General features: G+C 36.9%; 1 protein-coding gene across 1 annotated transcript; it reads right to left on the bottom strand.

Annotated features, from left to right (window-relative positions):
• Positions 1 to 16,028: 16,028 nt before the first annotated feature.
• On the bottom strand, positions 16,029 to 58,621 carry Gnat3 (G protein subunit alpha transducin 3). The gene is made up of 8 exons (XM_051152087.1): positions 58,184 to 58,621; positions 46,760 to 46,802; positions 44,836 to 44,977; positions 35,262 to 35,419; positions 30,725 to 30,853; positions 19,419 to 19,548; positions 19,060 to 19,213; positions 16,029 to 16,302 (listed from the first exon to the last, which is right to left on the bottom strand). The coding sequence occupies exons 1-8, from the start codon at positions 58,299 to 58,301 to the stop codon at positions 16,112 to 16,114; spliced, it is 1,065 nt and encodes a 354-aa protein (XP_051008044.1). The 5' UTR covers positions 58,302 to 58,621; the 3' UTR covers positions 16,029 to 16,111.
• Between the last annotated feature and the right edge of the window lie 13,468 nt (positions 58,622 to 72,089).

Below are 72,089 nucleotides of genomic sequence, written 5' to 3'. Positions count from 1 at the left end.
ACATAGAAACCCTGTCTTGAAAATAAAGAAAAAGAAAGAAAAAAACAGGCATACTGCCATTTAAACATGTTTTCTGAATTTGTAATGAAATAGACTGATAATTAAATGATTTTAATGTGTCACAAGCTTGCTATTAATGAGTTACTATTAACAGCCACCATAACTCAGACACCCATACAATCCACTAGCATGATTTATAATAGTGTTAGAACTCTACAACTAAGAAGTTGAAATTTAGAGATGATAAAATAAATTAGAAAATAGACACAAGTTCAGCCAAGGGCCAAAAGTCATAACAAGAGCATAGGTCACAATGAATAGAAGGCAATCGTAGCATCCAGCACTGGAGGGAAATGCGTCCACCATGGTGTTACTTCTTCAAAGATGTCTCAATTCATGGATTGGGGGGGTGGGGGTGGGGTGCAGAGGAAAGCAATATATATATATATATATATATATATATATATATATATATATATATATATGTATTTTTTTTTTTTTTTTGGTTCCAAACACTCTTTTAAGGATAGTTTGAGAATAAATGGAATCTTAATGCTTTGATGTACAAAGGCTGGAGGTTTGTTCAGACAAATGACAGTTGCAACAAGCTCTTCTGTATAAGAGGGGTAGAACTTAGGAATCTGAGATGAAAACATACTGGGTTCAGAATCCTGTTCTGATAGTTTGTAAGGGCTGGTCACAGAGCAGTGAACACCAGGGGAAATACAGGCTAATTCAGGTGATACTGCTGTTGTTTATATATTTCAAGACAGAGCCAAACATTTGTGAAGAAGGCAAGAAAAAGAAAAAAAGGAAAAGAAAAATGCGTTTTCAAAAGAAGAGAAAGCAGAGAACATTTAGGAGTGTTTAGAGAGAAAGTAAGCTAGCAAGTCCAAGCTCATCTTTTTGAAAAACAAACAAACAAACAAACAAAAACCTTCCCAGTGTAGTAATCGGTCCAGGCCTCCCCACCTCTGATCATCACCACAGCACATTCAGCCTTTCAGAGCAGTGTGATTTAAATGGTAGAGAGCAAGAGAGTTGAGCACCATTAAGGATGAGAAGGATGTCTAATTGCTTCCAAATGGAGAATAACCACCAAGTCAAATGGGGCTGTTAGCATACGGGCCAAGGTCACCCAGTTTATAGTTCTCAACCGGAATGAATATATGGGTACTTGTACAATCACAGGCAGCTCATAGACAAGAAGGCCTCAGAGACCACTCCTGTACTAGTCTCTTCAATGACTAAGAGTAACTGTAGGCATAAGACATCAAGGCTTTGATTCACCATCATCCTCCTCCTCATCATCACCACCACCACCACCACCATCACCACATGTCATCATTCTTATTTGTACTAGTAGTAATAGCAGTAGTAGTAGTGGTTTGTGTTTATGTGTGCCACAGTACATACGTGGAGGTTACAGGACAGCTCTCAGGAGTTGATTTTTGCTTTCTGCCTTGGGAATGTAGGACATCTTGTTGTTTTGCAGTTGTACTTCAGGCTAGGTGGTTGACTGAATTGCCTCTGACTCTGACTCTGCTGGTGAAGTTCTAGTATTATAGATACCTGTCATAGTATCTGCAATTTTTAGGTGGGTTCAGAGGATCAAAGTAGGTAATAAGCCTTGTGAAGCAATTCCTTTAACCCTTTGAGCCCTCCCCCAGCCTCAGTAGTGTGTGTGTGTGTGTGTGTGTGTGTGTGTGTGTGTGTGTGTAAATTTACTAAATATAATAAAAGAAACATCAAATGACATATTCACGGCAGTGACTTCCAAGAAAATAAAGAAATAATATCTCATGGGCTTTAGAGACATTTAAATCTCTCTTCCAGTAGCTGTGCCTCACTCCTGACTCTATTTGCTCTCTCTTGATATAATAAAGAGGAACAACAGTAGATCAAAAGAACAGTAATACTGCCTACAATTTTTAAGCTCAGGGATGAAAGTATTGGTTATTATATTTTCTGCTCAGTGTCTCACCAGACTGAAATCAAGGATACAAGACATGTGTAATTCTTTTTAATGTTTATTGTCCCCTTTCAAACATTTTATTACAAGGACTAAATTGTTATGTAGGCCAGGGACTTTTGGTCCTCCCTCAGACTTCCCCGTGCTGGCATTGTAGGCAAGAAGCACCACACTAGCACACTCTAGTGGTTTTGGACAGGATTCAGTCTCCAGTGGACATGTGCCCGTATGATGTGTGTACTCTGTGTCTAGCTTATGACCCACATCGACTCTTTGCTCTGCTCTAATTTTATTGTTTATGGCTTCTTTCAAGGCCTTTGCTTTATCTTTTCCTTCCTGATGTTCAAGGCTGACATGCCCAAGTGTGGATTTCTGATACATATCCTCTGTGCTTTTCTCAAAGCTTCATGATCATGCGATTTGATGTCAGAGGGCTCGCTTCCTTTCCTCTATCTTCTCCATCTGGTTCCCACGTGTGTGTGTGGTCACACCTTTTGCAGTGGCTCCACAATTTGTGTTCATTCTGCTTTTATCATTAGTCTGTTTTCATTGTCATTTCATGCCGTCTATTTTTATCAGTATATCCTTAGGGCCAGAGAGTCCTTCCTCACTCATATCTAGTCTAATAAACCTAGTTTTTATCTGCAGCATTGTCTTTAAACTGTTTCTAGAATTTCCATGTTTCTTTTCACGCTGCACATCTATTTTCATCCTTTCTACATTTCCCAGCCCTCTGCATATGACTCATAGCTTTTTTCTCCGGTCTGAGCCTGATAGTTGTGATATCTCTGTAGTGCTTGTACCTGTTTCTGATGCTCATTACACATTCCCTTCAACTGTTTTATTTTGTTTTCCACCTTTTAGTATTTTTAATGTGCTCTTTATAACTGGACAGGATATACTACTGGATAAAAAGAACTCACGCTGCATAAGTCTTTACTGATGTGCTAACAGGTGAACAGAGTTTGGGAGAGAGTGTTAGGAACAGATTTTTCCTTTCCCAAGTAGGATCTGAAACAAACAGGTCTTGTTAAGAAGAGACTCAGCTGGGTGTGGTGGTGCACTCCTTTAATCCCAGCACTCGGGAGGCAGAGGCAGGTAGATCGCCGTGAGAGGCCAGCCTGGTTTACAAAGTGAGTCCAGGACAGCCAAGACTACCCAGAGAGACCCTGTCTTGAAAAACAAAACAAAAACAAAAAGAAAAGAAAAGAAAATAGAAGAAGAAGAAGAAGAAGAAGAAGAAGAAGAAGAAGAAGAAGAAGAAGAAGAAGAAGAAGAAACTCAAGTGAACTTTCAAAGTGGTTATTTCCCCTCCTATGTTACGGAAGTCCAGAAATTTCCCAATATTCACTGTGAGGACACACAGAAGTGTGGAGATGGCCATGTGAGTCAGATCCCTGGAGTCTGACTCCCAAATGTGCCTTACTAGAACCACTAAAACGTGTCAGTTGCTGCTAAGTGTTTCATGTCCATGAATGGCTTCTGTGTAAGGTTTCTCTCCATGACTTTCTGCCATGACAACTGAGCTTCTTTGAATTCATCAGATTCAGTTTTTAAGCAACCATCTTTAGTGTTAGAAAGGCAAAGTTAGGTAGCACAAACTTAATGGCTTAATACATTTATATTTGTAGTAGAGGAAAGACAAAATGAATGACATTGTTTATATAGGCTTTAAGAAGCAATGACTACTGTCTTCTTCCATCATTACTTCCTTTCTATATGGATATTTTTGCAGTGATACAGCTTGAAATAAACATCAGTTTTATTTCCAATAGATTTACAAATCCTGTTCTGTTTTTCTTTATTTTAAGTACAATTTGAATTCCATGTGACCCATGTTTTGCTAAAAGCAGAAACACATTTTTCCTTATACATGATAAGAAAATTGTCACTTAGGTCTTCAAGTAGAAAAATAAATTAGTTAAGGTTGAATGCTGTTTGTATGCCTGCACCCAATAATATGTGATTTATCCTAATCCACCAGGCACAGTTCGGTCTCAAAAAATTTTATAGCATTGTCTTTTGGTAAATACCAGTCTAAATGCTAACATTTTTTTTTCTTTTGATTCAATGGAATGAGTTAATTGCCTGGAAAATAGCTAGGCCTAGAAGCCATGTTAAGATTATTACAACACCATTTTAGTGAAAGATTTGAGTGTCACAGAAGAATCTTGCTCTGGTGAATAACCTCACATTGGTTTTATACAAAGGGCAAGTCTTTTCCAGGGTAAAGAGAGAAATTTGTCATTTCTTTGGTATTTTTAAACGATAGTACATCAGACTAATAGAATTCTAGTGGTTCCAGTTTTTGAACAAGTAAGGTTTCTTCTAAAAGAAAATTTGCCTTTAAACATTAGAATTTTGTCACTTAAAGGCAGCTATCTTCTGTTTTATAACTCAAGGTGTCATCTGTATTTCATTGTACATATAATGTACAATCAGGATGAACACTGCCATCACTGGGGAATATGAAAGGGCTCTTTGTAGTTACTGATTTTATTTGTTTTAGGAAAAGTGCTTCTCAAAATCTTTTCCTACAGTAGCTATGCTCAATTCAATGTTGGTTATAGGCACACATCACTATACACAGAGACCTGGCCGGGACTTAATAGTGCTCCATCTGCTGAGAACTGGACCTTATCAATCATGAAAGCTGCCTCCCACAGTGAGACAGTTTGTTTCCCACACATTGGTCTCTTTAAAATAGTACGAGTAGTGCCTTTGTTTAATTGACCTCTGGCTTGTGAAATCATCACTTTGTGCTGAGCAGAACTGAAAGCTAATAAAGAGGAAAATATTTGCAGCACCTGTATCCAAGTAAAAAGTGATTACAGAATCCATTCAATGACATTGTTGTAGTCAATATACCATTTAATTTTTCTAAAGTGTGTTTTACAAAATAGTAACTTAATAATTACAGGTTCTCCTGAAACTATACACTGGGTTTCCTTATCAAAGGCACCCAGCATTATAGAAACAGATTTAATTGTATTAAATCTTGTAAACCAATAACTTTTTAAATTAATTTAATTCCCTCTCTTAGTTCAGGATAATATATTATTATATGTTGTATGGATGATAAAAAAATAGAAGTTTATATTTTACCATTTTTAAAGCTGGAAGTCTAAGACCAAGGCAATAGAAGGCATAGTACCTGCTAGGAGCTCACTCTGATGGATAGCCGACCTTCTTTACATTCCTCACATGGCAGAAGGCAAGAGATGCCCCAGCATTGGCTACCTTCCATGTTGCTCTTCCCCTCACCCCTTCCCATTTATTTCCCTCTCCTTTTATCTCCTTTCCCCTCATTACCTTCTGTCACATTACCCTTTCAATCCTGTCTTCCCTTCTTCTTTGCTCGCTCTCCACATCTCTCTCCTACCCTACACTACCTCTGTTTACTTTCTCTACACCTTTTCCCTCCCACTTCTCTCTTTTTTAAGTGCTAGATTCACACAAAGCTTTATACTTGCTAAACACTTCCTGCTTTAAAAATACATTTAAAAATAGAGATCATAATTATATCACTTCTCATTTTCCTTTTCTTCCTCCAAACTCTTCCATGTATCTCTGCCACACACAGAGACTTTGCATGCTTTCAATTTATTGGACTCCTTTCCTTTTATTTTAAATTGTGTGTGTGTGTGTGTGTGTGTGTGTGTGTGTGTGTGTGTGTTACAAAACACAGCCTTTTCAGTTCATATAATATCACTTGAATGTTATGTTTTCAGGGCTAACCATTTGTTATTGGAAAACCAGTTGGTGTGCTCTCTCTAGAACAGATTCTTTCTTCTACCATCAGCATTTCTTGTTAGCATGTAGTCCTCTGTGTAGAGTTGAGGCCTCTTGAACTCCCCTCACACCACACACTACTATATTTATTGTTGTCATCCTTGTTCAGGTTAACTTTAGGAAACCATATTGGTGAGGCTTCAAACTTCTGACATTTCTAGGAGACAAGATCTCACTGCAAGCTCCATGTCCCCTTGGTTCTGACAATCCTTTGTCACCTCTTCTGTATAATCTCAGAGCCTTAAATATTGGAGCTGTGTTAGGGATGTTTCAGTTAAGAGCAGGAGTCACAACTCTGATTTTAATTGGTTGTTTTATATATAGTGGTCTTTATCTGTTGCAAAGAAAATGTTCTTGATGAGTGGTGAGGACTAATCTTCTCTGTGAGTAAAAGGACAAATATTGACTGTGCAGTCAGGAATTGTGCTGGTTTAGTAAAGTGGCAGGTGTAGGTTCTCTTCCAGACTCCACGCCTTCTCTAGAGCCAGGGAGTTGGCTAGGTTTCCAGACACAGACATAATTTCCCTCCACTTTCTTTGCTCCCTCCTTTTCCAGTGTGTTTTTTTTTTTTATCATGATGGTAGAACAGTCTAAGCTTCTATTATATAAGAGTACAATTGCCTGCTTTCTCTCATTTTTCTTCATAAATGCTCATTTAATATAAGTAGATATCCTTCTCAGTAATCTGCCACATCACCCCACTTATCACTGTACCCTAAACTGCACTATTACTGTTATCTTTATTTCAAAGATGTGTACACAACAGAATTAAAGACCTCACAGCCAGTGGGGTCCAGTGGCACACACTTGTAATCCCAGCATTCAGAGGGCAGAAGCAGGCAGATCTCTGTGATTTTGAGGCCAGCCTAGACTACAGAGTGAGTCCTGGGCAGCCCAGGCTACACATAGAAACCCTGTATCAAAAAATAAAAACTAAAACTAAAACAAAAAACAAAAAATACAACCTCCCCCTGCACAAATCAGATGAATCCTAAGGATAATTGGAATTGAAGAAATAGAAAATGCCTAGCTTCAAGGCCCAGAGAATATTTTCAACAAAATCATAGAAAAAAATTTCCCGAATTTAAAGAAATGAATATAAATGTTCAAGAGGCCTACAGAACACCAAACAGAGTAGACCAGAAAAGAAAATCTTCCTACCACATAATAATAAAAACACAAAATGTACAGAACAAAAAAATATTAAAATCAGCAAGGAGAAAGTAACATACAATGACAAGCCTATCAGAATCGCATATGACTTTTCAGCAGACACTATAAAAGCCAGCAGGGCCTGGGCAGAGGTCTTGCAAACCCTAAGAGATCACAGGTGCCAGTCCAGACTAATTTACATAGCAAAACTTTCAGTAGCCATAGATAGAGGAAAAAAAAAGATATTCCATGACAAAAACAAATTCAAACTGTACCTATCCACAAATCCAGCCCTACAAAAGTTACTAGAAGGAAAACTCCAACCCAAAGTGACAAACTACAACTAGGATAACACAGGAAATAGATAACTTCACTGTAGAATAACAAAAACCAAACAAACACACAAACAAAGTACCAAAAGCAACATCAGAATCAAGAGACATAACAGTCACTGGTCATTAATCTCTTTCAACATCAGTGGTCTCAATATACAGACTAACAGAATGGATGCATAAATAAGACCCAACATTCTGCTACATTCAAGAAATACATCTCAGCCACAAGGAAAGGCATTACCTCAGGGTAAAAGGCTGGAAAAATGTCTTCCAAGCAAAGAAACACAAGAAGCAAGCTGGTGTAGCCATTATGATATCTAATAAAATAGACTTTCAACCAAAATTAGTCAAAAGAGATGAGGAAAGACACTTCACACTCATCAAAGGAAAATTCAACCAAGATGACATCACAATTTTGAACATCTATGCCTGCAATATAAGGGTGCCCATATTTGTAAAAGAAACATTAGTAAAGCTTAAACCACACGTTGATCCCCACACATTAATATTGGGAGACTTCAACACCCCTCTTTCACCAAAGGATAGATCAACAAAACAGAAGCTAAACCAAGAAATAATGCCACTAACTGATGTCATGAATCAAATGTATCTAACAGATATCTACAGAACTTTTCACCCAAACACCAAAGATTATACCTTCTTCTCAGCACCTCATGGACTCTTCTCCAAAATTGACCATATATTAGAACACAAAATCAGCCTCAACAGGTACAAGAAGATTGAAATAATACCTTGTGTCTTATCATACCACTATGGACTAAAGCTGGACTTCAACAGAAATAACAAAAAATGTACACACACATGGAAACTGAACAACTCCTACACAATGACAACTGGGTCAGGGAAGAAATAAAGAAAAAATTAGAAACTTCCTACAATTCAATGAAATTGAAGGTACAACATACCAAAATTTATTGAAAACATTGAATGCAGTGCTAAGAAGAAAATTCATAGCACTAAGTGCCTTCATAAAGAGATTGGAAACATTTCATATAGGGAACTTAATAACACATCTGGAAGCCATAGGAAAAAAAAGAAGCAGAAACACCCAAGAGAAGTAGATGGCTGGAAATCATCAAACTTGGGACTGAAATCAATAAATTATTGACAAAGAGAACAATTCAAAGAATCAACAAAACCAAGAGCTGATTCTTTGAGAAAATTAACAAGATAGACAAACCATTAGCCAAACTAACTAAAAAACAGAGAGCCACTATCCAAATCAACAAAATCATAAATGAAAAGGGAGATATAACAATAGACATTGAAGCAATACAAAGAATCATTAGATCTTACTTCAAAGGCCTATACCCCACAAAAATTGAATTATCAGCAGAGGAATAGCAAAGGCTGAGAAACACTTAAAGAAACGCTCAAGTTTCTTAGTCATGAGAGAAATGCAAATCAAAATGACACTGTTTTCCATCTTAACCCACCAGAATGACTAAGATAAAAAACTCAAGTGACAGCACATACTGGTGAAGATGTGGAGAATGGGGCACACTCCTTCATTGCTGGTGGGAGTGCAAACTTGTACAACCACTTTGAAAATCAATCTGGTACTTTCTCAGAAAATTGGGAATCGGGCAAACTCAAGACCCAGCTATTCCACTCCTTGGCATACGCCCGAAAGATGTTCCACCACATATCAAGACCATTTGGTCAGCTTTGTTCATAGTAACCTTATTAGTAATAGTCAGAATCTGGAAACAACCTAGATGTCCCTCAGTCAAAGAATGGATAAAGGCACTGTAGTACATACATACTATGGAATACTACTCAGCTATTAAAAACAAGGAAATCTTGAAATTTGCAGGCAAGTGGATGGTACTAAGAATTATCATGCCAAGTGAGTTAACCCAGACCCTGAAAACACACATGGTATATACTCACTTATACTTGGGTACTAGCCCAATATGGATGTCCTGTGAGAGTCTTCAGTCAGTGGGAGATCTAGAGAGATTCTGGGACTCACTATTAGACTCCAGATGAGAGTGATATGGAAGAACGGGGAGATAAAGAACCCAGAGGGTCCAGGAACCCTACAAGAAGACCATCAAGGCTTGAAGATTTGTACCTAGGGGGCCTGCACAAACTGCTGTACCAACCAAGGACAATGCATGCAGTAAACCTAGACCCTTTATTCAGATCTAGCCAATGGACAGCCCGTTCTCCACAGTTGTGGGGAGAGTGGAGACTGCCTCTGATATGAACTCTGGTGTCCCCTATTAGACCATTTCCCACTGATGGGGAGGCCTGCTGGCACTCAGAGGAAGGGGAAGCAGGCTATCGAGATGAGAGCTGATAGGCTGTGGTCATATGATGGGGGAGGGAGGTCCTCTTCCCTCACAGGTGTAGGAGAGGGGAATAGTGTGAAAGAGAGTGGGAGGGGGAACAGGAAGATACAATTGAGGGGAAAACTATCAGGATATAATCTGAATAAATTATTTAAAAAAGAAAAGAAACACTGACACAAATTTCAATAATCAGGGAACATGTTGAGATCATCCAGTGGAAGGTGTCAAGTGTGCTCAGTATTTGTTTTGATGGCTACACACAAATAGAACACCAAGTTCTGATGACTCACATGTGATGATGCATAGTATTGGTCAATTAAACATATATTTGAGAGGAAAAATAAATAATCTCACATAAAGCCAGGTGTTCAGATAAAAAAATCTCACATATAGCCAGGTATTCAGAAATAAATAAAGCTCACAGAGTTCTAGATGGTGTGGCTGCTTCTCATAGTCCATTCATACAACTGTATATAAAAACAAATGCTCTGCAACAACACATCTTTTACTCAGTGGTACTACCCTTGCTTCTTGGCAGCCCTTGTTGGACTAGTAATAAACTAAGACCTTACCTTAGTTACCCAATGAACTGATTTAAAGCTACAGCATGTTTCCAATGCAGCTTTCACAGTCCCAGGTGGTGGACAATGGGAGATTAATGTCACAAATAGTGTGTGGATATTAAAGATTCCAGCCTACTCTGCTTGGAGCCCTTGTAAAATACAGAGAACTCAGCAGGGCTTGTAGCCATTGATCACAGAGGAAACACAAACAGACATTTGCTGAACCTCTGCTTAGATGGGGCTTGACAGTAAGACCTCTTCATGAGTAAAACTCTAGGTTAAACAGAAAAGAAACATTTAAAGTAAAAATGCTGCTTTTGGCAAGTTAATATCCTCCTTACAGCTTGTAGACAGTTATAGGATTATCAGAAAGTCAGGTTGTGTACTTTCACCATTCTTGCTCTGTGTGAGTTTAATAGATTGCAATCTGACTGTAATTCAGTCCAGACACTATTCTTGGGGAAAATGTGCATTTCAAATATCTTTTAAAACAGAAAAAATTTTTACTATTTCTATCTTGCAAGAAAAAAATGATTACTGGTATCAAGTCAGCACAAACTAAATGCATGAATGGTGGAAATCATTGAATCTGTCTTAGAATAATCTTAATGCATAATTCATTAATGAAATTCGCAAAATAATACACAATAAAGTATAACTTATAAATAAGTTAACTGGGCCTTGAGAATTTAAGAAGGACTAAGAAAACTATAGGTTTTGCCATTTTAAAGATCACATGAGGCTGTTTAGCTTTATTGTTTTGGATGGCTTAGATTTTTTCATGAAGGCTGTGATAATGCTCCATCCTGGTCAGTGACTTTACTTCCTACTCATGGGGAGAAAGCAAAACCCTTGAGTAATGTGTTGTTACACTTATGGGATGATAAGTTTCAGGAAAGGTGACAGGAGAAAGTAATAAGTTTCTTTACATATTAACATACATACACATAAGACAAGCACATATATAAAAATATTATGATTAATATAAATGATTACAATATTGTGATATCAGAGAATGAAAATTAATGTATAAAACAATACCTGAGTTTTCTATGTTCTTATTAGGAAGACAGAAATAGCCATTCACAATTTTGATGCTAAAAACAGTCAATAAATTTAAGAGCATTGATTTTCATTTAAGCTTTATTTTTAAGATGAAATATTCTTATATATTACAGTGAAAAATTCTTTTATGGAGATATTTTTAAATGTAATGGTTTTAAGAGAAGATATAATATAAGTATATTATTAAGCAGACTGTGAATCATTATTGGCTTATTGTCTCCTTAAATGTGTCAATATTAAAGCATCATTAAGGCTGGACTGCCACTCAGTGTAGCACACATGTTTTGCATTCACTAAGCCATGGTCATTTGCAAGAAAGAGAGAAAAAAACGAAGGGCAATTAAACTGAATATGTATTATCATGGCCAATTTTGCAGTGTACCTACTTTCTGTGTGTCATGATAGAACTTTGTTCTAGCACAGTGTTTGTAATCTCCTAATAGGTTATAGATAGTGGCCATTTATAGACAAGCCTGTGATTAGCTTCAAAGGTGCTGACGACTTCAAAAACAGGTGGTTTAGATCACTAAACGGATTGTTCTCATTGCTTAACTGTGTAAAGAACAGAATTGTTTTTATGCTGGTGAACTGTTTTATATTCCTTGTAAAACATATTCACTTGAACATCCACATATTTAAATGGAATAAAATATTCTGATTTTTAGATTTTTTTTTTCAGTTTGCTTGTGTGTGGGGGCAGGGGGACATTTGTGTCTGGTGTGTTTGTGGGAATATATGAGAAGAGCTCCTAAGAATTAGCTTCCTCTTTATTCCATGCTGGTTCTCAGGATCAAACTCAGGTTCTCAGGCATGGGGTAACTGGCCCTAATTTGGGAGCCATCACTCCAGCCTGATATACAAAAATATTAGTTTTGTAAATATAACTGCAGCAGGCATCACCATTTTCTCTGGATGGAGTACTCTGTATGCAAATCTTGCTGATCCTAATTACAGCCATGTAGGCATTTTCTCCAATCTAAGATCCTTAATGTGTTAAAATGTAAATATTCTCCATTGGTCAGGATAGAAACCTTTTAATATCAGAATATCTTTCTTTGTTAGAAGAAAAAACTAAGAAATGTATAGTGAAGCAAAAATTGACAATTTTCAATCATATATGTGTGCTCAATATCTTGACAATTTGACTATTTATAAAATACGTCTTTCAAGTAAAGTAATGGCTTTGGCTGTGGGTCTCCAACACTATTCCTTTCCTGAAAGTTCTATAGTAATTAAGGCACCATTACTGTCCCCATGATGTAAATTAGGGTCTTTTATTCTTATATGTGACTATTTTATTACTAAACTGGTGTGACAAATGTGGCTGGAAGGAAAACTTATGCCATTACTAATGCAAAATGTGTCAGCCCAGCAGTCACAGGGAACATTTTCCTTGGATGCAGTGGAGCGATAGTTTAAAAAAAAAAACACTCTAATAAACAGTAATAGAATGGCTCTCATTTGCAACAGAATGAAATTTTACTGTGATTTATGGTTTATAAAAGAACATGCATTAATAAGCAGCCAGTTGACTACAACGGAAGCACTAGGCTTGTGAACCATCAGATTACTTTTCTTGTAGGCAACATCGTGAACTAAACAGCATTTGAATCATAGTACAGAATAATGGGAGATTTAAAAATTAATCACCACTCAGTTTTAAACAATTAAAACTAACTAACTGTGTAAGACCAGGCAAGGACTATGTATCTGCACAATTCTTCAGATTAGAGATGGATCAGTAGTTTGTCACTCATGGCCTTGCATGAAGGACTGTGATTATCAGAAGATGAGCACGCACCATTGAGCTAGAAGGACAGGATGAGATATGATTCTTTATATGCCTCTGGAATCTGTTTCATCAACATCATAGCTAATCCAAACTGCAGCTGCAACATTTGGTTTGGAAACACATAATGTAAGTGTGCCCCCATGTGGCTACAGAAGCACTTGTAAGAATGTCTTCAGAAAAAGCAGCAGGGCAAAGGGCTTTTTCCACTCTAAGTGAGCGAGCTCCTAAGTTCTCCCATCTATCTTACAGATGGTTTCCATTCAGCAGACACACACTTTAGCCCTCCCCCTCTGATTCAGAAGTGATAAAGCCATACAAAAAGTTTTATTTTTCTTGTATTTATATCTTTAAGTAAAGTCAAGTTCAAGTAGTTCTCAGCCACCGTTTTAAGGTGTTTTTTGTGGCTAAATGAGTGATGAGACAGGTAAGAGCATTTGTACTGGACCAGGCACTACGTTCAGAGGCTAAAAATCTTGTTGTCTATTTATGAGAAGTATGAGGACTGCCATTTGTTTATATGTTTTGCTCACAAATAGGATATGCAACATTTAGAATAGCTTCCATTCTACAGAATTTGAAACTCCCTTTCCAGGAAGCACTTGTCTCATAGTCACCAACTCTCACAATATTGTCATATGAGGCATCACGGCCCATTTAGTAATTCCCTTCTCACTCTAGTCTTGTGTGCAAAGTCTTATCTGCCGACCCAATCATGCTTCTGGAAAAGCTCTGTGGTGACTGACAGTGATCCATGAGATAAGGCCACAACAGGTTTCTCTGGTCCTGCAGTGTCTCTGCATTGGACAAACCTTAGGGACAAATGCATAACACAACAAAGGTGGGGAGCATGTTCATGCCGGAAGGGAAGGCTCAGACAATAGAGGATGGAGACATTATCATATTTATCAATGTGGTATTCATTTCAGTTTGTTTGACTGTCATTTCTGTGTTTGAATATGAGACAGCAAAGCACAGACTTAGTCTTTGAGGAGCTTTAGGGTAACCGACTTTCCAATCAGAAGCAGGAATGTTTAATTGAGGCAAGTGTTTTAACCTTAGCCAATTTAATATTCCTGTTTTTCATGGGAATTTCTCAGGCATTAGTCACTATTCCCACAGTTTCATAGTGTGCACCTATAAGCATAGATTTAAATTTAAATATCACAATAAACAACATTAAACTTTGCTTTCTCTCTATGAAAATTCTGCTTCTTAATTAAATTTGCTATTATAGTACCATTTTTATATCATGCAAGTTTTTTTATGTTCATTCATAGAATTGTAGGAAAGAATCAGTAACTCTTTGAGTCCCCCCCTCTCTTATCCTAGAGCACAAACTATCTAGGCATGATGATACATGGCATTCCTGTTATAATACCAAGAGCCGAGATGGAGTCAGAGGCCAAAGGAGCAGAAGTTTTAGGCAAGAGAGGCAAGAGACTATAAGGTGAATTCACAATCATCCTGGGACACATGAGCTAAAAAATAACTATGTATTTGGTAAAGACAAATTGGACCATGCTGACTTCTTCATTAGAAAATGAAAACTGAAGTTAAGTCAAAGTAAATAAATATACAACAACAATCTTATTAATATTCCAAATATATATTTTCCTTTTTCTGGAACATTCTCCATGTACTACTAGATAAAAATAGATGAGTAGAGTTTGAAGGAAGAAAATCTGCAGACATAATTAAAACATTTGATTTTTGAACTCAAAATCTTATAGCATTGTCTATCTCCATCAAAATGCTGGCGCTTTGTCACATAGTTATCGATTCTCAGCCAGAAAACTTTATCTGACGCCAGAACAAAATAGTTCTTTATGGTTTATTTGTCCTTGATATCTTATACATTTTAGCAATTTGTATCTTCAAAGAATTTAAAATAAAAAATGATTATATTTTAAGTGATTTTTAAAAAACATCTTCTGTGGTTTTTAACGGTGTGGGGAGAAGGTATTGATAATCCAGTAAGGGTTGTGTCTTGAGCTAGCGGTTCTTGTATGTTTAGACTGCAAGTGTCTGTTGTGGCAATGAAGTAGCTCTACGGAGAGACTGAGTATCAAGGTCCACCGGAGCTGCAGAATGGCAAATGGCTTAATTTTCTTGTTCTTTGCATCACTCTTCCCTTGTAATAAAATCAAATTTAATCTTTTATGAATCATTACGGATTTCATGCACTAGTCTAAATGTCCATTTTATGTATCCCTTTAATCAAATGCAGTAGGATGAATTATATCAGGAAATACTTTAATGCATCATTTATAAAAAAAAGAAACTATCATATTTATCTTCATACATTTAAGATACTTCAGCTTGTTAGGCACCGGTTTAAAGACTTAGGACAGACAAGTTCCAATAGAGAAGCTAAATAGAAATCGTTTAAAATTTTCATACTTGCTTGCTACTCTTAGTTAATTAAATCCACAAAACAGGAAACACGCTATTAACTAAATCCTTTTTCACTTGAGTTCTAGGACTGTCATCCCAAATTCTAGGTTACTACTTGTTGTAATATCCCATGCTACTCATAAACATTATATATATATATATATTATATACATATATATATATATATATATATATATTTTTTTTTTTTACATATAAAATTTCTCATCAACAAACACATGTACTGTCTGTACTTTATGGCAGTCTAATTGAAAGGCAGGTGACCAAAAATATATCTTGTATCCTTTTTGTGGAGTGGTTTTTTTTTCTTTTTGTACTATAGACATGGGTTTGGATGGTTTTCAAAATGTAGACAGGGAGAAATGCTGTAGCACACTCTATAATTTATTCTATGATTAAAAATTGGTTACTTGTAGTTCATTTGAGCAAGAAAATTTACTAACATGAAATGTGTATTTTGATGGTTACCAAGATGCATCAGATTCTAGATATAGAACCCCAGAAACTCTGCCCTCCATCCCTGAGGAAAGAACCCCTTACTCAGAAACAGGTGACAACACAGTTACATTTTTGTGTGATTTTATTTTTTGTTTTATTTTATGATCCTAGTTACATTTCTAGATAAGTTAAGGTCCACCCAAGCTAGTGACTCAGCACCTTTTATGTCTTAAAAAGCCTACAACTATTACAGGTGGAAGCAAACAGGTGGCTCAGAAGAGCCCACAGTCTTTGAGATTCTCTTTTATTATGATATCTGTCACTGCATCAAACACGAATTTGACGTTTTGTGTATCAGTAGCGCAGGTCATGTGAGAATAGATTTCCTTATCTTCTTTTTTTAAATTCAGGTCTAGAAACTGGTTCTTGATGTAGTTCCCTGCGTCTTCAAATGTATTTGGTCCTTAGTGAACAAAGCAATGAAAGAAGTAAACATTAATCACACCTTACATACCATGGAGCTGTAAAAGGCACCAGTATGTTTTAGGAGAATGCACTGCATGCTGCTGCTTGATGCATGGAAGCTGAATGTAAGTCGTCTCTCGATTTCAAAGTCAAGGTGTCCAAAACTAGATTTTAGAAATGTAGACACCACAGAAAGGACACTAAATATTTTCTAATGAGATAAAGATCTTGCTGTCATACATTATTGTTGCTAGAAGCAAAACTCTAGGAGAAAAATAAACCCTCTAAATCATATAAGACAACAACAAGGTGGCTCAGGGGCAGAGTTCTTGTGTAGAGTACAAAAGACGATGAATTCACCACCTAGTGCTAATAAATAAATGAATAAAAAATAAATTAAAATATAATAAGATATATAAAATGAAGATCAAAAACTTAGATCACGGCTGTAAGTAAAAACTGATAGGAATATGAGATCATAGGAACTACTCATTGCGAAGGAGAATGCAAAATGTTCAGCCACTGGAGAAGGCTGCACGCTGTGTAAGTCCAGCAGTTTGAGATTCTGGAAAAAGTGAAACTGTAATAATATTTGAAACATCTATAGTTTCTGGAATTTAGAGGGACAGTGATGGTATATATAGGTAAAAGTTAGGACAACAGAACTATTAGATATGACATTTTTTGTACTGATTCTTTGGTTTAGATCTGAATGTCCCATGAATGGCCATGTGTTACAGGTTTGGTGCTTAACATGGCACCAGTGAAGGGGGCAGAAACTCTTAAAAGGAAGGGCCTCATGGGAGGTCTTCTGGCTACCAAGGGTATATCTTCGAAGACAACTATGGGATTCCCATCTCTTTCTCTATTACTTCCTTCTTGAGAAGTGGCTAACAGGCTTCCCGTGCCACACGGCCTGTCCCAAGATTTAAAAGTAACAAGGCCAACTGACCAGAGATGGGAACTTTACAAATTATAAGATTTTTTAAAAACCCACTTTTCTCTTTATCAGCTGATTTGTGTCGGGTATTGGTTATTCTAACAGAAAAATAATTAACAAGTAGTTATGTGACATGCGGTTAGCAAACCTACAGAACTATCAGATACTGGGAGCAAGGCCTAATTAAATTGTGGACTTCAGTTAATTATGTGTCAACATCATCCCATCAATTACAACAAGCACATTGCATCAATTCAAGATGTAATTAATAGGATACTAGGGGAGGAGAAACCAAGGAAGTCCATAAAATATTTGAACTCTCAAAGCGTGTATGTCTCTGTGAATAAAACCTGCTCTAAGAAAATTGTATTAATTAAATATATATGTATATGTATATATCCCTTAATTATGTCTATGTTTAATCTACACCATTGATTTTAATCTACACTCATGATTGTATATATCACATGATCAATGTGTAGGCATTATAAATGATGTTTGTGATTATGGAATGACAAACATTAAATAAATCTACTGTGACAGACTGCCATGGTTTTAGGACATCTAATACCCAGAAGAGTCAAATTAGTTATGTTTAAATTATAACAGTTTCCATCTTAGATAATTTCATTTCATAAGTACATATAAGTACTTAAAGACTTAGTCTCTAAAGGTAAACCGATTCTTTTGTGTGACATGTCCTTATTATTTACTGATTGAAAGATCAGCAACCAAATGCTAGAACCTCAGGAAATAAGAGAAAGAGAAGTGCCACTGTCCTCTCATTCATTCCTGCTGTTCATTGGCTACACTCTGGACATTGAAGAGCTGCTAAGCTCCAAGGTGATACTGCTAGCTCTACTTAGGGTTGCTACTGTGACATTATTATACTGAAGGTAATACAGTGTGTGGCATCATTTGACATGTATGTTGAGTAGCCATTCTCCCCTAGCTAACATTTTCCAGTTTGTTCCATTGGGGCTTGCTTTAATTTCCACAATATAGCAATGGTTTCTTTTTATTTGAGAGATTATTTTCAGTGGGAATCACAGTCAGGTTAAGATCCAAAAAGAAGGGAGGTGGCTAAGTTGTTAAAGTGCCTTCCACATAAGCAGGAGGACTCGAGTTTGGATACCCTATATATAAACCAAGGGATAGCAGTGTGCTTTACAATCCTCAAGTGGGAAAGAGGAGGAGGATGGGGGACAAGAGGATTCATGAAGCTCATTGGTCAGCCAGTTTACTTGCCTAAGTGAATTTCAAGTTCTGCGAGGGACCATGTCTCACAAAAATAAAGGTTGGGTTTGATGGGGCAGGACACTATTACTCAGAGGTTAAAAGCACTTATTCCTTTTGCAACAGACCAGGATTTGGTTCATAGAACCAACATGGTGACTCACTATTGCCCGTAATCCCTGTTTCAGGGTATCCAGAGCCCTCCTTGGACCTCAAAGGCACTACACACATGAGTTGCACACAAACTCATGTAAGCTCACACTTTTAAGAGGTAGAGAATGGCTAAAGAAAGATATCACATACCAGTCTTGAGATTGCACAGACATATCCACAAATTTACACATATACCTACAAGCACACTTATATATGCCAACAGTGACAACTACACACACACACACACACACACACACAGAGAGAGAGAGAGAGAGAGAGAGAGAGAGAGAGAGAGAGAGAGAGAGAGAGAGAGAGAGAGAGAGAGAGAAGACAGAGGGGGAGGAGGACAGAAAGAGAGAGGGGGCAGGACATAGGTCAAACAGTCTCATACAAGCTTACTATCTAGAACTGAGGGGAACAACTTACCAGTGTATTCTGGAAAGCAGATGCTGAGGTGCACCTTGGTAACTTTTTCCTGGAAGAGATCTTTCTTGTTAAGAAACAGAACAATGGAAGTGGTTGCAAAATACTTGTGATTACAGATGCTGTTGAAAAGATGAAGACTTTCATGCATTCTATTCTGTGGTACAAAAAAAGAGAATGTACAAGGTTATTATTTGTGGAGGTAGGGCTCATGGGCGTCACAGGCAGGTGCCTAGATATAATATGCATTTTTGTAAGGTGGACATTGGGTTAGGTAGTCAAGTACTAAATCTGGATAGTAGTACAGTGTTTGGTTTACCTTGGTCTCTCTTCCCTGCCTCCACTTTTTGCATCATACTTACCACCTCTTCATCTTCTACAAGCACCATGTCATAGGCACTTAGCGCTGCACAAAATATAATGCATGTCACTCCTTCAAAGCAGTGGATCCATTTCTTTCTCTCTGATCTCTGTCCACCTACATCAAACATTCTTTGAAAATATAAAACGAAAAATGAATCTTCTAAGTAGTTGATGCTGACTGAGTAGTTCAATATCCTTAAATGCACCTGATCGTTTGTGTTGGGTAATCTAAGTTGATCAATAACTACAGAAAAAAAGAGAAATTTCACTGAGTGAATGAAATAACCAGCACACTTAACAATTGGATACAATTGAGGCTTAATCCACTCTGAAGGATTGTGAAAATCACTTATAGGAAGTGTTTGAATGTGTGGACTCAATTCTTCATTATCAAATTAGTAGAAGTTGTCATGGCCAGAGCAAACTAATAAGTAGCTAGCACTTACTCTTTCTACCACTCTTTCTTTTTCCTCTGGGTACTACACATCTGAAATGCAATCTCCATGTCACCTCTTTCCTTCCAACTCTTCACTCATCAAGTCACAACATTTATCTTGGGACCAGTGTAAAAGGATCCTAGCTAATTATCTTGTTGTTCCTGCCCCAGCCTCCAAGACGCTCTCAGAACTTCCACTTTTGTTTAAATACATTTAATGCTCAATGGACAGTAGTAATTCACTTTCCAGTTTACAAGTCTTTCATGAGTTTTATTTACCATAGAACAAGAAGTAGGCTTGTGGTAATCCATAGTATGTGGCAACTGTTCTTATCCTCACTGCCCTTCCAAGCTTATTTCATAGCATTCTTCTCCTAATACAATAAAACCATGGTGTTCTCTTAGATTAAATCAATAAAAATCTAACGTTTTGATGGCTTAGAACTCTTTCCTGGGGCATGCAGTTTTCTTTCATTTTGATTAGTTAATTGTTTTTTTTTTTTTCAGACAGGGTTTCCTGTAGCCCAAGATGGCCATGAACTCCCTATGTATCTGAGGCTGTTTTTTCTTCTTGTTTATACTTTCCAGGACATGGGATCACAGGTATGTGGCATCATGTCAAACTTCTTTCTTCCCCCCACCCTCAACTTTCACATTTTGTTATCAGTGTCTCACTGACAGAGAGGGCTTTCTGAGAGTTCAAGCAAATTCTCTCTCTTCATTTCCACTTACTTTATATGGTACCACTGTGACTTTATGAGAGTGGTGCCAAATGATAAAACATATTCTTCTGTTTAACATTTACTATATTTATCAGACTAGCAGCCTTGTAGGGCAGGAGGTCTATGTTAGTAATGGATTCATTTTCAGTGCTCAGCACTCTCCCTGCCACATAATACACTTGAAATGAAGATTTCCTAAATAACTGGACAGAGACATGTTGACACAATGAGTGGACAATTTATATGAACAACACATGTAAAAATATCTAGGGGTGAGATGACAGAGCAGGACGTGTGCAGTAAGCAAGTATTTAGAAACCAGAAGGAAAAATTGAGCTCCCTGACTTAATAACCACCGTTTCCTCATTTATTCTTTTTCAATTTAATTGGAGTTAAATGAGTATTATTAATACCCAACACCACGACTCTGCCTCCTGAGCTCCAATCTGCTGTTAAAGTTAGCTAGTAGGGATGGGCTATAAACTACAATGCAGTCAGTAGGAACTAGAAAAAAATGTTGACAGGGTAAAAATATGAGAAAATGAGGAATTGAGGCTTGCAGTTGGCTGAGGAAATGTGTGGGTGAAAGCACCAGAGGAAACAGCAAAACCAAGGGATGAAGGACTCTCAGTGAGCTGCTTGTGGCTGGCTAGTAGGAGAAAAACTGAATCATAGGAATCTTAGATTTATATTGAAGTCATGGCAGGGAGTGGGAGAGCATAAGGATTCATATGGAAGCCTGACATTATTTATTTGTTTGTTATGGTACTAAGGCATAAACCGAGACAGAAGGTAGGTTTGATAATGAAGAGACTAAGTGATAAGCATAGAGGTTTTGTCATTTTTGAGACAGAGATGATAAGTAGTGAAAGCAACCAAGCTGTACAGTATCTCTAGGGTACTTGATGATACTTAGCCTAATAAATACCAATCAACTGATGTCATGAAGATGATCATATGTACAATGCTTTGGGAGTGGTAGTAGAAGGAAGCCTGTGACCCCAGTACTCTGGAGGTGCAATCAGGAGGATCAGAACAAATTCAAGACCACATACTCTACACAGTGAGAGGCTGGTTAAAGGAAAAACATGTAATACTTTGTGCTTCATGTTTCCCATGCAAGCCCAGTAGAGAACAGATAAGTGAAGCTAAAATGTACCTACCAATAAGAGGGGGAAATAAAAAAAGTCAAAGTTTAAATACAGGCTGGGAAATACAGGCCAGAATATAGGAACAGCAATTACATAGATATCAACTTTTGTCACAGAAAAAAATTCCCCAAATATCCCAAACCAAACTCTCAACTATGTGCCACTCTTGAGCCCTTAGAAGAGTCTTTGACTCAGAGCCCCGGAAGGAGGAACTTAGAAGAGTTCTACATCTATTTTTATTACCTTCCAAAAGTGTTCAAGTAACTTGTTCAAGGTTTAACATTTAACATTTTCTGAGGTTGCTGTATTTTAGATTCTACGCTAGGTAATAAAATGACTCATTTGTGTGATATTTTCTCCTTATATATAAACATATAGTATACCAATGGTCTCCTACTCATTCTAGCACCTAGAATTAGCCATTAAAGCCTCTCTGGGGATCTAGAATGGTCTTTAGTCTTTTTGCTCCACATCACACAGCACTTTGGTTTTTGTTTGTTTGTTTTTTTTTTTTTTTTAATGCTGAAATTTCTTCTGAGATGTTTTGCCATCTTTCAATAGAAATAGTGTGCAGTTTTACATTGAGGTCTTTAATCACTTGGACTTTAGTTTTTGTGCAAGGTGATAAATATGGATCTATTTGCATTTTTCTATATGTAGGCCTCCAGTTAGGCCAGCACCATTTGTTAAAGATGCCATCTGTTTTTCATTTTATGGATTTGGCTTCTTTGTCAAAAATCAAGTGTCCATAGGTATGTGAGCTTACTTCTGAGTCTTCTATTTGATTCCATTGATCAACCAGCCTATTTCTATGCCAGTACCATACTGTTTTTATTTTTGTTGCTCTATAGTACAGCTTAAAACACAGGAGTAAGAGTGACGGGATTACGATCTGGATATAATATGAATAAATTATAATAAAAAATAAAAGAAATAGTGTTAAACTTCTGGGTTCCAGGTATTTTACACTTTTCCACTTGGTAATTTGTTGGCCTATGTAAATCCTAAGATGTTAACAAAGGAATGTGGTTCTGTGCCTAAGCAAGGTGCATTAACTCGTGGGTTTTGTGATCTGGCTCTAGAAAGTACATTGTTAAGATTGTATTCATGGTGGGCTTTTCCAATCCAACTGTCACTCCAAGTCACATCCACTAGATTTGAGCAGATGAGGACTTCAATAGTTCTAGCTTCATCTTGGGCTCTAACCCCCTCTCCAGTGATTGCATAATGACTGGGTGACTTGGTTTGCAAGGAGACACAGAGGACACAGGAGGGATGTCATGATGGGAGCCCAGTACATGATGGTTAAATTCTATCCACTAGCAGGCCTTGGGTTTGCTGAAGCATTTACTTTTGGCTCTTTTAATCAGCTTTTATGCTCCACTCTCAATCACTGTTTATTCAGAATTACACTTTTTTCTTTACTTACATCTCATTTCAATCAAAATGTTTTCTAATCTTTAAATTCTGAAAAAAAATCCTTCTCTTTTAATTGTAGTTTTGAAAACTTGCTCAAATCTATTGCAAATGACCCAGTATTTTAACATAACATGATTTTTCACAAATTAGTTTCATTTTGTTTGGTGCAGTTTCTACTCCTAAGTGAAATAATAATAATAACACAAATAATAATAATAATTATTATTATTATTAATAGTAATAATAATAATTATTATTATTTGTATTATTATTATTATTTTATAATTAAAATCAAGATATGAGAGTTCTAAAAGAAATTTTACAGAGGGCATAATTCACCAGAATTAGGACAAAGGCACTTCCTGCACAATTATTTTCTACATATGCATTCCTTCACATTCATTAGCATGACTATTTAAACTGCCTCTACCGTGACTTGAAATATGTGTAGAGTCTGAGGTGATGGTCAAAGTAAAGGCAAGCCCCGCCATTGTCCTTCCCTCCTCTGGTGATCTGACAGCCTTGCAGCTGACTCTTCACTCAGAGCACACGTATGGCAGAGAGTGCTTTCCTCCAGGTAATTATGAATAGTGGAGAAATATAACAGTAGTGAAACTACCTTACTCTTGTAAAAATCTCATTTTTGAATTGTGTGGCCTCCCTCAGAAACAAATTAAATGCTATAGTTTTCGTTGTTCACAATAACAGTTCTTTATGTCTGAAGGCAAAATAACATGACCACTAAAAACTAAACTTTTGATGAGTTGAGCTATATTATTATTATTATTTTTTAAACTAAATTCACTATAAGGATGTGAAATTTATGGGACATGCCCTCAACTTTGTTGTCAGCATCAAACAACTTCCCATAAACATGTCTATCAGTCTCCCTTTCAAGAAAGGGAGGACAAAGATTACTCAGTCTTTGTTCATAGTGACAAAGTGTTTTCTGAAAGTCCCTCTTTGCACAAATGTCTATGACTGTCCCATTTATGACCCGCATGAGTCACAACACTGTTTTTTGTACTGAATGACACAGAAGCGAGGTTCCAGAGAGCACTGCCTGTTTCTCTAAACCATCTGTTGTTATTGAACTTAAATGTTCATTAGCAATTTAGATCAAGGTCTAGAGAGATGTTTTTTATGTTGATTCTCCTGGACATCACCTTAATTTTATAAAAAGTTGGGTCTTGTTTCTTTTATTATAATGATTGATTTCTCATTTATATTTAATTTCTTCTTCTTATAAAAGTTCAAACTGTGCATCAGGTGATAATGTGCAAGCCTTTAATTCCAGTGCTTGGGAGGTAAAGGTGGGAAGATCTCTCAGTCAATGCTGACCTAGTCTATAGAGTGAGTTCCAGAACAGCCAAAGATACACAGAGAGATCCTGTCTCAAAAACAAAACAAAACAAAACAAAAAACACAAACAAAAATGAGGGGCATGTCCCACAAAAGCCTTCACTTACCAGGAAACTGGGACAGAGGGGAAGGCATCCTATTGGGACTCTAAATGAGAGACGCATGGGAGAACAGCAAAATAAAAGGATAGAGAGGGTCCTAGAAATCTACAAGTAGAACAATATGATAGGCAGATTTGGGCCCAGGGGTCCCGCTCAAACTAAGGCACCAGCCAAGGACAATACAGGAGGTAAACTTTAAACCCCTTCCCAGATCTAGCCAATGGTCAGAATATTCTCCACAGTTGAGTGGAGAGTGTGATACGACTTTCTCACGTACTCTGGTGCCTCACATTTGACCATGTCCCCTGGAGGGGGAGACCTGGTGGCACTCAGAGGAAGGACAGCAAGTAGCCAAGAAGAGACTTGATACCCTATGAGAATATATAGGGGGAGGTAATCCCCCTCAGGAACAGTCATAGGGGAGGGGAATAATGGGAAAATGGGGGGGGGGGGAATGGGAGGATACAAGGGATGGGATAAACATTGAGATGTAACAAGAATAAATTAATAAAAAAAAAAAAAAGAAAAAAAAAGACAAATTGAGGCCTATTTTATTGAGATGTAAGATAAAGTATTATCTTCAAATAAGCTGAAGACTAGCAAAAGAAAGTTATACTTATATATTTGATTTTATATACAAAACCAAAACCATTGTGACCATTCTGTGAAAAAAAATATCTATACTTACTGCCTGGTGGTTTATACTGATCCAGTTGAGAATCATGCATGGACATCCTTAGTCCCCTGACTGAAGACTTTCAGAATGCTGCATGAAACTTGAAGTCCTAATTTTACATACTGGGGGAGGTTATTTGCTTAACTTTTTAGGGGAGGCATATAAATATTTTCAAACGTCTGATGCTAAAATTAGAAACTTGAAGTTAAAAGAAAGTTTTTAAATTATTGATTAGATTATAGATAAAAATTAACAAGCCAGGCTTTTAAGTAATAACCAAATATTGATTATGTGTTAATTTGTCCATAATATTAACTCAGGGCAAGCCATCAGAGCTATATAACCGAGTTAAACAGCTGAGCAAATAGTTGAGTTTTATGGTCCGACTTAATCAGTTGGAAGGCTGTTGAATTTTATGAGTTAACGTCAAATAGTTGGCTAAGTATTTGACCACACAAAAGTACTTGTGTTTCACATTATAATAGATTAGTATGAATAATTTGACTATTATAATTTCTGAAAATCATAACATAATCAGGAAGAGCTAAGCACTGGTCATGCTTTTGCAGCTCTTTTGTGGTAGATCCCTTTGCCCTACCTATAGACATGGGGTCTCTGAAAAGGAACCATTTCTAAACTTTTCTACTCTACGGCCACATAAAAACAAATGCTAATCTTTTTTTTAACTTTTTATTTACTAATTTATTCAGATTACATCTCAATTGTTATCCCATCACTTGTATCCTCCCATTCCTCCCTCCCTCCTGCTTTCACCCTATTCCCCTCCCCTAGGTCTATGACCGAATGCTAATCTTAACAGTAATTTATTTTGAACTAGTTTGTCAAATGAGATTTGTACAAGATGTTGACTCAATCAAAATTGGTTTAACATTTTAGGATGGCTACATGTGAGGATGTGAATTGCTGAACACGTGCCATCATTACACAACCACAGTAAAATGATCTGCATATATCTTCCTCTAGCACTGTTTTGAAAACAAAGAAGAATAGATCTTAACAGACACCAAGAGCATGCACAGAGGCTTGTCTAAATCCCTTAATTACTCTTTTTTTTTTTTTTTTTTTATTCTTTGAACATTTTATTTTTCTGTCTTTTTTTTTCCTTTTTTTTTTTTATTAATTTATTCTTGTTACATCTCAATGTTTATCCCATCCCTTGTATCCCTCCCATTCCTCCCCCCCCATTTTCCCATTATTCCCCTCCCCTATGACTGTTCTTGAGGGGGATTACGTCCCCCTATATATTCTCATAGGGTATCAAGTCTCTTCTTGGCTACTTGCTGTCCTTCCTCTGAGTGCCACCAGGTCCCCCTTAATTACTCTTGACATAAAAAATAAATAAAAAAAGATTTAGAACCATAAGGGAGCCAAGTCCAAAAATTGTCACAGTTCCTAATGCCATTTATCATGTCTAGTGTAATTTTAAATGATGGGTAAATAATTAGAATATGCTGTATGAAAAACTATTTTCAATAAAAATAGAAAAATACTTCTGCATAAAATTTAAAATCAGAGAGTCCTTAAAATAAATTCTAGGCTATTTATTTTGCTACATGCAAACAATCTGGGCACTTAGGAGCGGAAGACAGCAGGCTGGCAAGTTTGAAGCTAACCTAGGCTACATAATGAATTCAAGGCCAGCCTAATGCTATGCATCAAGACACTGTCTCAAAATCAAGGGTTAAGGGAACAGTTCAGCAGTATGAGAAAACAGCTAGTATGTTGGTGGCCCTAAGTGTTATGGCTAGCTCTGCAAAGCAAACAAATAATAAAATTAGATCATATATTATTTTGGCAACATTAATCATAACCACATATGTAAGAAATGTATAGCATATGTAAATTGGCTTTCTCTGAGTTCTAATAGAGCATAAGAAATGTAGACTGGGATATAGCTGCTGGGTAGACATGACACCTCACTGCTAAGCCTGGTGACTAATATGCTTGGAAACGAACATAGTGAATAGCATTCCACCTCATATTTTAGGAAAATTGTCATTCTTTTTTCAAATTACAGATATGCTCAAACATTCATGAAAGCAGTTATGCAAATTTTAGAAATTTTAAGCTTTCTATTGAAATAGTTTTCAGTCTTTCTCACTCCTATGCGCAGTGCTTTCAATTCTATATTTTGATTGTGGAACATTTAAGAAGAAAGTAGCTTTTCTACAATTGATAACTTGTTTTACATTTATTTCTAAATCACTTAAGTATGGGGAACTACTTCATAACAGAAGGGTTTAGATGTGCATTCTATCTCCCATGTTGTAGCAACTAGAACACTTGTAAACAGCATTGGTCAGATTGTTGTTGGAACATTGCTTTGATAAGAACTCTTAAGATAAGTTGCTCTGTCAGATTGATAGTTGGCACTCTGGCTTGATCAGAACTCTAGGCTAATTTCCATTAAATTAGATGATGCTCGGAGATGATCCACTCCTCTGGCAGAGAGAGCTTTTCATTTGTGTATGCCTATTTAAAATTCTAGAGTTCTCTGTTTTAATATGCAAAGCAACTCTTCAGTTTTAAATAGTCCTAGAGTGTTTTGTGCTATGCGAATACAAATCAATGCTAATGCAATATGTTTTAACACCTGGGCAATTGCTGAAGCGAAGTGAGGAGGCATAAGCATTCTGACTATTCTACTCAGCACTTTAAAGAAAGATGGTTAAACTGTAAGAATTTGTTAAATGAGTATTATATATCAATTGATGTGAATAAATTTTACAGTTCCTCAAATATTTAACCCTCTTGTTATCTCCCCAAGAAGATGTGAAATTTTTTTTTATCATTTTTCTCTGAAAGGGATTATGAAAGACTACCTACTTCTTACAATATTTGTTCTCCAAGGAAAGGATGCTTTCCATACCTAACAGCCACAAATGATATCTTGCAAAGGTGTACTTTTTATTAACAAGAAACTATACAGCTTCACACTTCTGTTGTAAGCCATTTGAAGAGTCGTTCCCAACCTCCGTTCTTGATTCTTCATTGTATACAAATATAGCGTCACCCAGATTATCATGTCCCATGTTTTGCACAAATGGTCCGCATGTGATATATTTGTACACTCAGCTCCTGCTGACCATTTGCTCCCTCTTGCTAACCACTGTGGCAAGCACTGGCAGTAGATAATGATCACATGTGGTCTCTGATTTTCTAAGGTTGAGGGTTTATGAAGTAGAGATAGAAACAAAAAGAGGAAATGAAAGAAGAGTGGAACAATCACGTAATGGTAACAAGGAGCAAAAGGGGAAAGTGGTTTGCTGTACTATTATGGAAAAGAGAATGACTACAGTATGGTGGAGAGAGCTGTTTATCGGAATTTCCCCCCACTTTGTGTTTGTGATATCATACTGGTAGCTTGAAACTGGCAGAGTAGAGGTATTTACACCACAGAATTCAGTAACAACAAATCAGCTTTTATCCTCCATTCTTCATTCACTCTACCATATTGGAAAACCCTTTCTTAAACATGCACTAGAACTCTTGCCTGTAATAGTGATACTTATAGATACTTATAGATACTAAAGAGATGGAAGGTCAAGGCTCTGATCTGTTTACTATCTATAAGTTGTTATAGATAGTAAACTACTATAGATGGTCATTTTATTTGGAATCTTTATCATAAGAAAAAGCAAAACACTTTAAGTAAGGACTACAGCAAGTGTGAGTGTCCTAATGCCTTCAGTATTACAACCAGAGAACAAGCTATTTTATGGATGGGCTGTTAAAAAGGTCAGTGTGGTGGGGGAGTGTCAGGACAGAGAGCTTTGTGTTGTCTCACAGGTGGCATCGATCACCAAAGCCACATGATGACTCAGATAACCTGGGGCGGGGAAAATTATGTAAGACTTATGTAAGAGAGGTACTGTGAAGACACTTAACTCTGTCCTGGTTCCTAACTTGATCCAATCTTTCCCAGAGGTGTGCTAGCTAAGAGATCCACAGCTCCTGCTGCTGTTTCCTGGAGAACCAAGGATATTTGGCCTCACTAGCCTCAAGGCCACATCAGTTCCAGTCTGTGCCACTGGAATTGGGATTGGAGGAAGACAACAAGACAGAAAAGGGAGTGTGAGAAAAGGTCTTGGCCGGCAAGGGGAGACAGAGGGAGGAGTTGTGGACTTGGCTCCCAAAGGAAAACTCCAGAAACTAGGGCAAAGGTCACCTGGCTGCATCATGGCAAGGACTGAGGAGAATGTGACTGGTTTTACCCAGGGAGAGTTGGCTGGAATCTGCATCCCTTTGCCCTGCTTTGATATTAACTATTTATAGGCCTGAAAATTTAGTATGAATTTGGGAGACATTACTTTTATATCACTTGAAAATATTTTTTATAATACCTATTCTGATTACCTAGCTTGTAATAAGCAATTTTGACACCTTACAGCTTTTCAGAACTTTATTCCCTGAAACAGAGTGGAGAATACTTGTTAATTAGAGTTACTTACTTTTTTTCCCTCATAAATGGCTATAAATAATTCCTTTAGGTTCTTTAAAAAGTTCTTTGAGTACATTTCCATTATTGCAGGCATGACCTACCTTGTTTGTTAAGTAGTTTAGCAATTTTTCATTACTAACATATTTAGTTGGAACTTCGTATTATTAATATTCTTCCTCACCTCAATATCCATAGAAAATGGTGTTAAACTTTGTATGACAATGAACAAATATACTGATCTATCTCAGGGGGAAAACATGAAAGCTGTTAAGGAACCAAGAGATACTACCTCATGCTGTACATGATTTACATTTCTTAATATATCCAAAAAGTAATTTGATAATAGAATTTCAAGGGTTTATTTGAAAGAGAATTCAATGCAATTGAAAAAAAAAAAGGATATGCATTTTCATACTACCCAAAATCACATTCAAATAATAGTAACTTAATTATTTGCATCTTAAGCTAAGGTAGATTTAATGAATATGTCAAGCAAATAGAGAAAGAAGAAGATAAACAAAATAATATCTCTGACACCTGTTGTTAAGACACTATTTAAATATATTTTCTTTTAAAAAATCACATTAAAGTAAAACGTCATTTTTAAGTATTAGGGAACAGAATCTGGATACCAGTTGTTTGAGAAATGGAACCAAGAAGGAAGGACAGGCTCAGAGTGAGATGGGAGCAAAGCAGGAATTAAGGGTGGGGTAATGGCAGATGAGGAGATCTAGCCGGCTGATTCTAAAATCATTGCTCTTGACTGTGGGTTACAGTGTTTCTCCATGGTGAAATGTGGATCTGAATCATATGGGGAGTAAGGGGAAATTGGGAGGGAGAGAGGAATGGGAGGATACAAGGGATGGGATAACAATTGAGATGTAATATGAATAAATCAATAAAATATAGTTAAAAAAAAGAAATGTGGAGCTGAAAGCATGCTCTACCCACATTAAGAGGACAGGTTTGTGCATACCTGAAGTTCAAGTCTTTAAAGGAGAACTGAGTTTCAATGATACCAGTCGTCTTCACCCGGGAGTGTAGAACATCTTGTTCATTTGGCACATACCCAGGGGCTGTGATTCTATCTAAGTCATTAAGGTAGCTAATAGAAACAAAATAAATTAGAGTATATTTGTATTTTTGACTATACATTGGAATAAACTGAAATTCAGTACAGATGTATTTTACAAGTTTAATGCACACAGGAAAACAAACTCCATCTATTGCTTTTCAAGCTGTGGATCAGAATGGAAGGACTTGGCAGCTGGGATGCCACAGTGCGAAGTGCAGAGGCCACACTTAGCTCCTGGGCTGCTCTTGTCTAAGAACTCCTCAAAGCTACCTTAGCCTGTGGCTTATGAAGCCTGTAGGGCAGATTCATTCTCAGGTGATAGACAGATGGAAGAAATTTTCTCCATGTAGAGATGTATAGATGTATTTCTCTGTGTTAAGCTGCCTTGGAAATGTTTGCAACAACAGTTACTACAAGCTCCTCAAATACTCTCTTATGGGGATGATTCCCTTTCCATTGGTTTTAATAACATTTTTGAATTGTTTTCTTGTTATAAATCGTTTGGGTAATTTTGCATGAGTTACTTAATTTAGAACACATTCATTTCCATTAAAGGTCATGATAAAACCCATATGGCTCAATGGAAGATTCCAAGTACCTCCTGTGGATCCACACTATAGCTATCTAAGTACAGCAGTCATGCCAGTGTGCATCAGTACATGGTGGAGCCCTTCATTCCTCCTGAATCCTCCTCTTATAGAATGAACTATTTGCTGGCTGTGCCTTTTCTTTACTTGCTTTTTGTTTTATTGCTCACTGTATGTAATGCTTGGTGATGGGCAGGTGTAAGCTTCATTAACTCTGTGCTCTGAGTCTGTTAGAATGAAGGATGAACAGTGGTCTTTCAAGCAAGATCTACAAATTAAATTTTTTTTTTTAATTTCTACTGTTGAGTTTGGCACTAAGGATGAAGTAGCTTAGCAATATGGCTATTTCTGTGATAAATTTAAATACAAAATTGAGCTATGCCTGCATCCACATTTTAAAGAGTGCTAACTTTTGGTTTCGTCCATAGAACTCTTGGGGTAGAGTCCCACTGAATTTCAGTTATTGCTTATAAAGTTAAATTTGTTCAGAGATTAAGTTTAGAGATTCTTATATACATTTGTATCTAGCACTGCAGGTCTCAACCTCTGGGTCACAGTCCCTTTGGTGTTGAATGAACCTTTCATGGGCCACATATCGGATATCCTGCATATCATATATTTACATTAAGATTTCTAACAGTAGTAAAATTCCAGCTATGAAGTAGTAACACAACACCACAACAGGAGGAAATATATGCAAGTGTGAGAGCAGTAAGAAGGTTGAGAACCACTGATCTAACGCAGTGACTTTGAAACAAAATTGTTTTACCATTAAAAATAGATTCAGTAGCTAATTTAGCCAATTTATTTTGGGAAGCACAAGTATACTCAAAGGAATTTTGCTCAAGAAGAAAATTAAAATTTTATCTCAGAAATTATATAATGTGAAATTGTGTAATCATGGTTTTATGCCAATAAATACAGTTTGCCTTTAAATGGGTGATGACTTGACATATAAAGGCATCTGAGAAAATATTGGCAGATTTTACATTTTAAATTATTTTTACTATTACTTGAAGCATTGTGAATTTGCTGTTATGAAATCTCATATGTATGATAGGGCAGTCATTTTATGCCCAAGTAAAAGAATAAAGAAATTTACAAAAATAGAAATAAAATCCATTTAATAAAAGCTTTGGTAAAGATACATTTTAAAGTATTTTTCTTTCCATTTGTAAATTATTCCAGGCAAAAAAAGCAATCGCAAACTAATTGATTTTCATCAAAAGTGCTGATTTGAATAAGCAAATATGGTATTTGGATGTCTAAACCTGCTTATAAAACAAAGAGGTCTTTAGACCTCATGATTCAAATCACGTAAACATGACTTGATCATTTACTTCTAATCCTAAAGACAGTGCTTTCCCCACAAAGTCCGTGTTTGCTCTCAACTCTCGTGGAGTTTAAACAGCATGAGATATGGCCCCAATTAGAAAATGATGAAGCCTTAGCTAAGCCCTTTCCTCTCTTCTGGTCAGATTGTCTAGCCAAACACAGGACTTCTGCTCTTTACTTTATTAGGTTACCCTGCTGGTAGCTTCCACTTGGAGAATCTCTATATTAAAAACAAGAAAGACAAAAACTTCCTTTCACCAGAAAAATAAAGGAATTAAAAGAAAGAAAAAAAGTTCTATGTAATATGTCCAAAATAGATAGCTAATACAGGGTCACTCTGATATTAAAAATGAAGTGTGCAATACAAGCTTAATTCAGAATTTGAAAAAATAATCTGTTCTTCAAGTTTGGAAGAAAATGATATTAATCCAGAAACATTTTAGCAGGCTTTCATTTTCTGTGCTTTTAACAACATTTAGAACCTGTAAAAGTTTATATTTCAAGCTTTCAGTTTATCTAGATATTACTTCTAATACATATAGAAAATGAAATTTCATATTATTTTACTGCTATCCAAATGAACTGAGCATTCAAAAATTATTTACACTATGGGCAGAACTCAGATAATCAGTGCAAATAAGTGAGTTGTAAATAGTTAGTTTGTTTAACACATATGTGTGCAATTTGCTGTCAAAGGACAAACAGTGAAGTGAGCACACTGACAAGTATTTAGCCAATATGAATTCCAAACTACATGTATTCATCTTAGCTGGAACATACTTACACATCTATCTTTCTGTTCATTCTTCCCCGGAGGTGCAAGCAACATTTTGGGGGCAATGTGGATGCTAGGATCTGATTCACTCAATGATTAGCACAGATGGGTAAGCAATGCTTTACAGTAGCACAGAAATCTCCTCTGGGATCACAGTGAGGCAGAGACCGGGAACCTTGTGAAGGAGGTTATCAAGTTTATGTTGTCACAGAATAACACCAGGTGCTCATCGAGGAGACTCCACACTCTTGTCTAAAGGGAGTTGTCCCAGTGGGAATTAGAGTTTGGAGTAGCAAGGACTGAACAGTCATCATGGACCCTTGCTTGCTACACCTGTCTTTGCAAGCTGCTCTTTTGTACAGTCATTCTGCCAACGCTAATTATTTTCCTTTGAGACAGAGTCTTATGGATCAAAGGTAACCAATGAGTACAAACCTGCAGCATCACGCGTGTTTAATCAGTTTTAAGTGATCTTTGTTTCACTGCTACATTATATTTGTCGCTTGTTTAATTACGCGCCAGTGCCAGTATGATTTGTTATGTGATTCATTCAAGGAAAATTTTATATAGTGCATGTTTGTAGGCATGAAAAGAAGTAGGCAATTAGTAATTGTTCATCTTTTTGCAGGCCTATGTTATTATACATTCTTGTTGATGTACAAAGTGGGATAAGTCAAGTCTTATGTAATGGTAACAATCCCATTGTAAGCAGTATAGTGCCCTCCTAAGCCTTTCATTAATATTAAATACTTACTCGACAATATAATATGTTAATGTCTGGAAACCAATAAACTATTTTCTTCCTGAATTTTTGTCTTTCTCAGTAGCCTAGTGAGCTAACACATAAATCACCACTAAGATTGTTCTGGGAGATGATTTCAGTAACATTGAAATGTATGATTCAGATTAATGTGGTCCCAAATGTTAGTGTGCACACCATCTGTTTGTGTTAATCCTACGCCTTGTGCATCAGGGTTAATTTTCTTTTTCTTTTCTTTTTCTTTTTCTTTAATTAAGAGAAGATATGTGTAGCAGCTATTTCTTCTTGGGCATATTGTTTCATCTCTTTTCTGTTGTCTCTCAATTTTCTATCATAAAGTGCAAAATCCATTTTTCCCTTACTTGCGTGTAGAACACGTGGACTGTTAGACCAGGGAATCTGGCCTGGAGCTGGAGTGAGATTGAGACATCTCCAAACCCAGAAAATATCAATCCTGAGATAGGTAAGGGAGCTTCCAGCCTGTTCTGTGCCTACATGCACAGGAAAATGTACTCTTGTGACACTTCCTCCCTTGCAATTCTTGAGGTAGTCATGTAGCCTAGCACCTGGAATTTCTCTGCATGCAAATGAAAGATTACCAGCATCTCAGGCCCAGCCAACGATGTTCACTCACCTGAAAACCTCTACACTTCCCCAAGGTTTATATAGCCTTTATTACACACACTGCCCCACCATAAAGAGAGCTGTACCGCCGGAAGAGCTGTGTCCCTAAAACGGCTGTAACACTAAAAGAGCTATACTAGATAAGGCTTTCTTCCCTTGGGGCAATCAGGGATTGACTGGGATCCTGTAAACAAACCTGCCCCGCTGAGGTTCACTCCTTTGGGTCCAGCACCTGGAAAGCTACAAGGAGAAGAAGCAGGGCCCGAGTTCCAGACCGACATTTGTGCTTACATGCACAATGTACCACATTATAAACCTACATGCTATCTGCTGTTCCTATTCAGGAAAGTCACTTACTAAGCTGCAGAGTCATTGAGCTGGTATTCAGATGCCCTTTCGAAGCAGGCTTGAATTCCTGGATCTCCCCACAGTCGTTTTATTATTTCAGCCAACTGAGGTGTCATGTCACCATCTTCTAGTGTATTTGCCATTGAGTGAAGTTGTTGTTGGTCTTCCTGAAGTAGTTTTGGTGGGAAGAACAAAAATGTTATTTAGGCTCAGATACTGTTATAAATAGAGCAATTTGAGATGCTTTTTTTCTTCCAATTTCTTTTGCCTATAAATCCAGTGAACATTTTTTTTTCAAAATCTATGAACAACAATAAAGCTAAAATTTATATAGAAAATTAAAATAATATAGTGAGGAATTTGAATGCTTTGCTATGTATCATTGACTTCTGAATATGTTGTCAAAAATGGTAACAGTGCTTTGGTTGAGTCTGTTATTTCTTGGGTAAAAATGCTGTAGTAAATGAGATGGCTGTAAAGTATTCTTTATCATGAGCCATATTCTTTTGATTATTCTGCAAGCAGTTAAACACACATAACCTCACAGTGAGGTTCAAGCTCTCTGTTAGGTGGTGTCAATCGTGTGCCTTTGTAGTAAAGTCCCGTAAGGCACACATTAAAACTGGCAATGAAAAACAAATACCAAAACAACAACAACAACAGCAACAAAACAGAGTAACTATTGTGTGAGTGCATACTAAGACCTGGAAAGTAATGAGGGAGGACAGAAGTTTACTTAACACATAAGTGAAATTTAACCAATCTGTAGACCACTATTTATACTAGTAATTAAAACCATTTTTACAAATAATTAAGATTAGGAATTTGAGACATAGAGTACCTAAATAGATTATGGTAATTTGTTAAGAAAACAAAGAAATCTGGGCTTAGATGGCCAGTGTCAGTATCCAAAATTCACCTGCTGCCTGTTATAATAATATGCTGGTGAATATCACTATGACGGTTTACAGTATGGCCCACAAGTGTCTCACTATCCTTACAATAAGCATACACTACAATGTCCACATTTACATGTGTACAGAGTACTTCTCTCAAGTGACTTTTGACAAAGCAACAAATACAACAGACTCTAGAACAGGAGGAAAACACTAGTAGAGTCTGTACTATGTGAGTATGCTGGGAGGGAAATATGTCCAGAAAGACATTAGTGCTGCCTGATGCCATTCATTCATACTAATCATCTCAACTAAAGGCTTATTCTGCTGTTTTGTTAAAAGTATTGTCTTTGGCTAATATAGTGATAGCATGTTATTTATTATTAGAGAATATTAAAACTAAAAGGAAAAATTTTCATCTTTCTTTCTGATTAGGAAGATCAGATAATCAGCTGATTGGCAAATTGCTGAAATATAAGACTTATTTTCTTACTTTCTAGCATTAATGGGGATTTATTTTAAAATTCATCCTTCCTATCATACAGAGAACTACAAATCCAGTGAATATTATCCTTTCAATTAGTTTTTCATTATTTTTGAGATTATAGTATAACTGAATAATTTCTCCCTTCCCTAACCTCCCCCAAGCCCTCCCATAAGCTCCTTCTTGCTATGTTTCATATTCATGAATTCTTCTTTCATTAATTGTTATTATACACAGACACACACTACAATCTATTCAGTCTGTATACTGTTACTGATCAGTATGTTTTCAGGGTTGACCATTTGGGAGGCTTGTTCTTCTACAGCTAATGTGTCTCTGGGCAAATGGTGCAATGAGGCAGCTTTTCCCAGAGTCCATTCATGAAGGAACAAATCACTGGCTTTCTCAGCAGTTCTTATAAACCAAACAAATATGCCTTTTCCCTGACTCTATACTATTCCTCATCAAGTTAAGCTACTGTTTATTTATATTGGTGTCCAGGCTCCTGGGTAACAAGTAAATTGGTATTTTTTCTGTTCTAGAACCATATCAACATTTCATTGAATGTAAAACATTTCAGTTCTTGATAGTCTTGCACAATAAACACTTTTAAGAATGAAAGTTCACTTTTAAGACCAGAAGGTCACCAGATACATTTTTGTTTTTATTTTTTGACGTTTTCCCTTCCTTTTTTTTTATTTCCAAGAGTGTTTATTTAATGCCATTATGAATACCATCCAGAAAACCTTTAAAAAGAAAGACAAATTTTTTTACACATACACTTATATTATTACACATATACACAATAAACTACTTACCGCAAAAAGAACCACAAAACAATCAGGAATTCTATAAATGTTACACTCATAGTGTTTTGGCTATATGTATTTGTCAGCCTTGAAGAAAACATCTTTCCTATCTTGGTGTGTACAACACCCAAAAAACGTCTGTACTTAGGCATGGTGGCACATGCTTTTAATTCTTGTATTTCATAGGCAGCGGCAGGAAGATCTCTTGGAGTTTAAGGACAGCCTTGTCTATGTAGTGAGTTTCAGGCCTATCAGAGCTACACCATGAGATCTTGCCCATAATTTATAGTTATTTTTCAAAGCTATATCTGTATGGTAATCAATTTATGGATAATTGAAATTCCACAGGTTATTTTATTCCTGTGTTTTAATTTCCCTAAGAGTTCTCTTCAGGCTCAAAACCCCAGTTATTTATTATGACTCACAAAACTTTCCATGCTTGATCTGTCTTTCTGTCTGTTCTTTCTTTTCCACTGGTCTCGATTTGTCTCTTCAAGTCTCAAGTACTGGACTCCTGATACTCTGTAAGTCCCTAAGCCCATCTTAAGGGTTGCTGTGTGCATCTGATTCTATGCAGAAGTATTTGTCAAGCCACATTCATCTATCTATCTATCTATCTATCTATCTATCTATCTATATCTATCTATCTATCTATCTATCTATCTATCTATCATCTGTTTATCTCCATTTTATTTTTACTTTCTATTCTTCTCACATATATTACATCTGAACACAATTTCCCCTCCCACTCATCCACCCAGTCTCTCCACCCTTCCCTGTACTCTAGATCCATCCTCCTTCCATCTACCCTCAGATAAGAGCAGGCCTTCCAAGGACATCAACCAGACATGGCCTAACAAGCTGCAATAACACTAAGCATACACCACGAAGTCACATCAAGGCTGAACAAGGCAACCAAGTAATAGGATCCCACAAGCAAGCAAAAGAGTAAGAGACAGCCCCCACTTGCACTGTTAATGTTCCCACAAGAACACCAAACTACTCAGCCATAAAATATATGCAGAGGACCTAGGTCAGACCCCTATAGGCTCCCTGATCTTGATGAGTCCTCTTGATAAGCCATGTTCTCGTGATGTGTCCCTGACCACTCTGGCCAGAATTCTTTCTTTCTTTCCTTTGCTTTAAAAAATTTATTTATTTACTTACTTTATCTCAATTGCAGCTTCCCCTCCCTCTTTTCCTCCCAGCCCCTCACTTCCCCCACCCCTCATGTCATTCCTCCCTTGATCTTTTTCTAGGAGAGGAGGCATCCTATGGAAATCAACCCACCTTGGCATATCACATTGTAGTGGGACTAGGCACGTTTTCTCCTATTGTGGGTAGACAAGGCATCTCAAGTAGGGAAACAGGATCCAAAGCCAGGCAACAGAGTCGGAGACAGCCTCTGCTCCTGCCCTTCAGAATCCCACATAAAGACCAAGCTGCACAACTGTTGCATATGTGCAGAGGGCCTAGGTCTGTCCCATTCATGCTCTCTGTTCAGCAGTTCAGTCTCTTCTTAAAAAACCTTACTATACCTTTCTATTCTTCTAACACTCGAAAACTACTCCTTGCCCCTATTTCATATTATTCGCAGCATTTATTTAGTGCCTGTCCTTTCCTTACTTTATTAATTTTTTAGTGTATATGTTCATATTTGAGGGCAAATATTTTTGTTGTCTTATTCATTTGTATACTCTCATAGTATATGTTGCTAAAATATTGTTGAAGGGCTAAACCAAAATAATATGCTGATTCTAGAGAAACTAGAGGATCTCTAGTAATCTGTAATTTTTTATTCCAAATATTACTCTTAAGGTTATTACTCTTTGGAGGTCAAACCACTCTTTCACAAGGCTTACCTAAGACCACCAGACCTATGATTCATACCAGTAGCAAAATTATAATTATGAAGTAGCAATGAAATAATTTTATTGTTGGGGTCACCAAAATATAAGGACCTCTCTTAAAGTGTCACAGCATTAGGATGGTTGATAATCACTTGTTCAGAGCGACATTGTATGGAAAATGAAATAAGTATTTCTCTTCAGGATATGCAATGACTGCTCATCAATTTTATGTCCTTCAGGCAGTCTAAGACTTGTTGAATTAATTCTGAACTTTGCAGTCATATTTCTAAATATGAAAGAAAAGGGCACATAACATGAAGGAAAAGATGACTAGCTTGCATGGCTGAGAAATGCGCAATTAAAAATGTCCAATTTTGTTTTTACTAAACGTTCAGTCTTAGAGTACTGACAACTGTTGAGGATTCTGGAGATATTATAGAATACAAGTATTCCATACTTACTAGCTTACTTGAATTCAATAGTAGACCATTTTGAGCAAATGTATTTCTTCTTCTTAAAGCATTATCCTCATAACAATCATCAATTTTGTTATATGTGGCTGTGTGAGTGATGTACATTATATATGTGTGGGTACAGGCATAGGCATGTCATAGTGTATATGTGGAAGTCAGTGAACAATTTTTTGGAGTCAGGTCTCTTCTCTCTTCATTTGTCATTATATGAGGTCATTAGGCTTTTGTCTTTTCCTATTCCTTTACAATAACTGGAGACTGCCACATTAAAAATATACACACCATTATCTCCCATTTTTTTTTACACTAAGCACTTGATTATTTCTTCTCATCCACTATCCACTGAATTTCCCTCATGTAAATTACAATAATCTGTAGACAAATTAAATTTATGTCTGTAGACAGATCACCTAATCAGAGATCTGAAAGCTACACATAGTGCTTAGAAATTAACTAGTTGACTATACCGTTTAAACCAGGTACCACATGTATGCATCTTATAATAAAATATTAAATGAATGATTAAAAGTGCAAATGTTTTACTACAGTTTAAACAAAAATATGATCTGTTTAGTGCTAGGAAACCATGGTAATCTGAAATTTTGGGACATAGGACATAGATGCTCCTGAGATGCCATAGCAACTTTATAGGCTACCTAAGTTTAAAACACTGAATGTACAGTGGGAAAAAGTACATTAAAAATCTCTTATAGTATTGTTAAAGTCTATGGTTTCCACTCCACTTGCATATCATCAGGTCCCTAAGAGCCAAGAGGACTGGTTGGCATCACTAGTTTATAAAACCTTGGCTGTATGTAGCACACATTAAAAAAAAAAAAAAAAAAAAAGAACCAATAGGAAACTTAGTGATTTTCCACTTCCTTGACAAAACATATGATATATATGCAAATTCCAAAATCTTTACATCATTGTTAAAGAACGCAGAAGGCACACACATTTTAATAACTATTACTGCCTGGGAGGGAAAAGTAAAATAAACATTGCCGTTCCAAGCAGTCTTCACATAGGGCAATACACTGTAAAGGAAGCCAGGCAGCAGTGTGTTCTGCTGGGAAGTCAGCTGATTGAAGTTAACCTGCTACTCTCTTTTGATCCATTGTTTCTTACCTTTAAATTAAGGGATTATAGTAGTAGTCATTTAAGAGCCATTATAAAATTCTGTGTGCTTAAGAACAGCCATAAAGAAAATAGGTTCAATAGATCATACAATAATAAAGATAGGAGGTCTTGGAGTTTCTTCCCAAGTTTCCCTCTCATGTGTGAGAAAGAAGATGGAGCCAGAGAAGTGAGAAACTTAACTGGAACCAATGGTAGGGGAAGCTAGGAAAGGAAGTCATAGAAACTAGGCTTTGCCAAGGGTTTGTCCTAAGGTACACTTACCATTTCTCCTTTTCTCTTTTCCTCTCTCCCTTTGTCCTCCAGCCCTTTCTGAGAAAACTGATGGGAAGAAAGGGAATTTACCCTTTCCTTTAAAATACACAGTGTATTCTAGTCTTTTCTCCTCGTATCTCCCCTCCCCATCTCTCCTGTTCCCAACTCCACCTACCCCCAGTCCACATGTGAAACCTGTTTCCCCTTGCCAGGAAGATCCTTGTGTCCTCACTTAAGACCTCCTTGTTACTTAGCCTCTCTGGGCCTGTGGACTGTAGCATGATTGTCTTTTATTTTAAAGCTAATATCAACTTGAGTACATACCATGTTTGTTTTTCTGGGTCTGGATTACCAGAAACTACTGGAATTGGGGGACATTTCAGGGGTGAGGTGGAAACCTAGTTTAATGGAAACATCAGGGAATATACAAGAGTAACCCTAGCAAAGACTCCTAGTAACGAGGACCATGGAGGCTCAACCTAACTATCTTTTATACCCAGGCAAGGCCTCAACTGCAGGGATTGGGACTCTAACCCAGCCTTAAATCTTCACACTACAGTTTGTCCTACCTGTTGAGTATTCTGAGACCAGAGTCTAGCAAAATGGTCATCAAAGATAGCCAAGAGACTTCATTCAGCAACTAATGAGAGAAGATGCAGAGTGCCACAGCCAAACATTAGGCAGAGTTCCGGTTTTCTTGAGGAAGAAGAGGAGAAAGTGAGGAAGGGGATGGGGAGGGGGGAGAACAAAGAGGAAGGATCTGAGAGATCAGAAGGATCAGAGACACACCAGAAGAACACAGCTCAGGAAACTCGCAAAGACCTGAGAGGCTGTAGGGGTCTGACCTAGGTCCTCTGCATACATGATATGGCTGAGTAGCTTGGTGTTCTTCGAATCCCAAAAGTGAGAACGGGGGCTGTCCCTGACTCTTTTGCCTGCTTGTGAGACCCTGTTCCTCCTTCTGGGTTGCCTTGTCCAGCCTTGTCTTTTGTGCCTGGTCTTACTACAGCTTTGTGTGCCCTGTCTTGCTGATGCCCCAGAGAGGACTGCTCTTTTCTGAGGGGAGGTGGAGAGAGTAGATCAGGGGGAAAAGAGAGGGGATGTGGAGGGGGGTGGAGATGGGAGTGTGGGGAAAGTGTGATCGATTGGGACATAATGTATCAAAGAAGAAGAAGAAAAAACAAAAACAACAACAGCAAAAAAAACAAATAAACAGTGTAGATGTTAGGGTCTGTGTAAGAGGAACAGCAAAACAGCTCTAGAACTCATGGAATGCAACCCACCAGTTAGCAAACCCACGATGGGTGTGTCTCAGCAAGGCATAACCCCGAGAACTGCATGTTCTGAGGACTTCATGCTGTTATGGAACATAGCTGTGCTTGTTACCTTATGGTCCTTTTAATACCCTTGATATGTGAATTGTGTTATATAGTGCTATAAAGGGCATTCTCATCCCCTCACTGCACATCTTTGGCATACTCAATAACAATGCTTGATCTCTTTCAAACATTGCTGCTGGAGCAGATTAATGATTCAACCACCATCTCTGAAAACAATCTACAGATGTAGATTGCTAACAATGATCATTACCCTTAGAAAGAATTTGGAAAAATAGAGATTCCAACAAGGTCAGGTAAAGATGTTTTTGCTAGGGGATCTGACATAGAAAGTCTTAGGGGAAAAGAGATTGTTTAGCAAAATAAGGTAAAGATGTTTTTGCTGTTGGCCCTGATACAGGAAATCTTAAGGGACAATTGAGGTTAAGAGAAAATACACTCTTATTCGTAAAGCTAGGGGACTTTTTGAGGCTGGCAAATCAAGAACAATGGCCCATAGCACCACTGGCTGACGTGACTCTTTCAAGCTGGGCTGGTGACTGAGATGACAATTGATTTCCTTATTCTATTTTTCTGCCCTCCGCTTCCTGATATGATTTAATAAAACATATTAATGAGTAGATGAGCACCTTTAGAACTAAAAATCGACATGGCTGATTATTTTTATATAGGAGTTTAGATTTGTGATTCCTTTACGTTCTTCATAAGATTACCTCTTAAGATAACTGATTCCTTCTTTGTAACTGCAAATTGCAGCTTGCCAATAAAGATAAACTGGCTGAGAAATTCCCTTGCTTGTGTATATTCTGTTAATATGTAACAAGTTGCTTATGTACAAATGTATGTGGGTTCTCAGAAATAACTTGTTATTTATGCTTGTTCCTTATAGATAATACATAAAACACTTGGCCATGTGAAGGTATTGTGGAACATGATTTTCTTACATTTGTTCATTGTAAACATTTATTTATAGGGAAATAGAATGTAAACACATTGTGATTTTTGTATTGCTTGAAAGATTTTGTTGGGGTATATAATCTGTAAAAGGAAAAGGATAAGAGCAGCAGCAGCAGCAGCAGCAGCAGAAGAAGAAAACAGATAAGAGCAGGGATAAGCATCTGTGTGGCCAGCCAACTACAATATTCATGCCCCACCTTAGTTTTCCCCAGTTGATATCTAAGTAGGACCCAGGGTTCACGTCCCTGTACAGGCACCAGAATATCGAAGTCCTACTTCGATATCAACTAGGGAAAACTGAGGTGGGGTGTGAACCCTGTGGCTGGCTGGCTGGTGACCCTGTAGACTTTCTCTGAGGGCAACCTTCCAAGCCAGAACTGATAGTTACCACTGATGATGGCAAGCTGGGGCTAGGGCTGAGGGCTCCTAGCAGGGGCTTCCATTAATGGTGACAAGTGGGGGCTTCCACTGAAAGAGATCAAGCATTGTTATTGTGTATGCCAATGATACTGCCCAGTGAGGGGCTGGAAGCCCCCTTTATAGCACTCACACAATTCACATATTAAGGGGATTATAAGGACCACAAAGGTAACAAGCAGAGCCATGCTTCAGAACAGTGGGTTTGCTAACCGGTGGGCTGCATTCCATGAGTCCTAGAGCTATTCTGCTGTTCCTCTTGCATGGAGACCAACATCTAGAAATAAGTATTTTCCTTTTCATCCAAACCACTTCTTCAGCTCATTTAAATGGTCCATTCCCAAACTGGACTCCCAGGAAGGGAAGGAAAGCACTTTTTGTCTTTTGCTAATCTTACAGAAAGTGTCCCATGAGTGTTGCTCCTGTACACTGATGCCACTGGAGACTGCTCAGCTGATGCCCTTTGGAGGTGACAGCTACTCTGGGGGGGGGTCATGTGGAAATAGAGAATGTCTTTTAAAGCCAGGGGGGGGCCTCCTCCTGGCTTTTAGACAATAATATATGCACAATTTTTATATTAAAATGTTTTTTTTTACATATTATCTGTTTTAAAAGTAAGTAGATTTTTAATGCATCATAATGTGTGAAATAATTGGTAATTAAATAAAGAAAACTCACTTAGATGCTACATTATCAACCATTGTACAGCTCTGCTTCTTTCTTTTGCTGTCATATTTATTATTACATTTATTTACTAGAAAACAGTTACTGCTTAATGCAGTTATAGTGCATAGTAGAAGACAAAGTTTTTATCTAGAGAAAAATGAGAAAATTTATGTTCAAGTTAGTAAATATTTGAAAACTTATTATATTATGTTCTTATATACAGGCTAGGACAACAATCTTTTGACTTTCTTTTTGCCCCACATTCCCCCTAGGGCACGTAATTGTCACATGGATGTACTTACTGGACTTCGAGGATTGACATATTCAATCCCAAGTGTAGTCATAGCTTTCACAATGGTCAGGATGGACTGCAAGGTGTTACTGTAAACCACTGCTTTAAACTCCACGCATTCTTGTTTGCTATAGCCGTTCTTATGGATGATCCTACAGTTAAGCATGAGAGACTTTTGTGAGTTGACCTGTTGTAGCACAAATATTACAGCATATTAGTATATACAGCTTAAAAATGAAAGGATTTTGATCATGCATGTATGTTGAGTCCGAGCAGTTTTATATCTCTGAATGTTTATCATTCATTGTCTTTTCATATAATATGTTTGGCTGTGGGAGAAGCACAGGCTAATATATAAGAAGAATTTAAGACATGCATAGATCAAATATTTTTTGAAATATATAAGTCACAACATTTTAGTTGGAACATAGATTCCTTTTTCATGACTTCCAGGTCAGAGACGACCACCCAGGTCTGAATCCTGGTGTGGTGTTTATATTATTTTCTAGAGGATATGAAGTCACTTAGCAGGACAGCCCTGGCTTTTCCTACCACTTAAGAAACACTTAAAGTAGGAGTGTCTGCTTTCTATTTACAGCATTAACAAAGGCATTCTTCTTCTCTTTTCATTTTTTTTTTTTTAACTCAGGTAATTGCCTTCTGTCGGCAGCTCCCTTGCCATGTGTGTACGTGCTCCTGGGTCATCAGAAGTGAACTGCCCAGACAAGAGGTTTGGCTGGGCTCCTCTCTTACTTCCACCCATTCACTCATAAGTCACAGTCTGACTGAGGGTTTAGGAATAATAGCTTAAAATAGATTTTCCTGTTAGAGCTAAACTCTGTGCTGGTGCTAGCTCATTGAGCCCTTTGTCCATGGTAACAGCAGAGTGATCTCTAATTCCATTAGATAATTATTCTTTCCTATTACACTCTTATTTATGACATAGTCACACTTGAACTTATTGTTTTTAAGTCTCTATTTTTATAAGCTGAAGCATACTTATTTACCCAGATGTTTTCTTCAAGGTTTCCAACTACAAATAGCCAAAACACTATGAATGTAACATTTATATAATTCCTGATAGTTTTGTGGTTCTTCTCATTGTAGGAAGTATGTTGCATGTATATGTAATAATATAAATGTATATGTAAAAAATAAAAATAAAAAACATAATAAACACAGATAAAGTGAGTAAAAAAACAAAAAATCATAGTTATTAAATGAACAGTCATTTTGCCATATAAAAAGAAATATTTTAAATGTTAACATTAAAAGGAAATTTGAAGCAAAGACAATGATAAATATTACAGATATACAACTGAGTAAATATAAAAAAACAAAGCCTGTTATGTAAAACAGTAACCTGCTCAATATATATAAATAAAGAAGAACCAATGAACTATCCTAAAAAGGCAGAAGTCAACTACCTGTTACAAAGAAGATAAATTACATAATTCATTCAAACTTTACTAACTATAAAATTAAAGCTCATGTCAATATTAGGGATTTTGCTATAACAAATTATTAAATATAATTTTAGCTGGATGTGGTAACTTATTCCTATAAGTCTCAGAAGGCTTATATACGTGTGTGTGTGTGTGTGTGTGTGTGTGTGTGTGTGTGTGTGTATGTGTGTGTAGGGTAGAACCCTCCTGGACTTTCCATGCCCATGTTAGCATGTCTATTACTGTAGTCATATTTGTGAGACTTTATGAGAAGATTGTATGTACTCATAAATATATAACAAAAATTAATGAAAAAAGAGGCAATGGATATGGAAAAGACCAAGAACGGGTATGTGGAAAATTTAGAGAGAGAAAAGTGAAAGTGATGTATTCATATTGTGATAAAATACTAAATAAACAATTAAAACAGAATTGTTCATTGCATAGACAAACACCACATACAAACATTAGAAATAGTTGTGTACCTACTTCATTTGTTTAACAATAGTACTTTTCCCAGATTCACCTGCTCCTGAAACAAAATGAAGCAAATGTTATTCATGGATCCACCGAATTTGTATAAACATTAAGATTTATTTTATCACATGTAAATTTTCACCCTAGTTTTCATGTGACTTCTAAGGGAAAGAATGTGTACTAATAGAGATAATTATATTTTAAATACAAACATCACTTGGGATGTTTATGTCTCCTGGGTTTGCAACCCAATGATAGAATCCATAATTTCAGACTCTAAAGCAGTCTTGGCCTCCTAATATGATACTTTGTATCTCTATTTGAATAAATGACAAAATAAGAAAACCATAAATAATTGTATTTCCTGAAATATTCAAACAGAAATCTATCCTGATTAAAACATGCTTTTTTCCTCAGAAGCCTATCATACCTTTGTGTATGGCTAATTTCCTTTACCAAAATGAGTGAAGCGTCTTAAAATCTATGTAACTCCAAGGAGCCCTAATGCATATGAGGTAATACGGACTGTATCCTGCCATAGGATCAGGTGCAATGAGATGTATAAAAAAACAGCAGTGGTACTGCAGGTGTTGCAGTCACCCTTATCTGCAACATGTATTTTAGTTTACAACCCTCACTATAAAAAATGTTGGCATTAATTTATCTCTTCAAGCACCATAAAGAGAAACCCAAAATGGATGTGAGTCTTAACAGAGAAAGAAATAGCTCTTAATAAAAACATAGTAGCTGTTTTAAGTTGTCAATCAAGACCTTTTCAGATATTTCTTTAATCTTGATGTTTGAAACAGTTTTTTTTTTGAGAAACAAAAACTAAAAAGTAATGAGATATGGGTTCATGACCTAGGTTTGTTTTGGCATCTGTGTATGGCATGCAGTTATCCTGATTTATCAGGGTATCATGATTTCAATGTAAGTGAAAGGAAATTTGAATGATAAATCTGAATCTGAACATTTCATCAACATTAATACTTATGGATTAGAGCACTCTGGCACCACCTCTACTTACTTGAGCCTCATGCTTTCTCTAGTGCCCAACTCCACATCCTTGCTTATACATTTTCATGTATCATTTTAATTTTTCATCCTTATTCATCAGTGTAAGATATATTTCACATAAAAAATTAACCTTTTGAATTTATATTTCAAAACTAACCCACCCACATCCAAGAAGTTATTCGCAAATGATATCTTCTGGGAGGAGAGAATCAGTTGTCTTCAAAGGTGTGTCCCTGTGGGCACCAACCCAAACCAGTGCAGGTCCCATGCCCAGGAGCAATGGCCAACACAAAATGGCCTTATCTGTCATCTGTCTGCCTGTCTATCATCCATCTATATATTAGGGTTAAGGGTTAGGGTTAGGTTTTTTTTTTTTTTGATATTTTATTGTTTTTATTTGTTTGTTTTGATTTTAGAGTTGAGGAGGGAGAGAGAGAGACAGATAGATACACACACACACACACACACACACACACACAGAGAGAGAGACAGCGAGACAGAGAGGCAGAAAGAGAGAGAGAGAGAGAGAGAGAGAGAGAGAGAGAGAGAAGAGAAGAAGAAGAAAGAGAAGAAGAAGAGAAGAGAAGAAAAGGAGAAGGAGGAGGAGGAGGAGAGAGGAGGAAGAGGAGAGGAGGGGAGGGAGGGAGGAGTGAGGGAGGGAGGGAGGGAGGGAGGAGGGACGTCCTGAAACTGCATGGATAGGGACTTGGGAGGATCTGGAAGGAGTTGTGGGATGAAAACTGTATGATCAAAATATGCTGCATGAAATTATTTTAAAGGTAAATTTAAGAAACTGATTTTGTCCCTTGTATGAGACAACATCTTTTGGAGTATTTCTGTATGGTTTTAAATGTTTTCCTGAGGCTGGGTGAACAGATAGAGAGGCATCTAAATTTAACTCTATGACAGAAAAATCTTATTGGCCCTGGCAAATCTTAATGTACCTGATTTCTGTAGTTGTCTAAACAGCTGCCTATCATGTATGATACAGAAAAATAAAGGATGGTAAGAGTGTAGTAAATAATACTTCATGGAGAGGTGGGGATGTACCAATTCTTCCTTTTGGATAAACTGACATGATTTGTTGCAGGATTTCTGATCCCGTTGTGAACCCCGAGGTTGTGAACTGTAAATGTGTTTCTTGTTTGGTGTGGTTGAGCCCTAACACAAACCTCTAATCCAAGAGCTTTCCATACACAGGATTTAATAAAGTTAACTCTAGGTCAAAAGATCAGGCAAGAAACCAGATGACAATGATTAAAAAGAAAGGAGGGACTTTGAGAGAAGAGTATTTAAGGCAGCATGGAGGAGGAGAAGAAGGAGCTCTTTCGCTTTTTCCTCCTGGGCTGTCAGCTAAGCTGAGTAAGAAAGGCTTTTTCCTTCAGGACCTGAGCTGATTAGGAAGGTCAGCTGGGTGCTTTCTCTGCCTTTCTGAGCTAGTGGGTTTTCACCCCAGCATCTGGCTCCTGAGTCTTCATTGGTAAAATTGAACAGTTGAGATTTTCATTTCTTATAACAATGATTCTTGTCCATTATTATGCTAGTGTGCTGTAGTCATGGGTCAGTAAAGTTAAAAAGAGAGCCAATGAATGCAAAAATCAGCCACAGTAATTTACCAATACGCCTCCATAGACTTATTTTTTCCCTCTATTTTTTGCAGTGCTGGTGTTAAAATTAGGGCTTGTGGGCTATAAACATTTATTCCTAACAAAAGTGTAATCCAGCCCAGGGTCTTTAACTGCTAGCAACAGAAGTGGATTTTGGAAACTAAGTATCAGCAGGCACAGCTGCACACAATCTCACTTCACCAAATCAAATACATATATTTAGTTTTATTGGCTTGAAAATTTCCAGCTTTGGGAATTTGAGAGGAAAAATCAATGACCTTAGCATGAGCTGCAGTCCTACCCCATTCAGGTTTACTCTGTGCTGAGGAAAATAACTGGAGAACTTCTGAAACTGAGAAAAGAATGTCTCATTTTGACTATCAATTAAAAATTTAAAGCACTTATATATTGTCTGTGACTCCTGAAGAAAGTAAAAGTTATTCAGGGAGCATTTTCAATGAAATGAAATATCAGTTTTTAGAAAACAAAGAGCATATAACGAATTTTAGGACATGATAAAGCTTGTAGGTGGAGTATATGTTTAGTATGTGTGAAGCCACGCATTTCATCTCAGTCAAAACACACACACGCAAATAAGATTTCAGAATTATATATTACATGTGTCATGGACAATAAAGAGATATGATATCACTTTACCACTGTTGGTCAGGTTAAAAAATCATAAACATATTTTTTTCTATGTTACAGAATACTCAAAATTTTGTCACACATTTTGGGGACAAAAGTGACTTTTAGGCTATCCCAAAGTGCAAATGTACATTCAGAGTGGTCTTTTAATATCCACTGGTAACAAACTTGGTTGACTCCAGGAGTCCTTTGAAGGCACAAACCTCATGAAACACTCAGATCTCTTATATAATAGGATATCATATTTCCTTAAAACATATGCACATTCACCACCTTGCTTTACAAACTGTTAGGCTACTTATAATACCAACTATAATGGAAGTGTGATGTAAAATTATTATTCTCTATGGTTGATAGGATAATGAGAATAAATATCTCCACGTATTAAGTACAGGTGCCAAATTTCAAGCATTTTTGCTCTTTAGTTGCTTGGAGGCACTGATGTGCAGTCCATAAATACTGAAGATAATGGTCAAGATCAGATGACAATCACACTGATAATACTAAGCAGTGGAATTTTCCAAATTATTTATGAGAGGTTTTATAAGTATATAGCAATTCTTTTAACTTAGCATATAATTCAGAATGTGGCTAAGGATGTAGAACAATTCGTTACTTTAAAGTAGCAGATAAGTTTTGATGAAACTTCATATTAATAATTCATATTTTCATTTGCAATTATTTTTAGAGCAGCATTTAATGACTTTTAGTGCTTTTTAAACTATTGTATTTTCTCTGTGTAGTAAGTTTAATGTTCAAAGTGATGATCCTAAACAGTTAACTGCAATATTGGCATAATTCCTAGAGAAAAAAAAAAAAAAAAAAACAACCCATCTAAAAATCTCCTTCATTATTTAAGACTCCCTCTCAAAGTTCCTCAGAAATGAACTGTTCATTCGCATTTCACATTGGTTGTAGATCTTATTTCACAATCACCACTCCATTCTTGCAGGATTAGATCATGTTCTGGGCTAAATATACACATGACAGCATGTTCACATATGCCGAGTACACCCCAAAATAGTTCCTTCCTTCTCAATCGTGGTCATAACTAACATTATTTTCTGGGCTAAAGAGTATCAAAGGAATTTTCACAAGATACATATCCATTTCTTTGTAAGGATAATATTTTAAATAACAATTAAATTTGTTCTTAATATTCATTTTAACATGCACAGATTGTAAATAATAAAATATAAACAAATAAAACTATTGCTATTTAGAAATATTGAAAAGAAAGTTAAAGCTGTACAATAGTAATACCAGTAACTGAACTCTACTGAATACCACAAGGCTTGGTTGCTCATTTGGCTAAAACAGGCAAGATGAAATTAAATAATGGGAATATATTGATATGTATGATATTTTTCTAGGCCATTAAAGTCATATAGAAATGTAGATGAACCAGCCTGATAGAAAGTGTTGTTCTGTGCATGAGAGAAATGAAAACTGTGGAGATGAATGTACTCATACAAATTCTAGATCTACCTTCAAATAAACGCTCAATTCTCCTGTTAATGCTCTATCATATTACTTTATTTTTAGGCATGCATTAATAGAGCAAAGAATTTTAATGATTTCTAGGTATAGTTACTTGATTCTAAGTTAAAATGAAAGCTGTGCTTTCATAGGCAGTCTTTGTGCTAAAGTGCCAGCTTCTCATCATATTTAGCCTTTTTAAAGGAATAATTTGCCTCGCTCAATAATTCTCCTCATAAGTAAAATTAAAAATCTGTCTCCTCTACATGACATATGTAGCCTGGACTCAAAGATGAAATAACAACAACAACAAAAAAAACCACTGTATTTATTTATGTAATTTAATTGAGCTTCCACACATTTCTGACTTTTACTAGGCAGCATGATTAAGTTCTATCTCTATGAGCATCGGTTTCCTTGTTTGTCAAATCTTAGTATTAACGTACATTTTATGGCTTTCAGAGATTAAATTATAGGTATGAGTGACTTGGAAAACACTGTAGTAAATCCTAGGTGTCTTCTCAGACATGAAGAATGTACTTTCATCCTTTTAAAGACCCTTCAAGTAAAGTAACTTCCACTCTTTATTTTACACTTTATTAAAAATTTAGTAACACCATATGTATATCTGTGGGTATGTACACACAAGGGCAAGCTCTGAGAGAGTCCAGAAGTCCCTAAAGATAGGCATTACAGACAACTGTGAGCCACCTAATGTAGGTGCTTGGAACTGAACTCAGGTCCTCTGGAAAATCTGTAAGCATTCTTAGCTATCTTAGTTATAGTTACAGCCCTTCCGTCATTTTAATACTTTCTTATGGATCATGCTTGTTAGACTTCCTACACAAGGCTCACTCCTTGCCTGTATCAAGGTTCTGAGATATCCACTGCCACTGCAGTGGTTACAAGCACAGTTATTCAGATGCAGCAGCACAGAGGAAGTCACTTCAGTCACAGTTTTTAAAAACAGAATGCTTTCCAAAATAGAGACAGTGATTAATTTATTTTCATGTATTTGTTTTACCTTCCTTCCTTGTCACGTTTCTTCCATAGAGTTCCATGTTTATTTCTTATGTTTAGCCCAGTGTTGTTAATGCTTTCTGTAGTTTTCCAATGGGAAGTCAGCCACAAATAATAGATACAAGTTTTTTGTTTTTTTTTTTAACTGCAATAAGGAAATACATTGCACTCCACTTTGTTTACTGAAAACAGATTTCTGAAGTACAACTTTCTCAAACTTCTCCTGATTTTTAAGTCATAAAAAAGGAAAAAAGGAAATACATTTTGGGAATATATTTCTCCTTCCCATCATTCATATCCCTGATTTGTTCCATCACTCTGTGTTCCCAACTAAGCCTGATTGATTGAAATTCATGCCTATGCACCTTCACCCAGATTCTTGGTCCTTGCCTAGAATGTGCCAATGGAAAGGTCAAGGGCAGGAAAACGCCAGTGTTAAATCTCACATGAGGAAGTCCAGTAATCATCATTAATACTTTCCTGTTCACTGTCTATAGACAACAAGACTAATGGGTGTCCATCAGTAAGTATGATATTTAAATTTCTTCAGACTATTTAGCTATGTAATGGAAAATTGAATTCTCTTCTCTTCCTAGTTTGCTCTTATTAGGTGCTAATGAATATTTATCTTTTTGTTTTGGGTCGTATCTTAGCCTCTCTTGGTATAATTATGAGGACCATTCTGTATTAACACGATAGTGCAGCTAATGTCAATGAATATCCTTATAGTTTAACCACTATTTTTGGGATTAATTTATCATGTAATTCCCCTATTTCCGTTTTTATTTCGGATTTCATATTATCCTGCCACCAGTCTGACAATATTTTTTTTTAATCTTTTACAAAAACAAAAATACTTCCATTGTCTCTATCAAATATTTTCAATGACCTGACAAAACTTTCCTATACATAGTTATGTAATGTTGACATTATCTGTTCATTAAATATTTGCTAGAAATTAGCTAACAAGAAATATAAACATTATGCAGGGAGACAGGCCTTGAAACACATAGCTCTAAATGGGATGTCTCCATCTAACCACTCACCTCAGAGCTAAGGGAATTTTGTGAAAGAAGAGGTGGAAAATTTGCAAGAGCCACATAGCATGGAGCATACCAGGAGAACAAGGCCCTCTAAATTAACTAAACAAGGTGTATATGAACTCCCAGAGACTACAGCTGTATGCACAGGGCCTACATGGGTGTGCACCAGGTCCTCTGAATATATATGAAAGCCATTAGATTAGTATTTTTATAGTTACCTTGACTATGAGAAAGAGTGTGTCTCTGACTCTTGTGCATGCTCCTGGGCCTCTTTTCCTCCTGTTAGGTTGCCAAGTCCAACTTTGATAGATACGATAGTTTTCGCTTCATCACATTATGTTTTATTTTGCCATGTTTGGTTGTTATCTCTTAGAATCATACTGTTTTCTAATGAGAGCCAGAAATGGAGTGGATATAGAAGACATGGAAGGTGATCAGGAACTTGGAGGAGTAGAGGGAGGGGCAACTATAGTCAGGATTTTTCTATGAGAAAAGAATATATTTTCAATAAAAGGGAAAAAGTGATTGTCAACTAAGAAAGAAAGAGACAAGAACGTGGGCAAGGAAATTGTAGAAGGCATCAGACCTTTAGATTCACTGAGACCTATTTCCAACACCATGTTTGCATCTACTTCACAGTGCATGATTAATTGGAAACTTAGTGTTCTATGTTTTGGCATCAAGACATTCACTAGACAATGAAGATCAAAGTAAAATAAATCACACAATGTTTTGCTTTGTTTTGTGTTGTAGAATTCTCTCTTTTTGATTCCATCTTACACCCATCAGAATGGCTAAGATCAAAAATTCAAGTGACACCATATGCTGGCAAGGATGTGGAGAGAGAGGAAATCTATCTGGTGCTATCTCAGAAAAATGGGAATAGGGCTTCCTCAAGACCCAGCTATTCCATTCCTTGGAATATACCCAGAAGATGCTCTGGCACACAACAAGAAAATTTGCTCAACCATGTTCATAGCAGTCTTATTCATAATAGCCAGAACATGGAAACAGTCTAAGTGTCCCTCAGTAGAAGAATGGATAAAGAAACTGTGGTACATATACACTATGGAATACTACTCAGCTATTAAAAACAAGGGATTCCCGAAATTTGTGGATAAATGGATTGAGCTAGAAATGATCATAATGAGTGAGTTAACCCAGAAGCAGAAAGACTCAAACGGTATATACTCACTTATATCTGAACACTAGCCCAAGGGGCATGTCCCACAAAAGCCTTCACTTACCAGGGAACTGGGACAGAAGGGAGGACATCCTATTGGGACTCTAGATGAGAGAAGCATGGGAGAATGGCAAAGTAGAAGAATCCAGAGGGTCCTAGAAACCTACAAGTAGAACATTATGATAGGCAGATTTGGGCCCAGGGGTCCTGCTCAAACTAAGGCACCAGCCAAGGACAATACAGGCGGTAAACTTTAAACCCCTACCCAGATCTAGCCAATGGACAGAACATTCTCCACAGTTGAGTGGAGAGTAGGATATAACTTTCTCATGTACTCTGGTGTCTCACATCTGACCATATCCCCTGGAGGGGGAGACCTGGTGGCACTCAGAGGAAGGACAGCAGGTTACCAAGAAGAGACTTGATACCCTATGAGCATATACAGGAGGAGATAATCCCCCTCAGGAACAGTCATAGGGGAGGGAAATAAGGGAAAAATGGGAGGGAGAAAAGAATGGGAGGATACAAGGGATGGGATAACCATTGAGATGTAACAAGAATAAATTAATAAAAATAATTAATTAAAAAAAGAATTCTCTCTTTTTAAGTACAGGGTTGAATTCAGAATTGGTCAGTACTATGATTAAGCTTATAATGTCATCATAGGACCATTTCTTTTTTTATTCTACCAAAGAGTGTAGATGTTGTTTCAATGAGAACCCAAGTAATTTTGAAGTTGAGAGAATGTGAGGGCTGTAAGTTAGTTCCATAAATCATTGTATGATACCTTAATTAAACAAGTTTAAGATGGAAAATACAGGGTAAATAATTTGAACTGATGTAAAAATGAGAGCGAATCAGATTTTATTGTTTTAAACTAAAAACTAAATCAAATTTAGAGTTCAGAGTTCAAAAGGAAAAAAAAAATAGTCAACTACTTCAAAAAATCAAAATAGGGAAAACTGAAGAGAGTGTGATTTAATTTATTAAATTAAATCTCAGCAGCTCAGCCTACACATTGCTGGTACCAGTTATAGAGTAATATGAGAATGAGTTTATGAAACTCTTGTTATCTTGAATAAATAAAAGATGTGATACTATTGCTGCTGATTCTTCCTCATCCCTGTTAATAAATGTTATTCTTTCAACTTAATGAAAGCCACCACTTAAGTTTGAGAACAATTACCTTCCTTTCCACTTGAGAACTTCACACATAACAACTTTTGACCTGATGGCTCGCTCTCTGGACTGCTCAGCTTTTCTGGTTATAGCAGCTAATGCATCACTGCAGCTGGTCAGCACTCAGTTCATAATTTGGGAAAACTCAATGTTCTCCACCACACTTTGAATTATTGGGGCTTGACTGTGAAGGGCACATTTTTCAGTCATCTCTTCATATTGTTTTAACCTTGTTCTTCCCCATCACGATCACATTCTAGCTGACCAGTTTCTCCAACCCACATACCTCAAGCCTCATAATTCTGTGGTCATTTAACAATATTGTCAATCGTAATCAGCAATATAGCCATTTCAGAGAACTGGCTTACAATTTGTGTTTTTATAAAAGAAGAGAAAATATTTTTAAAATGGTGTGTTGAAAACATTTATCAATTCTTTTTTTTTCTTTTTTTTTAAATTTTTATTAATTTATTCATATTACATTTATCAATTCTTTAGGAAATTTATCTCAACATGTAGACTAGTCTTTTATTTATTGATTTATTTTTTTATGGGAGAAAGGGCTTATTCTGTTTCAACTCAAGGTACAGTCTGCCATGGTGGGGAAGCCAAAGAGACAGGAGCGTGAAGAGGTTGATCAGTTGTATCCACAGTCAAGAAACAGACAGCAGTGGTTACATGTGTGAATGTCCTCTCTATTGGTACATTAGCACACTTGTGCCAGTCCAAGAGAATGTTAACTGCACTAGTGGCAATGTCTACATTTCCTCTTACATTTTAGTTGCTTTTGTCATGTCCATGTCCATGTTACGTAGAGTCCAGTGTAGAGCCTCTGAGAATTCTCTGGAACTAGGGAACATGTGTTTGATGGTTTCAAAGCTCTTCCTTATCATCTTCCTAAATTTTCAATTATAGGTAATTATTGTGAGAACTGTGGGCATGGCTTGCCACAGAACTCCAACAAGGAAGCAGAGAACATGTCTTTTTCTTTGAGAAACAAAGATACAGCCTACAGTTAGCTGTTGAAACTCAGTAGTGTGATCAGAGCAAAAGAACACTTAAAAAAATGAAGAGCTCTGTTGTGTGATAGATTCAGAATCCTGAAATAATGAGTTAGTTCATATGTAACTAGCATCAGAGTAAATATACAAGTGTCAATAAGTCAAAGCTCTTATTTTGATTCGTTTCTGTATTGATTTAGATTTTTATTAATTTGAGGAATCATTTATACAATATTTTAACACAAGGTTAATGTTCAAAACCAAAACTGATTGGTGGATTAAGTGGCCTACAGCCTGAATGTGGATAAATTGTAAACACAAAAAAGGAAAAGAGAAAACTGAATCCATGAACACCCCTGGGTCATCCCCTGGGTTACACAATATATTTACCTAATATATATTGCCCAGACATTTGGTTAGAAATATTATGGGCTTTAGTATCCTAAATTATACCTTTTATGTTTTCTTCTCCAGAACTCCACAAATCCCCCTTAAATCTCACATGTTGCTGAATGGAAATAATTACTATGCCTAATTCACCCAACTTATTCCTCACACAAGAAGTTACAAGCTCTATTGTTTTATCCCAGTGACCACTATATGTTAAGTGGTTTATGAAAAATAGGTTGCACACAGATTATTTCAATTAATTTACCAATTATTGAAACTATAGTAATCATAAAACAGTATCCTTTGCTTTGAAGGGATGAAAAACAGACGCATAACTTATGGCATGAGTGAATATACAGGTGTTCTATAAGGAACTGAATGCCATGTTTTTAAGTGTACAGCAATCTTAAAGGCACTATTAATCCTGAAGTCTTAGTAATATTCTTGATATATCTTTAAGTGCTTAGTCATTATTATATATTAAACTCAAGACTAATTGATTTGTACACATTAATTTTGAGACCAACACTCAGCTTATTTCTGTGTAAACAAATAGTATACATTTATGACTTGTCATTAAGGATTTTAGCTGTTCTTTGGGAAACAGAATGCAACAAAGTAACAAATGTGTATGAGTCTTCTTTTAGTAATGATATTCTATAGGTAAACTGAGGCACCTAATTTGTTTTATGTTTTGTACAAAATACATGTAGAGTATATATAAAGTCAGTCCACTTAGTATTCCAAACATATTTTCATTACTAAGTCCTCAAAGAAGCTATATGCTTAAAATTTGAATGTGAGCAAAGTAAATATGACATAAGTGAGGAAAACAATCAGATGCTGAAAGCAAAAGAGAAACATGTTACCTAGCAGCAGCAACTTAACAGTCCTTGCATCTCGCTCAGCATCTTCCTGAAGCTTCTTCTCCAGTTCTTTTGACCTTTTGGCTGACTCCTTGCTCTCTGAACTAATTCCACTTCCCATCTTTTGATGGTAGATGCTGTTCAGCTGATTTGCTCCAACTTTTCAGGCACAGAGAAAGCTGTGGTTTGGATATGGACCATAAGAGCTGTGCTTGCTAGAGCAGGCAGCAGCCTATGCCCTGCCCTCTCAATTCTGCTTTGACTGAGGGGATCTTTTCCATCTGTCACCTGATCAAGAGGGAAAACCATAACCATGCAGCTCCAATTGATGCTGAAGAGGAAACTCATTATGCTTTCAAATTCAGGGAGCACATCTGGCCCACCTTCAAAATCACACCTGCCTTAAAGTCTAGCATCAAATACAGGGAAAATATTCACAATCTTGACACTCAAGACTGTGTGTAACAGGCAATGCAAGCAAAATATTGTTCACCAACAGGAACTATTTATTATTAGTATTCTATTTATTATTAACCAAAACATTAGTATTTTATATTCAGATACTTTGGTTTTAGATCCTTCATAATTACTCCTATGCCTCATCAGACTGCATGATGCTATTCAAATTTGATTTTAACTATGTGACAGATATATTAGGAAATCTCTTAATATATCAATAAATTAGAAAACATTCAAAAATAGAAACAAAGGATATGTTTCCCATGTTCATACATGTTTTATAGCTACAAATGTGAAATTATAGGTCTGGTATCTTAATTTATGTGTTTTTAGTCTCATAGGACTCATCTCTATGAATTGAGCTTTTACCGCTGGTGAGAAAGTCAATCCATCAATGCTAATTGAAGCCCCACTTTGTAGAGACAATGACCCATGGTTGATGTGGCCAGCACTTAACTCTTTAGTATTATTAAGCAACAGCTGCTGTGATGGGGTACTCCAGTGGATTTGCAACCCAGGGAATAAAGAGCAATGTTCTTGGAAGCAGAAGAGTTTCAATTCTGACACCCAAAATACTAAGTATATCTAGGTATGTTCCATGTCTTTTAGCTATCCTACTAACACCCTAAAATTCTTGAACATTGACTCAAGGGAAAAGACGATTTATACACTATTTTTTTTCATTTATCTGAAGCAAAAAGTATTTAGTACATGGTCAAACAGTATTCTTCTCATAAACACACCTGGTTGCCTGTATCAGCAAGTGTGTGTTACACTACACATTGTAGGATGCCAGGGTGTCTTTAGTTATAAAACTAGTTTATCAAGCTGTCACTGCTGCTCTTCAGGGATCATATGTAAAGTTTGAACAGGTGGGGTTTTGAATATTCATGCAACAAGGAAATAGGCCACCAGGCTAAATACTCATTCCTGCTTTGTTTACTTTTGCACATTAAATATGTTGAGCTGAAGATACATAAACATAGTCAAAACATCTTGGATTTTATTCCTCCAAAGACGTGTGACGATACTGTCAAGATTCAGAAAGGTACATATGCAAAGACTTGTGCAAATCATGTGCCATTGCTTTTACTATGCAAAGAGCTAGTCCCAACGGAAGGAGATCTGCCCTGCTACATTATTTATGAATAGGCCTGGAGACAAGCTCCCACCTCTGAATGAAAGGCTTGGCACACAAAATCACCTTTTACCTATTTGTGTTTCATAGGTTTAATATGCATTGTATGCGAATATTCAGGATTCCTACATGTTCCATTACTGCAAAGGATTGAGGGCATATGGTATATAATTTGCATCCAAATATAAATACACTCCTACTTTTGTCCAGTAATATATGTGCTTATGAGAGGTTCTGTGTCTTTGTTTCCTAAGTCTTCCTGAGCAGCTTACTATCTGAAGCCAATTAGCTCTTTGAGGTGTTATAATAAAAATTTTAGTTTGTTCTTGAAAGCAAGAAACAAAACTATCCAAAAGACCATCACATTAAATCTGCATACACTGGCCACCAATGGTGAGAAATTGTAACACACACACACACACACACACACACACACACAAGCATGAAAGGTTTTGTTGAAGGGTGTGATCATTCGGAACAAATCATTCAGAAATAATATGACCTGTCAAGCATTACATTATTAGAATGTGTGATGGTATCTTCCTTTTGGCATCTCTCTTTCCAATAAAGAAAAACAACAACAACAACAACAAAACAAACAAACAAAAAAAAAAACAAGAGGTGGAATGGGTTTAAATTTACCTCTCTAACCACAAATCTGAGCAGTATATCTAATTACCTTCAGGCTATTTATGGTTAACTTCTCTATAAAACCTCATAGTGGGGATATTAGGTGATTTTTTAAAAAAAAATCTATCATTATTTTACATGTTTTATTCAATATATAGTCTATTTTATTACTGAATTTAAAATTCTTTATTGCTTGGGATTTTATACTCATTGGCTTGGCTCCTCCAGGAGTAGTTACCTAAGCCTGATTGCAGTGGTTCACCTCTTGCTAGACATTAGCTAAACAATCTATCCTACCATGTGTGTTGTTCCTTATTTTATTTTCCTATCTCATAAGAGGTGTTGATTTCAAGCATGCAGTCCCTGGACAGTTTGAGTCCCTGCTGCCTTAGCAATGACCTTTCTACTTGTATATCCCCATGGGACTCCAGACAAAGCACTCTTCCTTTGCTAATGGTTCTCAGATGTGCACTTCAGGGAACACTGAGCAGGGCATGTCCTCTGGAGAGCTCAAGCCTTTGGGGCTCCAAGAAGGCAATTTTTGATCTTGAAGTAACATATCAAAGATTGGCTCTTTGAGTCAGTACCTCAGGGGGTCAGCGAGAAGACACTGCTGATATTTAAGTAGCCATATTGTAATAAGTTATACACCATGTGTGTGATGAAGTTGCTTTCCATCTTTATTTATTCTGCATACTTTTTACGGATGGGGATATGATTATATTTAATGATGACATTATATATCACAGTTATTTCCCAGAATGCTCCTTTCTATCTCGAATTCTATTGTAAGCTTCTTTCGAAGCATATTACATCATATCCATGACTAATTCCCTAAAAGTGTTTTCCTGAGTGTTCCCAATTTTGCTTATTACAAGCTGTTCACTGTGTTTTCTGATCTTAGGCTCTGCTCTGTCATTGTACAGTCTTCCTAATTTTATGCCAGGCTAAATTATCCCATACCTAAGATTATTAACCCTTTCTACTAGCAAAGAGCAACCACAACGACTCCCTTTATATTACAGACTTCTTCATCATCAATTTTGTCGCCACCATCCAACTATCAAATAATATTTATCAATAGTTCTCTAAACATATTTTCTATTGTAGTTGGCTTTTTGAATTGCTTGCCTTGCTCAACATCCATTTCTAGTTTTCAGTCATGATTTTTTTTCTCTAAATAAGGATGTCTTTATGTTCTGGAGATGGCATTCTCCCATAGTGTTCATATTTTAATGAAGAACGTAGATTAGTATATATATTCTCCCTTGTGATTTCATCTACTGCCCTCTTCAGCATCCTAGGTAGCTGGCTATTAACACCAAGATGTTACAACATGCTTCTTTTTTTTTTCTGTCCTGTGAATTGAGTCCAAAGACTCATTCATGCCAGACAAATATTACATTATTGAGCTGCACTTGCAGTTTTCAATTCACATCAGTATTTTAAAAAATGGTTTCAGGAACTGAATTAAAATGTTTTATTTGGAAGAATCCATGTAAATGAGCTAGGAAATATTGGTAGAAGAAGAAACTGTGTTGCAATGCAGTTGCAATAGAGAATCAGGCAATCCCTAGGAGAGCTGAAGCTGAGAGCATCCTTTGGGCTTATGTTGAAATGAGGCAAGAAACTGGACCATTTATCACTGTCAAGAACCAGACATTGAAATATGCATTACAGAGAGAAGGTGTGATTATGAATGAGGAGGGCCTTATGAGGATAGTTTCTGCACAAAGAGTAGGCAAGGATCTGTCTGTCAGGGGAGATTACAGGCAATGCACCTGCACTTGCACCTCAGCTCTCCCATCTCCTGTCCCCGTGAGTGGTAACTGGTTTAGTACTTAGCACACATTTGTGCTTCTCCTATGACCAATTACTCTCATTTCTTGGGAAATTTACTTGTCTACGCTACCATGCAGGTCTCAAACCTGCATCCATTATTCATCATATCCAAATTCTGCTGTTCTAAGTCTCCCTTCTCTGGGACAGAACTAGGTGACTACTCCTCCCACATTTTTTTCATCAGTGAAGGAAGAGGTTTGAGAGACTTTTGAAATGGGAACAGTGCTGAGGATCCTAACCAAATTCACATAGGATAATAAAGTTTGATGAGAATTGGGAGGTTTAGTGCAAAATACATGGTTACTCCATGGACAATAAGATTGCTGTATTCCGAGAATGCTTGCCCTAACTTATCTTATCTCCAGAAATAATGGAGACTTTTATCATCATGAGTTACTAGTCCCTGCTCACCACACCCTTTTCATACCTTGGCTTCTGCCATTGCTATTTACTAGTAAAATTGACCAGGAAACATCAACAAACAAACCAGATGGTCTAGGCGCCAAGGTCTTACTGCCTCATTTTACTGCATAACTGTGGTCGTACTTGATGATGACTTTATTCCCTTCTGGTGATTTTGTTTCTTGTCTGCTGATCTTTTGACAAAGAGAACCTGACTATATAAAACCATAAATTTAGTCTGTGTGTTTCATAGTCATGGCTGTCTTCTCCAAGATAGAAATAATGAAAAGCAATCACTCTGCTGAGAGATACTTGATCGATTTCCAAAAGGGATTTGCTCTATAGAAGGGCTCAGTTTATTTTTCTTATGAAGAAGTAAAAAAATAACAAGAACAATAAAATGCCCTTGACATCATATCACTCAGAGTGTACAGAAGAGGTCATGCCCACAGGTCCATGCACACACTCTGCCGCTACCACCATAGCTATTCTTTCCTTAATTTACTGGTACATCATTGAGGAATCTATTGAGACAGGCTGAATTAATATCACCTAGCAAAGTGATTCTACCTAATGGTTACTTAGAGCCATCTCCATGGTGGATGCTCATTATGTGGCCTTGCCATGAAATTAAACTTTTCAACAGTTCCATTTATCCCTGCCTCTAAAACACTTTGTCTATGAACTTATAATCATTTAATTTCTAGGATGTACAGTATCCAGACAATTCATTTGCAAATACCCTTGCCTACAAGATGCTAGCATCCCTAAGGTCAATCTGCTTTTCCCACAAAATGGATAGCCATGTGCAGTTACCATAGTTGTATCCTTTGCCAAAAGTCTTGTTCACAGCTGTCTTTTAGTCCCACCATTCAAAACGAAAATAAGACAGCAGAAATTTACTTTTTAAAATTCTACATATCAAGCTGACCTAGCTGTGAACTTGCCTTGGCCCTATTCCTTATTCATTTCCTGGTTATAAACAACAGCTAAGGGAAAAGCATTGGTGACTAATCCATCAATGATACAGCTCTCTGGTGCCTTTTGGTCATCCATAGGTCAAATTCCAGATAGATATTCCCACCAAACAACAGACTCCCATTAAGCCAATTTGCGACTGAGTGTGTTCTTATACAACCAATTTCACGTGTGTAGGTGGTGCTACACACATAGTTATATCATGACCAGATATTCCATTTTATATAATCTAAGATTTAATACTATGGAAGAGCTATTCTAAGGCAGTGTACTTTTGTGATGGTTGGCTTGTCTTTGCTCTCTGCTTTCTGGGTCATGACTCATCATGGGCTTTCTATAACTCTTCAAGACACCAGTTCCTACCACCCAGTGGCATTTTCCAAAGCATCTGTTGGTAGTACAGTCAGCCAGCACATGTGCTTGTTCAGTCAGGGCTGATCTCAGAGTTTAAAGGGAAAGGAGAAGAAAGCTTTGTGCCTTTGGCTGGAGCTGGAAAATTAATCATTTTCTGATCTCAATGAACTTTTAGACTCATACTGGATTCTATATAATCTCTCTGGTTTCAGAATATGAAGAACTACTTACTGGTTTCCCTGGATGTATAGCTTGTTGACATTATCACAATACTTATCAGTCTCTGTCATGGTGTACATCAATACCTCATAATAAATGTCTGTGAGAACTTACTGTAACATATTTAAGTCATTTGAATTCTAAGTTGTCATCAACATTAATTGATAGACTATAGACTTTGGAATGATAAAATACAAATGATAATCTTATTTTTTATTAATATTTACAAGTGACTCAATGAATTGTACCATCATGCTATAGCTGTCTTATGTCCCCTGTTTACATGTGGCTCAATAGAGCTAAGAGATTAGGCTATGGCATCTCCACCTTTATCAGTAAGATTAAGGCCTTCAGTAAAGCAACAACACACTATATGTTATCTCATTCGCCCTGCTATTATTCTCTGAGCATCAGATTGAGAGGACATATCATTCTTCCTTTTTCCAGGACACATCCCTCTTCAGGCTACTAAATGTGTAGCACCTTGATCTTGAAGTTCAGAAGTTCTAAAATATTGAAAAAATTAATTTGTTTTATTATCTACAGAGGTTCTGAGATTTTGTTACAGCAGCATAAATGTACCGATGTGCACCATAAAAGATTCATGTTTTATATTTTTAATTTATATTCTAAGGTTAAAAAATAAGTGTAAAGAATATTGTTAGGAAATGCAATTTGCATTTTACCAGCAATAATGGAGATATTCATACTTCAGAGAAAACAGTTGCCAAGAAAATAGTTGGCACTGGGAAATGGGTAGTGTTTAAATGTCTAATAAAAAATGTAAATTTAGACAATATCTTTGGTATATTTAATATTCTAGTTATAATTAACAATAATGTAACCCAAAGTAACAAAATAAAAGTTCTTACCTGAATTAACTTCCTTGGACTGCTTTATCAAACTACCACAAGCTAGACAGCATAGACAATAGCAGTTTTATTTTAACAAGCTAGACGATATTACTTACATTGCAATATAGCCAAAGCATATAACTCTTATCATGAGATGATGAAAGTTAGCTACTCATTTAAAACATTGTATCAAGTTAAGAAATATTTTTAATTAAAAATTAGTCTGACAGATATGTATACCATCACTAATACCTTCAGTTTTATAGGTATGGTGAATGATGTAATCACTGATGTCAGAAATTCCCCCATGATGGCCTCAAGTTCAGTGGTGCTCCAGAACTCAAGAGAGTCTGATGTACTTTTAATAGAAGTAGAAACTTTTAAAAATGTAACTTGTTGTATGCCGTCGAACCCCAAGTGCAAAGTGTTGGTGAATGTTGTGCATTTTGTGCTGCCTGAAGGTGGCTTACTTCTCACTACATCCTAATAGAGGCTTTCCGTCAGAGTAGGGGAAACACAGCTCAACAGCTTCCTTTAGCTTAGTGATCAATCTTCTAAAGGTCTCAAACATATGACTGCTGGAGGTTACAGCTTATGTGAAATTCAGACACAACGACAAGCTAAAGTATTTATAAAGTATTTCTTTTCTTTTTTATATTATAATCCAATTATATCATTTCCTTTCCCTTTTTCCCCTCTAACCTCTCCCAAATTTTTAGCATTAGAAAATACCATATAGTATTTGCACTTAAGTCACAATTGTGCAATAGAAACTTCGGGAGTGCTGAGCATGCCTTGTTTCTGTGCAGTCCTCCACAGTACTGACCAGGTTGACATGACTGTGCAAGCTCCTTTAAGCATGACTAATGAAAAAGAAGACGTCTCTTGTTCTATTGTATTTACTTAGGATTTAAATTCATCCACATGCAGCTAGTGATTGAAGATATATGCAAGATTGATGAGTAAATTTTATCTGTAAAAACTACATGAAAACTTTACTATGCAGACCAACTTTGATTCTATCTCTACTGCTCAAACAAAATAAACCCCATTCTACCCATCTTTTCCATTGTCCTCACATTGCCCCAAACAAACAAAAGTTGATCCTTCACAAAGGTGCTTCTAGCCTGTTATCAACCCCAGCTGCATTGCAACCTTACTCATCGCAGCTCTATTGTCTTCCTACCAATGGGTCAAAGGCTAGATAGAATTTACAAAAGTAGCAGAAAGAGGGGTTAATCGGTTTCATGCCTGCATGTTCCCATTATTGTTCTGGTAAAAAAAAAATACTATCTATTGCAGCTGAATTATCTTTTCTCCAGTAAATTGTCAGATGACATCTTTTATTACTCGGTCTCACTCACCTAACTGCTGATTTGAACCAACATAGTATTATAAAGAGATTCTCCTTAATATTGTCCATAGGAGACAGTAGCATGAGCCTGCAAGACTATCATACAGTATTACAATGCAACTAGTATATAGTGTTACATGTATTTTGATAAATATCAAATTAGTATCTTTCTCCTTTCTTCTCTCCTCTCCTCTCCTTTCTCTCTCTCTCTCTCTCTCTCTCTCTCTCTCTCTCTCTCTCTCTCTCTCTCTCTCTCTCTCACACACACACACACACACACATACACACACACACAATTGAAGGAGAGCAGAGGCAAGATTTTACATGGAGATCGCAGTGACGAAGTTATGGCTTTAGCTAGGCATTCAAATATAGGTAAAATTTCAAGTTATCCACAGACATTTACAGCTCATCCCAAGCTAACTAACGCTTAAGAAACTTGTAGGCCAATCATCAGCCAGACACCGTTTTCTTTATAGTAATGTGATATTATGTAAATTTCTTAATGTTATTTGGCTTACATTATTCTATTATAAAGTGATAGACATGGATAAGTCTTTTAAAGACTAGACATATTGTTTGTAACATGGCTAACCTTCCAGCTGATGGAAATAGTGTGGAGAGAGGCCTGTGGGTAGGAATTTCCCCAGACACAGAGAGGAGTGAGAAGGAGCACAGTGCATTGCCACAACAGATGAGATAATCATAAAGAGTCTATATGGAATGTGGGAGCAAGAGGACACAGGCACAGAAAAAATGCATTTAAATGAGGCCAGGGGCTTATTGAATTTTATGTTAAGTAAAGAGTTATTGGATAGAGAGGAAGAACTAAACAATAAAAAATAAATGTAAGACTGTGGCCTTTGGAAGCAGACTCTTTAGGATAAAATTCCATACATGCTATTCTGGATAGGTCAGAAGATAGAAGAGCATCAGGATACAATTATAACAGCTGAAACATTCAAGCATAGGAATGAAAGTTGTGATTCTGAAAAAGGGAAAGTAATACTGAAATAATTTTTTAGAACTAGAAGCAATACTGATAAAATTGCTCATTACTTATGCTCAGAAGAGTGAAGGATGGAAACCTGGAGGATTTCATTCAAGGTGGTTTTATAAGCAAGTTTGGGCTTAGATCTCATTAATATTGAAGATTGAATCTTCCTGATCCTCAGTTAGCTTACTATAAAATATCATTGATGGCATTGGTAAATACGCTATGGTACTGAGAGGGGATGAATATTTAGACACTTTTAAATTTTGAGTTCAGGTAATGACAGCATACATGGCCACATTATAGATAAAGAGAAATAAATATGAACAGAAAATATGATAGCATTTTGCTTGCTTAAATGAAAACATCAGCATGATTTCCTCAAGAAACAATGAGATATATTTGTGAGATTGTTAATTTTAAAATGGAGGATATTGTGGCCATATAAGTAGGAGATCAGGAAATGGTGGCACATCACCAAGAGTTCTGTAAGTATATAGCAGCCAGCCAGAGAGTGAGGAACTCTTTATATCATGGTGACATGTTTTCCTAGCTTGGGGCTCAGTCTTCACTCAGTTTCCATTATAAGTTTAAATACATTGTCCTATGTTCCAGAAGCTACTAAGGATATTGAAGACGTGATTTTTTTGTTTTGCTTTTTGAAACATGGTTTCTCTGTGTAGCCTTGGCTGTCCTTGAGTTCCTTTATAGACCAGGTGGCTTGGAACTCACAGAGATCCACCTGCCTCTGCCTCCCGGAGTGCACGGATTATAGGTCCAGCTGACTCGATGTTCTTATTTCTGTGGCTCAAATATAAATTTCTGGTCTCCCACTTCCATTGGTTTTTGTTGTTGTTGTTTTTCAGTCTCCTGAAAAAAAAACATGAAGCACCATTCATCAAAATAAACTCACTGCCTGCAAAAGCAAAATGACTTTGTTTATCGCCTAAGTTTCTCAGATATCAGCATATAGACACTTAAAAAGGCCAAGATTTGCTATGTATATCAGAACTTTTTTTAAGGAAGCAAGAACCTAGAAGTCAAGGTTTTAAATTTACATCATGTTGTATTTTGACTGAAACAATTTGCCTCAGATGCAAAATAAGTGTCAGATTCACTTTTCTCTCTCATAGCTTCAACAAATATTGCAAATTCAATGTTCTTCCATCATGATCAGCAGAGAATCTTTGGCAGATATGGAAGTCCTTGTGACCTTGAAGAGTACTTACAACATATGTGCGACTGAAATTAAGGCCCAATCATTGGCTTAATTTTATTTGTCCTGAAACTTAACCCTTTAAAGAAATCATTATCCAAATGAGTAAGAAGTGACGTGATTATTTGATCCATCTTATTTTCCTCTTGAGAATTTGTCTCTGCTTTCTTTGTTCATTACTCCTTAAAAGCTCAGAGGCTTTCAAGAACATCCCATTCTTTGGAGATTACCCTGTTGCCAAGTCTTCCCACTGGAAGACACAGCACTAGCATTCAGACCTATTATTATTCCTGACGACCAAAGCTATCACAATTTTTTTTAAAGTGACATGTGACAACAGAAAATGAAATAGAACTCACTGCATTGAAATTTCTTATCTAAAAAAATGAAGATATTAAAGCTCTGATGGTAGATGTGAGATTTACCTGTCTTAGTACTTTACCAGGGAGGCCAAAAATCCCCTCATTAAACTACCACAATAGTAGCAGCAGCAGAAGCAGCAACAGCAGTAACAGCCATAGCAACAGCAAACCAGCTCAGACCCTTGACATTCCCTTGGCTGCCAGCAAGGACTAGATGATAGACCCTGTTTCTGTGACATCACAGACCTGAAGAGCCAGGTCATGAGAAACCCCACTGTAACTGAGAAGGAAGCTTCCTTCTTGCTGGCTACCTCTAATAATGCTCGTGCATATGCAGCTTATCAGGAGTGAAAATGCACTAACGGTCTTACCCAACTGCAAACTTTATAACATAAAATACCATTTTGCCATATAAGACATGCCCACATGTGAAATAGTGGCACAACTTTCATAAGGAAACCAACTGGGTTCTGACTGGATTTGAGGCCAATTTCTGGCTAGAGGAAACTCCTTTCTCATACTATAAAGTCCAATCAAACTTAATAACTTGGGAACTAATAAATCCTATGAAGGAACTTGTCAGTGCTTATAACTAGATTGACATAGCATCAGACCACCTTTTAACTATTGACATTTATACCTACACTAAAGGTGATTCTAGTCTTAGCTTTAATCAAAGGAGCATTTCTTTTTTTCTTTTATTAATTTATTCATATTACATCTCCATTGTTATCCCATCCCTTGTATCCTCCCATTCCTCCCTCCCTCCCATTTCCCCCTTACTCCCCTCCCCTATGACTGTGACTTTATAAAGAAAGGCAATGAATGTAAGTACACATGAGTGTCCATGGTACTGAGATTGAGTGAAGGCTCAGTTCTTAGTCATAAACAAGAAATTTTTATTGCTCCCTCTTCAGATAATTCTATAAGATTAGTAAGAAATAATATAAAAGGTGGAAGATAGGAAAAGTAGCTACAAAATGCCACATTTTAGGCATGACATGGCTATTTCAGTTACCAACTCTTCAATTGAGCATGCCTATGCTATGAGGGCTCATGTCTTCAACCAAAAAATGGCTTAAAAAACTGTGGTATGTTTACACGATGGAATACTAGTCAGCTATTAAAAACAAGGAAATCTTCCATTTGCAGGCAAATGAACGGATCTAGAAATGATCATCTTAAGTGAGGTAACCGAGACCCTTAAAGACACATATGATATATACTCACTTATAAGTGGATATTCCACCAAGTGGGTTGGATCAGTACAGATACTGGGACGTGAAGCTGGATTCTGGGCAAAACACAGACTTGTAGGAAAAAGTGGATATGTGTGGAAGGTCCAGGAGGGAGCAGGAGGCTCACAGGGAGACCATAAAGGCCTGCTGATCTGAGCACAGGGGAACCTGTACAAACTGACGCACTAGTCAAGGACAATGCGTGCAGAGAACCAAGAACCCCCTGTTCAGATGTAGCCAATGGACTGCTGATTCTCCACGTGGCGGAGAAGGGAAGACTGCTGCTGAACCACTGACATGCACTCTGACATGCCCACGATTTGGTCACTGCCCCTCGGCAAGATGGCCTATAGGACACACAGAAGAAGGGGATGCAGGCTATCTTGATGAAACCTAATAGGCTCTTACTGGAGGTCTCGAGGAGGAATAGGCAGAATAGGTACAGTGCGATGGAATGGGAAGATAAGAGGGAGGGGAGAATGATGAGGATATAATATGAATAAATTATAATAAAATGTACATTTAAAATATCCAGGCGGTGGTAGTGACTGATGCACCAAACAAGGCCCAGCGTGGTGAGAACCTAGACACTCTGCTCAGACGTAGTAACTAGGGAGCACAGTCTCCTTGTGGGTCTCACAATATGGCGAGTAGGGACTACTTCTGACATCGACTTTGGTCCCCCAATGTTGATCGCTTCCCCTTGGCAGGGTGCCCTTGCAAGACCACAAAGGAAGAGGATACAGGTAGTACAAATGAGACTTGGTAGGCTAAGGTCAGATAATAGGGGAGGAGGGCTCTCCTTTCTGAGGACTAAGGGAGGGACAGAGAGGAGATGAGAGAAGGAGGGTGGGATTGGAAGGCAATGAGGGAGGGCGCTACAATCAATCAGGATGTAAAAATTTAAACTGGAGCACAAATTGGTCACTAATATTACTAATCCCTCTACATGAGAACATGTCTGAGACTGTCTCAGACATGAATTTTTATGCATAGCCAATGCTTCTTTTTGGTTACAGAATCCCTGTGACTTATTATTAGATGCCATTCTTTATATGGCATGAATGAAGATTCTTTCTCAGATCTCTGGTGAAGTTGAGGACCAGATATTTTAGTTTTACAATTGAGTTTACTTATTTAGGGGTTAAGATGTTTTTAGGTATAGATAGATGTTTTAAGTTGATAGATATTGATTTGCCTTCAGAATTTTAGACTCATCAAGATAGGAAAATGTTTTATTCAAGGTTGCCAAATACAAAAAACTAATACACTAAGAAAGAACCATTTATATAATTTCTGATTGCCTTGTGGTTCTTCTTGCTGTAGGTAGTTCATTATATATGTATGTAATAATATAAATGTATATGTAAGATCTTTTTAAAGGGAAAAAAGAAAAAAACAGACTGGGCTTTGAAACAGCCAACCATTTACAGGAGAGGGAACCAAGGGGCCCTGCTGCCCCACAACTGAACCAGTTGACATGGATAGCTTCTGAGAAGCTGGAAGTCACTACCATTAGTTTTATGGCACTGACAATCCCAACAGGCCCCAATGGATGTATCCAGTCCCATAGTCACACAGTTGGTCCTGGTGAAACTCACTGAGCCTCAAGACAAAGCACCTGGATCTGAAAAGGGAACCTATAATGAGGAAAGGGGGTGGTAGGGGCTGAGAGATATCAGGATAAAATGCACAGATATATGAAAATGGCAAAGAGCAAACTTAACTCAAAAAGTGAAAATATTATAATATGTCACAAATAAATGAATACACACCTTAGAAAACCTCAGTAGCATCTAGCATAGGACTTTTATGGAAATAGGCACCATTTCTTAGCCTATACACCAACAGCCTTCTGATTACACTCAC

The sequence above is a fragment of the Acomys russatus genome, chromosome 10, assembly GCF_903995435.1.
Source record: "Acomys russatus chromosome 10, mAcoRus1.1, whole genome shotgun sequence".
Lineage (NCBI taxonomy): Eukaryota > Metazoa > Chordata > Mammalia > Rodentia > Muridae > Acomys > Acomys russatus.
The sequence above is the reverse complement of the archived record's forward strand: the minus strand, read 5'-3'. Positions and strand labels throughout refer to the sequence as shown.

Bases quoted from the DNA above. Each gene is read 5' to 3' on its own strand.
- Gnat3 (XM_051152087.1), bottom strand. From the start codon at position 58,301: ATGGGAAGTGGAATTAGTTCAGAGAGCAAGGAGTCAGCCAAAAGGTCA. The intron at 44,978-46,759 runs GTAGGTACACAA...GCTTAACTGTAG, and splicing joins ACTATTGTTAAACAAATGAA to GATCATCCATAAGAACGGCT. The intron at 19,214-19,418 runs GTAAGTATGATG...TTTGTACCACAG, and splicing joins TTGTAGAAGATGAAGAGGTG to AATAGAATGCATGAAAGTCT.